The following is a 61,505-nucleotide window of genomic DNA, read 5'->3' as shown; positions in this document are numbered from 1 at the left end:
TTTTAACCAAACATGCGTGTCATTATCGGGAACTGTCATTTCCTATTAAGTATCATGATGGAATCAGTGATAAAAGTGGAGGCGAGGTTCCTACGTACTGAGCAATTTACACAAACTTGTCACTTCCAAAAAGTAAGGTTGGCGTCTCGTGCAAATGCGAAACGGTTCCCTTGTATTAAAAATGTTATTGCTCCTGGGTGGCGCCTGCTTATGGGTGCTCATCATTATTAATTTCACCGGAATACAAATTTTCTTTAAGCAGAAAAACTTTCACGCCCTCAAAGAAAGCAAGAAAAGGGTAATAGTCCTTTCAGAGTTGCCAGGCGCCATACTGTCGGGATTTGGAAAGGGAGAAGAGAGTATTTCCTTTTTTAATATCAAATGGATTTCTGATGCAGAGAAAGTACATTAATTTTGTAATAGGAAGTCTACGGTGCTACGTTAAAGTCCCGGCTTTCACATACAGGGGAATCCATATTCTCGAACCCCCTATTTTTCAAACCAATAATTTGAACTTTGATTTTTCGGGAATAAGATCAAAAGCGACCCATCATCCACAGAGTGTCTTCTTCTCATCATTGCCAAATCGTCGCAGTTGCTAGCCATTTCTGTTTTTTTTCTTTGTCTGAACGCTTTAATACCAATAACAGAATGCCAAGAAGCTGAGGCGTCAAAAACCTTACCCTAATAAAATATAAAACGGAAACCTTTTAAGGAAAGAAGTAATACCTTTTGTTGTTGCTTTATAAATTCCTTTTCCTGAAGTACAATTGTAAATATTACGAAAGCCAGGAAAGAAGGTTGAGCTGCAAGGGAACGTGCGACACATTTTACATCTGAATCATGAACACTCAAACGGAAAGATTTTAAAAAGACAATGTGATCGTGTGTTTACAGGAACAAATCCCACGGTAGAAAGACATACATGTATTAAACCAGGAGCCGATTACCTGGAGTTTACTTCGGAAAGCACGCGAACGATCTCAGTTTTTTAAGGAAAAAAAAAACAACAACAACAACATCATAGTCACTTCCAGAACCGGAAAGCGACGAGAACCGAAGTTTTTTATGTGATGGCAGAAATTAAAAAAAAAAAAAAGCAATATTCAGAAACAGTATCATATGACCATATTTTTTTTCTCCGCAGAACGCTACATAACATTTAAGAGAGGAAAATACAAACAAGCCAACACTAGCCTGTGAACAGGCTCTCTGTTTGGGGAAAGGGTGGAAAAATCGCGAGGAGAGGTAAAGATGTTCACAGGTCAAGCCAACACCAGAGGCCAATTGCCTACAGTGGCCATGTTTGGGAGTTTTTAGCTCCCTATTCGCCAAGACGTAGAAAAGATAGTAACATTCAGCTACTAGAGGTCTTAGGTCTTCAAGAAATACGGCAGACAACCTGCTGCAAAAATGTGTACCAAAACGATGATCCTGAAACTGTCAACACCTTCAGTGGTAAGTAATATAAAGCTAATAAAGAAGTTAGATGAAACCGCAAGAAAAACAAACACACAGAGTTAAGGGCCTAGCGGATGTCTCATGACACTTTGTTTTAATTCCATACTACTGCTTTCAATTACGTATTGACTACAAGCAAGCCCTCTGGGCGTAGGGGGACAGAAAAAATTTTAATCTCACCTGTCCTAGAATTCTACAGAGAGCTTGCTCCCAGGCTAGATTACTTGTTGTTGTTCTACAATTCAACTTGCAACGCTTTAATGCCAACTACGCACAGTTGGCTGAGCGTTCTTAAACATTTGTTGATCAACAAACGCCGAACGATGTTGTTGTTTAAAACATGTTGTAACTTGTTGAACGCAACAGAGCCTGTCTTCATTCTCGTTCAACATGTTGCTGTATTAACATTCCAAGTGACATTACACAAGAGCAAACGGCAACCTTCATTGATCAGCAATTATTGATTTTAAAAATGTCTTGCATGCTCGTTCTCTCCTATATTTTACCTACGGGCACCTCATGCAATAAACCTCTCTCAGTCGTTGACCGGAAACGTTTGTTCAAAAGCAGAGAGATTCATCTCTACCTTTATCTCTGCCAAAGGCAGTTTCTACGCAATGACAAACCCACACAATGAGAATCTGTTAACGAAAGTGATCTGTCCTTCGTTTTCTCACGGTCCCAATTTCCCATGACTACTGTTTACCAATTAAAGAAACCTTTCAGGACGAAAATGTTTGAGCACGTATACTACCCGCAAGTCACGAATGTAAATGTTTGAACTTGCCGGCTTCGTGAGAATTCAAGGTTGAATAATATCAAATTTTGTTCAATTCTCTATGTTCGTTCCTTGCAGAAGCGTGCAAACTCAGTGTGACCCATCCGCTTTAACCTTTCCGCGCCTTAAAGAGATCGTCATCGATCGGGTGGCCAGTTTCCTGATGTAAACACGTAGCCGGAAAATTCCGAATTCCAACCGTAAGTATGGCAGCTTAAGATCATGAAAGGGGTCATTTTGTAGACCAATTACTCTGCTTTAGACCATCCTTTGTTTTCGTTCCTGCTTGTGGAGGCTGAAATAACTGATTTTCAGAGCAGAATTTTCCATTCTTCGTGGGTGTTTCTCCTTTACAGCTTCTTTAGTGCTGTCATCAGAAGATCGGTCACGATTTCCGGTTACTTGGCTTATTGTATGGTTTATTTCCGTGAAGTTTTAAGTTATCCGCAAAACATGAGGTAGCCTGACAAAACAATAAAATAAATAAATAGATTCCACAATAACTTTGTAGATAAATTCTTTTCTCTCCCCATTTTATTAAAGACGGCTTCAGCCCAATGTAATAAGGTTTATGAAAATGCGGTACTTTTAAACGTCAGTATCGTACGAGGTGGAATCTTTACTGACCGCCCACACTATACATTCACAGTGATTTCAGAACTACGAACATTCGCACAGACTCAAAATAAAGGCACAAACGTAGTTCAAATGAACATTTATGAGTTATACATGGTCATTCGTTAGCGTGCACGTAGTATGAAATTAAAAGTGGCAATTTTTTCAAAAAGAAATTGGCAAACTTTCAAATCGGCAAAACATTCTTACGGAAAAAAAATAAACCGACAAAACAAACAAAAAGATAAGCATGATGTGGCACGCCGAAGAATATGGTTCTTTGAGCCACCGTTTCACGCAGGGACAACGCGTTTTTTTCTTTCGGACAGAAAAAAAAGGAAACTTCATGAAAAAGAAAAACTTGGGGATAAAACAAGAAAGTGGAAACCAAATGCAGAACAAGAGCCGTGCAATTTTAATCAAAGTGAACCTCTCATGTCAACAGTCTAATAAAACATTTTCAAAATAGCTCGCCGAAAATCAAAGTCGGCTAGAACGGGTTAACAAGATTAAGACGAAGAGAGGACGAGCATTTGTTGGGCGCAGGCATCATCGGGAATAAATACCTGTGTGATAGTCACCCTTTAATAACGGGGGCTATAATGCCGTTATTTCCTATTTTTATTAAAACTTTTTCCTCATCTCTCCCCTGACATTCTGCTCTCTATTATCGTTTTCTTAAATACGTCAACCTTTGCCGACTCTTTTTGTAAGTCGCCAAGTGAATTTTGAGGTTCTCGTTGAATGTGAGTTCGTGAAGCAAAAATATTTCGAGCCCTACTTCTTTGTACAAAAAGGGTGCCAGGTTTGTTTGCTAACTCTCTTTGAGAGTACCTTTCGTGTTCATGAGGACACATTTGTAATATCTTTTCCATCTAGTCCTCTTCGAACCCCAGACAAATTCTTCAATTTCGATTGGTTAATGAGAAAGCCTTCAGAAGGGACAATGGGCAGTTGTTCCTTTACAAATGATATACCATATGTGGTCTTATAGTTTCCAATTTCGACAAATCTCGCATATTCATGAGAAAAAGCGGTCAACTAATAGCAAAAAGTCAATCCAGGTAAACCACCGATGTTTGAGCTTGCCAAAAAAAAAAAAACAGACTAACAAATGCCAGGATTTAAAAATAGCCAGGTTAAATAGATTTATTTATAAGCGTTAAAGTATGGAATTACATGTAATTGGGTTTGCCTGCATGTTCAGACCTTGGCAGAACGTATATCCAAGGTAGAGGTTACAATCTCCTGTTTTAGCACCTTTTGATACATTAGGTAATTAGATGTCGTATGTTAGTAAGTGGGTTAACACGATGCATTGATAGATACGCGCGGCAAGGTCAGTAAATCCAAGGTAAACGTCAAACTTCCCTTTATTAGTGACAGCCGACTTAATTTTTTTTCTTGAGAGTTGTCTGTCGAGTTCCATAGACTTCACAGTTGGTTTGGCTATTTAACAATTATTCCACGAGTGCGCGTTGGATATAAGATGGTAGATAGCCAACGAGGCGCGTTTAATAAAAACGCCCACAAAATATCGAGAATTCTTCCCGACTTAATTCGATTTTCGGGTATAATGGCTCTTAGAAAATCCAACTAATGGTCTATTGTCAATGCTGCGTTCTGATTGGTTGAGCTACTACTAGTCTATAAGTTATAGCCCACAAGTAGCGAAAAGTAAGCTTTGAAAACCAAAACAATGGTGGCTGAATCGCGTTTTGCTAGCTAAAGTTGTTTTGTCTCGATATTTCGGTGAAATAAGAAAGCCAGTGAAACCTCTATTAAGCGGAGCCCCAATTAAGCGAACACTAAGCCGGGTCCCGAAATTAACGTCTTATATTTCCCTTTATGACGAAGCCCTATTTAGCGGACACCTCTATTAAGCAGACGCGGACGCTAAAATAAATTGTATTTGGTTAATTTCTACTGTTTAAAACCTGTGTTAAGCGGACACCGGACTGAATCGACATAGTAGTTTTGGATTACGTCCTTGAAATACGTACTGTAGTCGATTATAAAGATAAATCAATACATTTAGCTCTCGATATCCGGCCGTATGATTGTCATCCGCATATCCGCTATCAAAGTTCACCTAAAAGTATCGCACAAAGTACAGCACAGCTTTCTAAGCTTCCTTAACAAAATAAAACTTTATCACAGCACAGAGTAACCGTTGAATGTTAACCGTTAACAAAAATTGCGCAATCTGTACAAAGTTCTATTAAGCGGACGCCCTCTGTCAAGCGGACACTTGGGAAGGTCCCGAAGGTGTCCGCTTATTAGAGGTTTCACTGTAGTTGGATTTCAATAAAACAATTATTCCCTCGGCCTCATGAGCTATTGACTCAGAGCCCATTCGGGGTCGAGGAATAATTGTTAAATATACCATGATGGCTAAGCCTATCAGAGCTCTAGAACTGCATTATCGAATGATTCAGTTTGTAATAATATAAAATATGTTTAAAGGAGAGAATAATACGCTTGGCAAATAGTACCAATGTTACGTTAAACTTAGTATACTTCCTAATAAAATGCACAGAATATTCACAACATCTGTACAACGCATGACACAGTGACAGTAGTGTGTATGTTTGATGAGGAAGGTGAATAGGGGTATACAAATCCGCCGAGCCGTTATGATTTATTAACCAAATCCGCCCTTCCATTTTCGCCGAGAGTCCGAAATCCGGGCAAAAATATATCAATTACACGTAAAGTCCAAAATCCGCGCCCAAAAAAAAGATGAATCTGCAATCCGCTGCAATTGCAGGATCTGGAATCCGTTAAAATATCGCTTTGAATCCGAAATCCGGGCAAAAATATTTTCAAAATTCGCCGATCCGTTCGCCTATTCACCCCCTTCTTTGATAGGTATTTAGCATTTTCGATACTCTTAAGAGCGTCCTCGAGGAGATACGAAAACATTAACAAAATGGTAAAAGTTCTAATTAAGTCCTCTTAAATCTGGGAAGCAGATGATATCTCTTGACATCCTTTCCTTACCAGTCAATACTGGTCTATACGGTTGGAAAAAAACATAAACATTCTATCGATGATAGTGAAAGCTCCATCGAACACTAAGGTACCTTTTAACTTTATATCAACAGCGTTAAAAGCTACGTAAACTTTGGATCAGGGAAAAGATTCAATCAGTCCTGTGTTTCCGGATTTTGAGTACAGAGACTCTCTCCCTTTCCACTTGCCGCCACCACAAAAACGGAAATACTGTAAAACGTTATCAATATCTTTACTATTTCATTCACACTGAGTTAAAATTAGCTTCCTTTATCGATAATTTCAGCAAATTTTAAATTTTTGAAATTTTGTTATTTAACTTAAGCGGCAAAATATTGGTCCTGTCATTAGTGGAAAAGACACTGATTCTCAGCAACCACGAACAAAGAGGAAACAATACAGTAGAGCAACGTTAATAGAAAGTCGCCGTATTAAAGCGAGTCTCCTTAAATCTCGTCAAAACATTTACTTTTCCTTATATTGGAACAAAACACCAAACAATAAAACGGAGTATAAGTATCAACAAGCTAAACCGCGTCTCTAGGTTTGTTGGAGAACACATAAAAGTCGATCATCATTAACACACTACTTAATATATACAGAACTCGGGGAAACACCTGTTCCAAAATAAAGTCAGGATGGTGACATCTCTCCAACTGACTGACTCCCAACAGTGCTCTCATACGGGAGGAAAAATTAATATTTGGGTGCTGTTCAAGATCAGTCTTTCTTTTTGTCTGACCGGGAGGCTCCAAAAATGAAACTTTCTTCCTCGTCACTGTACATTTTATGAAAACAGAAATTGTACTTTGATGGTTGAAAACATAGTTTTGTAGTACCTCGGTTTGCTTAAGAGCGCTTTTAACTTTTTCACTGCTGTTCCGGTTGTTGTTCTTGGTCCTTAAATTTTGTCACCTTTTCGAAGGAGACTGCTATTGGTCAGGGGCCCAGTCATGGGCTCCTGTATTGGTCAAGACTTCTATCATTTTTCAGTACCGGCAAGCAAACGCACTGGCATTAGACTGAAGTCGCAATTCTTCAAACTGCACTCGCCTGCGGTTCCAGCAGTATTTGTATAATTTTTGGTCCATTCTACCGCCCGCGAGGGAATTTATTTTGTAGTAATTCACTCACATGAAATTCTCACAGAAATAAAACACAACTTTCCAGTTTGTTAAGGCACGTGACTTTCAAACGGAGTGCAGGGCATCAAGGGACTCTGTGTTCGTCCGAATAAATGAAAAAAATTTTCTTTATAATTCAAATTTAACTAGAGAAAACGGGACAAAGGCAAACATAGTAAATTTAAGTTGGGTAAATTATTTCAGGTTAAAATTTTTCATATTTCATTGATATTCGTTCAAAATATTCCGCCGTTCCTGATTAGCTCAAATCGCCCGATTTTATTCGACTCAACGGTGTATTGCACAAGCAGCCTCGTTTGCAGGCAAATATCATATTGATCTACCTCGTTTCCGGGATCGGAGTCCTGGATGTTTAATCACGAGTAAACAAAAAATGGCGTTCACGAATATTCGAAGACGAAATAGCTGAACTTCTGACTAAAACTGAACGGAAGAAATGAAAGAATACACAAAATATTTTGCTCGATGCATGTTACCTACTTCTTTATTTACATCCTGAAACCATGCCAAGAAGTAGGCTTTGGCCTCATTGGACAACATTCTCCTCGATCTGCATAATTCTTCATACTTAGCCTCATTCAATACTGAATTGTTGTTAATTATAGCATGCTTTCAACTCTGCTAATCCTAGCAGTTACAGTACACCTGGTTTGAAATTAAGTGGCCACGCGTGTTATGCGTTCTTTTGAAGCACTTTGGCAGAGCACCCTAACCGCAACCGATCGAACATAAGTTGGAATCCGCTAGGACATTCGGAACTTCCTCTCTGAACCACTTTGACGAAATAAAGAACACCTTCTTGGTATGAAAAATGTTTTAAACAAAGTTTTTAAAGCATAGAAAAGACAAAAAAAATAAAAAAGTGACCAAGTGATAGACAAATCAGGCCTGGGAATACACGGTAAAACACCACCCATACTTTGATGCAGTCGGTAGCGCACACGGAAATGTGGTCAAGCCTCCTCGGAAATGTTCTTTACTCATTGACAGCCGAAGTCTGTCGAAATATATACCGTACTTTTATCTTTGGGGATTCAAGTTAATTAGGAATCAAAAAACCAAAATGCCTAAAACACCTTAATTAGAGAAGGATTGACGCTCATCGGGGATTAAAAATAAATCCACGATTATATTTACCATGCTATTGATTGTTTAGAGTATCGTTATGGTTTAACAAATCCTATCCCAGTTACATGTCCCTGGTCAAGAGAACTTTCCTTAAAATTTGGCTTAACCCTGGGTTGAACTTAACCGTCTTTCGAGGAACCATGCTATGAGCTTAACCTTAAGGCGACCTCCCTGCTTGCGTCATAACCATAGAACTTTTTGATCAATGAATGATACGTTGCACTAAAGCTTGTACAAACAAAGCGTTCAATTTGAACTATTTTTCTAGTTTTAATTCTTCTCTCTTTTTTTTTTTTTTGCGATGGGGAAAGTTAGCTTAGGTTTGGTTTTTGTTTCTTGTTACTGCTTGCTAACTTGGGTGTGTCTAAAGCGGCCGTTACATAACATCCAGTTATATAACGCCATGAACGCTGCTGATATGCAGACAAAACCCGACTGGCGCCTGGTATACAAGGAAAAATTATCACATTACTTCGAGATTAACAATTGTATTTGGAAAAATACTTCCGCAGATTTACGAGCATCACGGAATCAATGTTACAAATTGTTGTCGATCCTATGTGTCCGGATGTTTATTGCATAGTTTATTCTTTAATTCGTGGCGGGAATGAAATCTGGTTTCTCAATAAGAGTTTTTTGCGAAGCCACTTATATATACGTATGACAATAGAGTAAGATAGAGTCTATCGACATCCATTTAGGATTCTTGTGTTATATAACAATTGACGCGCCCTGGCGATTGCTGCAAGTAGCTTGTGCTATATCTTCTCTCTAGTGGAACCACTTCTCCATAAACTTCCTCATAAAAGATATAATTTGATGAGCCACCCTTTTGCCAAGTTTAACTTCTGAAAATAAACATGCTAAAGGGGCTTTTCAGGCTACCAGAAAAGGACAAGTCTCAAGTGAAAAATAACGAAAATTCGAAGAAATACGCTGTTCTTACGTCGAATTTATTTCACAAATCTAATATCAAGACTCGTGGTCTGAGAGACACACTATAAGCAAGGAACTACTAAGTGACAAATAAAAAAATGAAAAGGAAAATATCTATATATATGCTAGCAGCCATCTCCCTTCCAGACGGTTTTGTTCAACATAACGTATAGGACCGGCTAAACTACATTCCGTAAGTAAAGTTGTTCAGGACGCCAGTAATTTTCAAGAACTCACTGCACGTGGGGAAGTCCCTTTTTGGAAGATAATATTTCCTAGTAATCTGAGTGGTTTCTGTAATCCTGGTAATGAAATGTGGAAAGATTCACTGACATCCAAACGGACCACACGGACAGAAAATTCTGATATTTCGAAGATGTCACGTGTAGTCGGGCGTCCGCTGCGGTAATACCACCATCCCTTGGGCAAAGTCACGAAACGTCCTCAGTTGTAATTTACCAAATTCCATACATGTTTCATGCGATAATAATAGCTATGACGTTCTTATCAAGAAATGTAAAGAGACGCATTTCTATATTTCTCTACCTTCATCAGCGTCAAGAGTTTTTATGTTGATGACAAAGCTAAGCTAAGCTAAAGTGGAGGGCAGCTTTGAGAGGCCTCAACAATCTTTATACATCTTGCAAGGACGTTACCCTGGCTTTTTTATAGGGGATGTTTATACTTGACTATCAACATCACCTCACCACATCTGGGCAACATTGTGCCGCTACATTTTTATTTTGGCGGAACTAGCTTAAAGTACTTTAACTAATCCAATTAACCTTTTTGGTGTTGCGTAAGAGAAGCCGGTAAACTAAAGCGCGCAACAGCATTTCGCGTGATTCGAAAGGGGGGAGGGGTCGTTGAGCGAAAACCTCACGGAAAATAAATCAATTAAGCCAACAGATCAAAACTGAGGCTTTCTCAACATTACAACTTGTTTAAGACATGGTTAGCTCAGTTGGGAGAGCGCCGGTCTTCTGAGCGGGAGGTCGCGAGTTCAAACCACGGCCGGGCCAACACTCAGGGTCTTTAAATAACTGAGAAGAAAGTGCTGCCTTTGTAATGACATCTGCAAACAGTTAGGCTTTCTAGTCTTCTCGGAAAAGGGCCAAAAATCGTAGCACTTACACTTATCTGTTCTTGTGGGACCTAAAAGAACCCAAACCACCGTTCGAGAAGAGAAGGGGACTTAGAACCCGGTGGTGTGGCCACATCATTCACATCATGGCTTGGGTGAGTAGGTAAGCTCATAAATGAACCGATAGCGGCTGCCAGGGACGCCTTTGTATGCTGACATCCAACCTTACTATTAACATGATATAAATATATGTTGTAAAGAGGACACGTCTGTTGTCCTCTCATCCATGACCCCTTCCTTCCTTCACCGACACCTCGAACGCCAATCTAAGCCGTTACATGAAGAGCCAGCCAAACCATCATTAGAAACCAATAACCTACTTATAATTAAATATCTTACGTTTCAATAGTGGTGTAGGTCACTCTACAGAAATATTTTTAGATCACAGATAACCCCATCAAAACTATGTGTAAAGTAAATATAACGTTTCCGGATACTATTAAATACCACTGAGATAAGTGATAAAAGGAAATTCTTGACTGACCTTGCCAGGTTTCTCACTCTGAGCCTCTTTTGATTTCCAGCAGGAAATTATAGAGTCTTCTCCTCCTGTGAGTATGGTCTCAGACTACGATTAACACATGATTAGATAGTTAACACGATATACAAACAAACGAATCACGTCATTAAGGAAGTTAAATTACGCAACTAAAAACGTGGTCATAGAGTTACGCAACTATCAAAAACGTGAGCAAGCAAAGCGCGGTCAAGAGAGAGTCCAGCCTTTATCCCTAAGCACATTTCCGTTGCTTACAGTCAGTTTATAAACATTCTAGAAATAAAGATATCAAACAACTGTTTAAAATTATTTTGCCTGTTAAAGTATGGAAGATTTGCTTTCTTATAAAAAGTCTGTAAAGTCACGATTTATAGACATTTCACTATCTCTGTATATGGTCCAGATTTTACAAGGGACATGTTTCAAACTTCGTTCTCATAGCCACCTTCTTTTGGCAGAACCCTGAATCTTTCTACCTCCCAACCCCTTGTGGAAAAGAGTCGACACAAAAGCTTTTGGTGATAGTAGGCTGGAGAAATGGGAAAGGAAACAAGTCTCACCATGCAGTTTCACCAAAACAACTAACGGGTAGACGGGAAAGTTGAGCAACCTTCGCTGTTGTTCCAGATGATTGCCTTACACGCATGGTCAAAGGCTGATTAGCGATAATAAGAATCACAGAGAAAAAGTACACAAGAGCGCCGGGGAGAGCAGCCAAAAATACACTCTTAAACTTCACTCGGTTGCTACATCGGGGCGCTGAGTACCTTACCACTTTCACTCCGATCCTTAGCTAAAATCACTGAAAATCAGACAAAAAATTCGAAATTTCATTTTGTAAAATGCTGGAAAAAATAGTCCCATTTAAAAGTACATGTAACTGTTTCATTTGAATGGTCACATCGAACGATTTTGTCCGTAAACTAAAAAGTTAGATCCACCTCACAAGACTCCAACAATCACTCTGGGACTGAGAAGGTTAACCACTGAAAAATCTGGGTGCTTTCCGTTGCTCAAAACGTCCCGAAATTTGACTGGAACATTGCCATCTTAGAGTAACCGAATAAGTGGTTTATCTCCTGAGTTTATCCTTTCTGACCGGTTGGTCTCGACCAACAAAAACTTCCTGCGCCCTAAAAAGTCCGCTTAGAAAAAGTTGTGGTTTTTGTGTGGACTGTGGGGAAGGCTGCACTGCCCTTGTCCAGAGATGAAAGGTGTCCCAGTCACAACAGTGCAAAATGCCGGACAACCATGAATCCCTCGCGTAAAATAACAAAGAAAAGAGAGAAGAAGTCTGAACAACTAGTTAATCGGTCTCATTAATGGTACACCATGGGATCTGAGATATGGTCCACAGAGTCTAAAGTTAACTTTGGAACTTCTGACACTGTTTATATATAAAGACCTTTTACATGTTACAGGAGGTCAGTTGGAGTTATTTCTCCCGCGATTGATATGAACAAACATGCACTACACTTTTTATGCGATTTTCACTACTCTGGGGCGCTAGAAAGACCCTCACCCTTCGCCTGAGTGTAAAGGATCAGTTTAACGACATAACTTTTATGTGTGCGTGTGCTTAAGGTCAAGTAATACGGGCAACATTTTTGCACAACTTGTCGCGCAACATTGTTGCGTTGCAAGTTGAAAAGCGTTGTTGCCCGTATTACCACCCTCCCTCTCAACTTGTCACGCAACAAATTTCGATGTTGCCAGTTGTGGCAACATGTTGCGCAAAGTAGACCTGAGTTCTACTTTTTGCAACAAACTTTCAATTTTATCATTTGTATCACAACTTGCTACACTTCACAACACTTGTGATTGGTCAATTTTCCCGCACCAAAAACGCGGGAAAGATGGTGGGGCAGCGCGCGCTTGACCTCGGGCATGTCCGACTTCGGCAGGAAGTAAACATAGCCAAGGTTGTGGAGGTTGAGAATGTTGAGACCCAAGATTGTGAATGTATTAGTGAAAAAATGTCAGAGGCCCAAAGAAAAGATTTGTGCAAAGAACTTGAAAAGCACCCATGTCTGTGGGAAACTTGTCGACCAGAGTATAAAAACAAGCCACGGAGGTCAAGAGCTCTGGATGAGTTATGTCAAAAAATTAACATTTCACCAAACTGTCTTAAAAAAAAAGTTATACATAGCCTTAGAAGGGTCTTAGAACGGCATTGACAAGGAATTTAAAAAAAGAAATCACAGAGGGTCAACAAGCCATTTTGTTTGCTGACACAAAAGCACACTGTTGACCAATCACAACGCATGATTTTTTTTAAAGAGCCGCAACTTGCAACATCAAAATTTGTTACGTGACAAGTTGAGAGCGAAGATGGTAATACGGGCAACAGCCCTTTTCAACTTGCAACGCAACAATGTTGCACGAAAAGTTGTGCGAAAATGTTGCCCGTATTACTTGACCTAACTTTCAAATACATTTCCCATCTCACATACGCTATTCGTAAGCTTAAGCAACGTTCCCGGACGTCATGAATAGCAATGGCAAGTTCGATGTCTCACTTGATGGAAAACTTTTATCTCACACAACGAATCTAAATGCCTTTGTTTTAACTCCCGCTGTACGAATTTGTCGGGTCATAGCACCGAAAGAGAGAAAAATCAACTTCCGGTTGCCTTTTGTGACGTCCGGGAACGTTCTCGTTGCTTAAGGCCCCTATTATAATGTTTGTATAGTACGTTGAAACAAAGCAATCAAACACTCACTATGTGATCCCATTGAAGACATCGCACAATGGCTGTATGTCCTCCCATAAGTGGACAAGCAGACTCCAATTTAGAATCTTTTTCATGGAACATGTGAAGTCGGCCACTATTTCATAAGACACAGAGAAATACACTTAAGCTAAATAACTAGTAAGATATTGCCTTTAAATGGAACACAGCAGGGATAGAGCGCTATTCATGATACCACCCTTTGAAAAGACAGTTAACCCATTCACTCCCAGAGTGTTGTGAGGTAGTTCTATCTTTTGAGTCTGTGGACGAAATCTCGCGGTGTGACCATTCAAAGGCAACCACTTCGGCAGTACTTTCACACGGTACGTATTTGTTTTTCAGCACTTTACTGGATGAAATTTGAAGAATTTTAACTTTGGTCACCTATGACACTGCAGGGGTTATTAATATTCCGTCTCCATAGAGTTCGTCTTGTGTTGGTAATAAACCTACACAGGGAGATCTGAACCTTTTTCGCAGTCTGTACGCTTGATACATTAACAATGAAGGCTAAAAAGTTGAACCTCTATTAAGCGGCCACCCTCAGGGCACCAGTAAGTGGCCCCTTATGGCCGGCCCTTAATGTAGGCTGACCCAGTGCTTAAATAGAGGTCCGTCATAAGTAAAGACGTTCTTGAGCGACGCACGTCAACCGGAAATGAGGCCTTCTCCCTTTTTATATGCCTTGACGCACGTTCCTTGACTCTAACAAATTTGTCTTCCTAAGCGTCTTTTCTGTTATAAAGACGATTCACCCGAGAGTTTGACCCAAACCACTATCCCAGGATGGAAAAATTCCACTTCTGGTTGACGTGCGTCGCTCAAAAACGCCGTTGCATAAGTTCTTATTATCTTTAGCAGAAACATCACTTTACTCTATTAAAACAGACACGTGACGGAAGCATCATTAGTGGTCCACAATCAGCCGTCACCTTCTGTATATTCCCCGTCTTCATATGTTAAAAATACAGGCAAACTAATAGTGTATCAAGCGCTTGATGGCCGATTAATAGAAGTGACAAAAATAGGACAACTCTCGCCCACGATGGCCAAAAAGTGTTGCGGTCGCTTAATGGCGTTGGACACTTAATTGAGGTTTCATCACAATTTTTTCCTACAATTATTTCGCAACTTTGATTACTGACCGCTTAATGGGGGTTCAACTGTATGTATTATTAAAAACCTTGCTCTTGGGAATATCACCGAAAAACGCGTTTTAATGCTAGTCGACCCGTCGCCTGGTCATGTTCTGGCTATAAAGAGCGAAAACGTACCACAAAGCCGTTTACAGGGCCTTCTGATCCTGATGGAAAATATTAGCTTCTGAAGTTCGGGCATGCGCAAAACGCAAAATTTCGAGATTTTGGGAGGTTTAAAGTGATACAGCAGTCTTGACATTTTCTTTTCCTGGGTATTTAGTAGGCTTCATTTTGGTGGGAAAATTTCTTGTGAAAGCTTTTAGAATCTTAGGACTAGATGAAACGAAAAGTAGGTGGGCCGTGAAAAAAGATTTTCGGGTCAACGTTACATGTTTTTTTGCCTTCAATGCGGACTCCTTGACTGAATCGTGCTCATTCTGGTATGGTTTAAAAGTTCTCTTCATTCCACACAACTTAGCGGACAAAGTTGTCCTCGACCGTTTAAATTGATAACGTTACATGTGGTATATGGGACGTGAATCCGCACGGGCGGTTACGAGCACTTTAGGGACGAATAGGTTAAGCGACCAACAAACTCACTTGAGAAAGACGGTTACCAAAACAGAAAGCGAACAGACTGTGGCTCCTTTCCAAGTACAACATTTTTACCTGTGTGTTCCTCCAACAAAAAACAGCTGATTTTTTAGTGGATGATAGATACCGTCAATGAAGTAATCCAGTCGATCTGCAGTCTAAATTCACACAAAGAATTAAAAAGAAGCAAATCAACATCACAATCAACACTGCGAAACAACGCTTCTCCAAAATGTCAATAAGTGCCGGGGCGTAATTGTTATCATAAGAACAACACGTAGAAAGATAAAAGTGGGTATGTAGTTCCTAGTGGGGTGGATAGGATGAGGGGATTAGGACGCACTTGGGGTCACGACTAAGGAAGTCCCTAGAGTACCTTCAAGAAGATGGAGTGTCAACTAAGGAAGCCTTAAGGATAAATCTAAGAAGGGTTAACTGAGCGGACATTGATGCCCTATTTGCCGTTTGTACATCTTCCGTAATACATCTCGTTTCCCCCGCCTCAAGATTTTCCATACGCATTGTTTTCAATTTCAATCTTATTCAGTTTCATTTAATTTGTCAAATGTTGGCGAAAGTTTCTGGGGTCGAATCCGAAAGGACCTATCGAAGTTTAGAAAAAGAAAAGGAAAATTTTATGTTTTGTTCATCTACTCCGTAAAGAGGGCGCGTGAAATTAGGAAGTTTTATGTCGCAGACGTGCAACGACGGCTAAGATATGTACAAAAAATCGTGATGCACGTGCAAAGTTGTTGTTTTGTCAATCTAAACCTATTGCTTTTTTGCCGTTCTCGTTGCCGTCGCCGTCGTCGTTGCTTAAACTCCCTAGTGTTGTGATCCAGGCCGCGGTTGTTCAAACGTTGGATAGCGCTATCCACAGGATAAAAATCTATCCACTGGATAGCGCAGTTGTTTTCCCTAATACTTATTCGCTAGATAGTGATTTATCCGATGGATAGCGCTATCCAACGTTTGAACAACCGCGGCCAGAAATTTTGCTACCATAGTAACGTGACGTCACACTTCTTCTCTCTATACCCAGGAGAAATTTAAAACAAAGGTTCTGCAAAAGTTGGAAAGGCAACAATGAAGGTGTACTAGGTAAGATGTGTAAATGGCCAATGGTTTCTCTGAAGAGGGTGGAGTGAGGGGATATGGAGGTTCTTTCAGTCCAGATCCAAACTTTAAATCGCCTCATATATTTTCCTGAAGTTTTCCCAATCTTGTTTTGTTTTCAACTCGCCATGGCAACCATTGCATAAAACTACGCATTATGGTTTAAAACGTACCCCATTTTCTTCTCTTGGATTTTTAAATTCAGTAGTCATTGTCGTCTGAAAAAACATGAAAAAAAAAAGGTGAATATCATTCAAACATGATCACCTACTAAGGACTGCATTTTTGGTCCAGCCAGTGTCTGAACCCGGTGCACTCCACCTAGCAAAACAGCACCTATACTACTTTGGGGTCAATTTAGATTTCTGAGAAACTGCCCACCTACCCCTTCCCAAAGCTAACATTAACACTTACTTCTCACTCAGGGCAAAATAATGGCTTAGGAGAGGGGTAGGTGGGCAGTTTCCCAGAAACCTAAATTAATCCCAGCTTTGTTAACCCTTTGAGCTCCAATATCCACATGCAAATTCTCCAGACTCATCCCTCATCACCCTCAAAATTTGGTAGTGCAGGGATGGCTAAGAAATTTACCAAAAAGCGTGATGCGCGCAAAGTTGTTGCTTTACTACTTAAATAAATTTTTTTTGCCATTGCTGTCATACTTCCCTGTTATTCAGCTGGGAAGGCTATAATAATTTCTTGTAGATTGTGAACACATAAATGAGTATCAGCAGTTCCTAGTAATATCCTTTTTTTGTATCCAGGTAGCTGGCATTCAAATACAAAGTAAGTCCATAAAATACAAAGCAAGAGCCTTGCCTCAGGTACATCCCAGAGTTGAAGCGTCTCTATATGGGTCACACAATAAAGACTTGAATAAGATGGTCCAAAATAACCAAGTTGGCTCTGGAAAGAAAGACACAATAATTATTAAAACTCACAAATACTTCACAAGTTGCAAGCAGAAATGTCCTTCCCCAGATGGGAGGTCAGACTGACATAAGGATCTTGTCAGTAATATTTATGTACTTGATGCAATATGAATAAATAATTGTTGGCCATCTATACTCCAGGTAGTGGTGAAATATAAAAAACAGGAAGACCCAGTTAACGGCACTATGCAGCCTCTGAAAAACTGCAGCCTGCAAGATCACACTATCCTCCTATTGACCAACTAGGGCCTGGGAGGAAAAGGACAATAAAACGAATAAATGATTTTATGGTCCTTTATGATCATTTGCATCACAACAACTTCTTTTCACTTATATCATCTAAGCATGGGTATAGTACAAGGCTAGCATCAAAGTCAACTTATTATATTGATCAGGTTAGAGCTAATTACGGTAAAGTTAATATACACTTCTCTGGTCCTTCTGTTTGGAATAATCACCCTTATTAATGTAAACCCTATAGTTGTCTGGTACTATTTTGTTTTGTGTTGCTCTATAATTTTAATTAATTAATTAATATATTCATTTTCATTACTATTATTTTTTCTCATAAATTAAAGTTGTTTTCCTTTTTATCTTTCGTGTGTCTCAACCCTATAGAATGTAATTTAATTATTGTAACTACTCAGCTAGTTTAGTTTTTTGCTATTCTGAGTAGTTTTTTCCTGATCTATTTTAATGTATTCTGTTTTTTGTAAACGTGGCAAATAAAGTGGTTGTTTGTCTCTATATAAGGAGGCTGAATGGCTAAAACAGTGAGAGTGCTGGACAATCTAAGGGCCTCAAGTTCAAGCTGCACCCTAAAAGGGCTAGCAGCTGGCTGGATTTGTTCTTAGCAGGGCTATGTTTGTTGGGATTCTTACTTGTTCTGTTTACACTTATTATTTGTTCCTTTCCTTACTTGTTCCTGTACTGGTGGAACACAATGTAAAGGTCTTTAGTTATCCCTATAAATTCTTTTTTTTTTTCAACTTTAATTACCCCTCTATTTTCTTTTTTTCCTGTACCATGGTTTAACTCAAATAAATAGCCTCATAAAAATGGCTTACTGCTATTTCCATACCACAGATGAGCATGTGTTAAGTACTGAGTCCAGACAGTCGTCCTCACTTCCTTTACGTATGTCAAACAAACAAATCAAGCCATCCTGAAATTAATTCAAGTTATGCTTCAGTTTTCTTAAAATCACTTATTAAGTTGTCATTGTCAAGTTGTAAACACTGTCATCTTTTTATTCGTCATTAGAAAAATAATACCCTTTCTTTAGGGACCTTGTCTTTTACGTCACCACTCCTATGACAAAAATGTTTCTGAGAACAATATTTCCAATTTTCATATACAAACTACATACTTACAGTTGAACCAGAAGCCATTTGGTGGGTCTGTAATGGACTAAACTGAATCTAAAGATAACCAGGATGGGTAATTTAATCATTTATTTTCAATCAAAATGTCAATAATTAGAATTAATTTTTTTGAAAAAATCAGTCGGTTTGAACTAACGGGGGCTTGAAATGGTGGGGTCAGTGTTGAATTTCATGAATCTGTTAGTAATATTATTGTAATATTATTAATAAGTTGTTACATTTTTTTTTCTTTATTTACAACACTTCTTCATCTTGAATTGACATACACTGTATACAATTTTCCATGTCAAAAATGTGACAGCCTCAGAATCAAGTTAAATTTGTAATCAATATTTTCTCATGAACATCAAGAATAATGTTGTGGTTCAATTTTACCCTTAGTTAAAAGTTTATTTTTCTTTGTTTCAAACTCATTATCATGCATTATCACACCCCAAAACAAAAGAAAATAAAATTTAAACCATAGATAAAATTGAACCTTAAAAATAACATCAGTACAGGCACCAGGATTCCATGTGTTCTCAGACTGACAGACATTTAGCAAAGACAGCAAGAGTTTTTGAGCATGTTAGCACTTGGCAATAAAAGTGTTTCCCTCCCCCTGTTCCACATGATATCAGTGTTACTGTAATGGGTTGCAAAACCACAGGTCCTATAAAATTAATGTCCTATAAAATTAATGTTAACCTCAGACTCCAACTAAATCTACTCCTCCTGTTTATTATTAATATAAAGTATTTTAGTCATAAGATTAATGAGATACTCTTTAATTTATAAATAATCTAAGAGCATAATGGAAAATTAAAAAAAAAATAGCTTGATGTTATTATTATCGCTTATATTAAAATAATAATCTCCTCACAAATAAAACTGTTGTTAAAAATTCAATTAGACTTGTAACACCAGTTGTAACAAATATTATTTTATGAAGATTAGTATAATAATAATTACTGTGATGTAAATAATTTAGTTTTTTCCTTCCTTTTCTTTTTTCTAGTAGTGCATTGGTCTGTATTCTTGTATTTTGATGTTGTTATATATTGCAAAAAAAAAAATAGTGTAATGGGTGCCAGTTCTCAGTGCTGTGAGGGACTCACAGTTGAATTCCTAATCTTTATAACGTAGCTAGAATATTCGCCTAATCAAATTCAATAGCGAGAGCATGCTTCATATTCCCATTGAGCACGCTGATGATGTCAATAAACTATACCTCGACTTCTTGTGACCTTAGCAATCGTCCCAAGACGTCTCCCAAGTGCATCCATAACTCAACAGTACACAATAAAGCATTAACCATGTGTTTTATAATGTACATTCAAGAGAAAACTTTTGAATTTGTAAACCAATAGTAGGGAAAAGAGGTGAGTGTTGTAGTTGTTGCTCTTGTCATCTGCATGGCGTGTGCAATCATTCTTTGCAAAGCTATTTCTTTCAAAAAGAATTTTTCGGTCAATTAATAGTTTTCCAGCAACTCAACATGGATTTTACGATCTTTTTGAATGTTATCCTAAGCAACTTTAGTAAACTTTCTCTCAATTTCATAACAAAAACATAACTGTGAGGTAAAAAAATATATCATGTAGACACTGAAGCATGCTGGTTTGAGCATGCGCTACAATAATAAAAATTTAAGTTAACTTCTGCATTGATCGCTTTGACAATGTTATATAACAATTAGTTCATGCTTCAGCTGTGCATGCATATGTTGAGATATTGAGCAAGTTTGGAGAGCACTCAAGAGGCTAGAGTTGCTCTCGGCTACACTTCGAGCAACTCTTACTTAACTAGAGTTAAGTATGTGGACAATCTCTCAGTCTTAGAGATTATTCCTAGATGTTCAACCAGCATGCTGCCCTTTGTAGCTAGGGATATTTGTTCTCATGCTAGTAGTCATGGTATGAAGCTAAATCCATCCAAATGTAAAGAGTTACTCATAGATTTCTTACAGTATAAGCCCTCCGACCTACCTCCCTTACAGATGTCGGACAGTATTATAGAGCAGGTGTCATCTTATAAGTTGCTCGATGTCCATCTGTTGCACAATTTATCGTGGTCTATTCACTGCGACTATATTGTGAAGAGAGCATGCAAGGGTCTCTACGTTTTGCGTGTCTTAATGAAATCAGGCCTCCCACCAGATGATCTCAGGTCTCTCTCAGGTTTATTGTAGCCTTGTGCGGCCCATTTTAGAATATGCATCTCCGGTGTGGGCAGCGTTACCCAACTGTCTGGTTCAATTGGTGGAAAGCGTGCAGAAGTCTGCACTAGGAATCATTTTTCCAGATTGCTCTTATGAGTTGGCACTCGTGCGCTGTGGCTTGCCTACACTGTTGTCGCGCCATGATGAGGCTTGCAGGCATTTTATATCTAACATCAAGGAGTCCGGGTTCCTTTCACACCTGCTGCCGCAGCCCACGAATGTCGCTCATGGGTACGGACTGGTTGAGGTCGGGTTTTTCCCGTTCTGAATTCCGCTTTGTGAGAATGGACCGCCTTAGTAATTTTGTTACCCACAGTTACAATAGGATTTAATTGTTTTTGCCTTCTTGCCATGTGTAATTATGTGTTCTGCGTATTCTTGACCTCCCTTGTAATTTAGTGTTATACACTACCAAAGAGTTTAATAAACTGATTATTATTATTATTATTATTATTACACCTTTTTCGTGCTCTCCAAACTTACCACATGCTCAATATCTCAACATACGCATGCTGACTCATGAACTAATTATTAATTGGTCATTTAACGACTGACGGGTGTTGATCCAGTACAGGTTTTCTTGGTGCCTTAGCTTCTGTACTTTTGCTCTCTCAATAAAGTCCAACTTAGAAGATACACCAGAAGAAGAAATGTCCCTTACTAAGTAGAAACACATGCTTAAAAAAGTAACATTACAACGATACTGTGAAAGGTTGAACCTAGGAGTAACTTCATAAGTTGGGTAAATACTATCCTTCATAAATATAGATCCCCTGAACATCTTAAGTTACACCTAGACAATCTTAAGTGACACCTAGACACCGAGGAATGGATCCACTTCTATTAACCATGTGCACATGGTAAAATGGCAGTATAAATGTACAATGTACTTTCATTGTACAGTTATTATATTACCTGTGTTATTTCACCATTATGGGAGTCTGTAAATACCTCCATATAACTCTGCAGCATCTTATTGCCTAGTTTCCTTGTATCCCTACAAAATAGTAACTCAGAGCTTATGTATTCTATACATAAATAATGAAAATAATGACATTGCTATCTAAAACCGAATGTCCTTTTATGATCACCAAAGGGACACACCCAAGTTTCAGGTGTTGGTATTACCTTTGGCATCTCTGGGGTTAAGCAGAAGTGTCCATTTGCAGAGATTCAGGAGAGTGTATGGGAAACGGCAATACCTTTGAGACAAGAAATCTTACCAAAGGTACAGGCAAACATCTTCACCATATGGGTCTGTAGCAGCTGCTATGATCTCATCAGAACAGTTTAAACCACAAGCAGAAAAGGGACAATTGTTTGGACCTGGAACAATGTGAGCAAATATATCAGCAAGTAAATAAATAACGATTTAGAGATGGCACATCCACATAATGGTACTTCATATACAATTCCTGGTCAAATTGGAATTTGGAAATGTTGCTTTTTGAGGAGAGAGGAATACCAGAGTACCTGGAGATAAACCTCTCGGAGTAAGGAAGAGAACCAACAATAAACTCAACGCATATAATATGGAATCAATGCTGGGATTTGAACCTGGGCCACATTAGTGGGAGGCAAATTCTCTCACCTCTGTGCCATCCCTTGCTCCCTTAAAATGAATGATTTTAAATTTTTTACATTTGTCGAGCATCATTAAATTTTCAAAAGCTACTCTGATTAATTTGTCTATTAGCACAATTACATTGCAGCTGTAAAGATCCAATTTAGTGCCTGCAGTGCTTATTATTTTCATCAAAAGGACTTAAGGAAGAGTGAATTACAGGGATGTTTCTACCTCCGTCACAAACAACCAGCTGAATCATCATCACAAAAGTTAAAGAAGTGATTATCAATTCAATAGAATTGACCTGCTCTTTAGAAGGAAGATGGTCTGACAACTTACTCAGAATTCTGTACACTGGTGTCCTGTATCCTTCCCTCGTGTCCCAGAAACTAAAAAGATATTAAAAAGGGTCACTATATTAAAATCTACTTGAAAGATTACTGCAACACTTGTTAAATATTTCCAGCTTGTGTATTGGTTTTTTTTTATGGCAACATTTGATTCAAGTATTCTAATGAGTGACACTCATAATGAAATGCTAATTTATAAATGAAATAATCAAATGGACATTACTTTTAATATAATGTAAGATTGTTACTGTCAAACTCAAAAAACCGTGAACACCTGAAAAATTTTAGGAATGTTGATTGTTTACTGGCCCATCACAATAAAGTTTAGGACACACGAGCAAACCTCAAAACCACGAACTAATTACCGTTGCTGTTTGCGGTTTCGTCATCTCGTGCCTTATTGGTTTATTTCTTGCAACACAATGACATTCCATAAATATTTCTGGTGTTCACAGTTTTGTGAGTTTCACAGTAAGTGTTGAAAACTTTAACTTGAAAACAATGTCACCATTCTGACTAAGAAATATTTTGTACCTGACCGCTGTATCAGAGGATGTTGTCCAGAAGCAATGCTGGTTCATTCGACAAAAGTTCAAACCTGTTATCCTTCCATTATGAGCTGTGAAAAATAAACAATGAAAGTCTCTTCAACCAATCACTTGCTCTGAGTCTGTATAATATTTTAGAATATATTATAAGACTACTGGAATTTTATTTGAGATTGCATTCCCTTTTTCTTTCAAAAACCTTAAGCAAACCTTATGATAGACTGTTCAGTCCCCTATTTTTCCGTAAGATCATCGAGATCGAGCGCTTTGCGTTCCGGGCTGCCATCTTAGATGAGTGTCAAAACTACTTAGGGGGCGGGGGCGGGTTGGGAGGAAGCGAGAAAAATAGAGGGACTGTAATAACATCACTGCAGCTTGTGTTCAGGAGGCGTGACAGGAATTTCACGCCTTTTACCATTCATTAATTAAGAAACTCCGCTAGTGATGAAAAACATGGCAGACACATTTAGCATCGATTACACGTGTTACAAATATCTCCTTTCGAAACAGTGATTTTATAATGTTTCTAGGCCCATTCCTCGAAATAAAATCGGCAAACACACACAAGAAAACATTTTTCTAATCAAAATACCAAAAATCCTTCGTGTGTTTGCGCAAGATGTGCCTTATGGTATGAAAGCATACGTTTTATGGAAATATCGACTTGTCAACGACTTGTCAGTATCGTTGTCAACGCAAATAAACATCTATTGTCTAATGACTAATCAAATGCCTGCGTTGCTGGTACAACGCGCTCCTTGAACGCGAGCTGCAGTGTTGTTATTACAGTCCCTCTATTTTTCTTGCCCCCCCCCCACCAGAGCTATAATCCCCGACGCCCGCCCCCTCGGTACATTTGAAAATCAAGATGTAGCTGTGACGGTAAGACGCGCTATATCTAAACGATCTCACGAAAAAATAGGGGATGGTGAACAGTCTAACCTTATGATTCAGCCATGATTAATGGACAAAGTACTATTTTTTTTCATATTCACTTGCACTGAGTCTAAAAATATGAATTTGTAACTTAATAGCTACAACTGAATTTGAAGAAACCTAAACATATGTGTGCAAACTCTACAGCTTCATAAGGCTTCCTTTTCACATTTCCTAACTAAAGATCTACAAGTTTCTATTAATGCAATTTAAGTATCCTATGTGATAAGCACATGGTCAGCAAACTGAAATATTTTGTTGGTTTTGCAGTTGTGTAAACACTTGAAGACAGTGATCAAGCACACAATCATTTATTCGGTATCATCGAACACTTAACAGTGGTCACCACGTTGGACTCACAAGCAGGAGTTGGAGGATTTGAGTCCCGTTTTGACTGCTAGTTGGATTTGTTTCTCCATCACTCCATGTTCGTTCAACTTCTCTGTCATGCTTGTAATTAACTAACTGGTTGCCTTCTGCTTGGGGTTTTTAATCCTGTTATTTTCTACTTAATTTACTTGTTTCTTATTATTTGAGTGTGGGAGTGCCTGTAAACTAGCTGAAAAGGCTAAGTGCTCTTCCACAAAGTATTTCCCACTTGAATGCACCACTCCTTCTACATGTTTTATTTTAATGATACTCTTTCTAAACCTTGTATATTACATTATGTGCAAAATTAAAAAATATGTTGCCCAATTGGAAAGAAAAGTAAACTGATCCAACAAAGTAGTAAAATGACTTCATACAATACATGCAATCTATCTACTAACATCAGAAACTCGAACAAGTAATATTATCTATTTTGTATTAATCTGGTACATTGGCTTGATCTGTTGGTGATTCTCTGTTGTGCAAGAATTTTTGTACATAACATTAACTGTTGAAAAAAGTCATTTTCTGACAAGCCTTTTTTGTCTCATAACATTCATTTACCTTGGAAATCTCCACAGTAGAGTAGTGTGTCCATTTGGAAAAGTTTTATTGAGCCCTGTGGACCTAAACAAAGTCAAAAGTGTTCCCTTCATAATGAGCACTATTATAACTGATATTCAGTAAACATTGTTATTTTCCATATTAATGCACAACAAGTTAGTGCCCACATAATTATTTTACTCCATTAAGTTGATATAAACACTGCCACTAACCTCCTGCTGCAAACACATCTTGTTTTGGGCTGAAAGACAATGAAGGATGATGATACACAGCATTAATTTTTATTTACTGTTAATAATTAACATGATTAATTGTGTCATTTTTGCCGCTAAAGCGGGAAATCAGAGAAATATTGTTAAAACTTCAGACTCTTGTTTCAACAGCAAACATTAGTAGTTGTACTTCTCATTGTATGTTATACACAAAATATCTGTATGTTAAGCCTGTCCTGATGTGACTGTTTCTTGCTTGTTGGGCATTCACTGACACACAATGACAAATAGATAGCTTATGTATACTTAAGAGTAATTTTGGTTCACTTAGTTCTGCCCTCACCTGGCCTTGAAGATTTGCCATTTCATGGTGAATTAGCGCGGTTCTTTGACGCCATGGAGATTTGAGAGTTCACGCTACACATAGTCACCTGCATTACTTTTTTTATGTAGGAAAACAACACCGAACAAACAACAAGCCACAAAACCATGTAAAATGCGATGAATTGAGCCCAGGTCACACAGAAAAAAACAACAATATGCGCAAGTTTACCTAACTACAATTTATTGCTATATTTATGCCCATATTTCTGTTGAATATTTATGTCGAATTTCTCATACAAAGTCTAAAAATAGTTCATAATATGCAAAACAGTGTTGAAAGTCGCAGTGATTTTCTTTATGCACCGAGCTTGGGCTGCCTGTGCAGTAATCCTTACTTGCATGAAGAAACAAAATAGTTCTGCAGCATTCTGGTGCTTGTAGAGTGGAACCCTGCCTTACAGCCACCAGTAATACGGTCACCTTGTTATTAAAGCCACTTTTTTGGCCGCCCAACAAAAACAACCATTTATTTTCTTGTACAGAAACCCTCACTAATACGGTCACCTTGTTATTACAGCATATAGATACTGGATCATTCCACATGAAGTGTTACAGTTATAAAGAATTAAGGTGGATGGGAAAGGGAGGGGGGCTTAATAAATTTCTTCACCTGAAAAGGGGGGAGGAGTTAAGGTACTCAGAGCTGAAAATAACGGCCGGTCAGCGGACAATGTCCGGCCTGATCGCGGACTTGACCAGTCAAACTCTCATCTTGCCGGTCATTTTGACGGGTCATTTTAGGATAGGAACTCTTTTTTTCCATATGGTTGTCGCTTAATCCTCTATAATGCTGTATTGATTTCTTTTTCTTTGACGTTTTTTGCTGCTTTGCACTAAAACCTTTTAAGAAAAAGAACGCCGCAATAAATTAATTTCATGTCATAATGAAATGCAACAAAGCGAAACAATAAGAAACTGAGTGGAGTAACACAACGTTGCAGGTCGTACTCTACACTTGTACTTTCTGCTTTCCTGTAATCAGTAATGTGACCTGCTTTGGGAATTCGACAGAAATCAAGCAAATCGATCGTAATTCTCAATGGGTCGTCCTGTGTTTCTCGGGGAATAAATGTTAGCGCATCGATTCATAATAATTTCTTTATGTCAAACATGAATCTCATTTGTGGACTCGATTCCAAAATAGTCTGATAAAAATTTAAGCTAATCGAGAAGGAACGTCATCTATCTCGGCGCTTAATTCTCCTTCTTGTAAACAACCTTGTGCAAATTTCTGTTGACATTTGAGCCCTTCGCGATAAAGTGTTGTGCGATGACCCGAATGAAAGCTCTGCTGTATATTTTTTGACTTCTGATAACAAACATGCTGTTTGTAGAAGAGACTTTTCGCCAATCCACATCAACTTCTTTGCCGAAAATATTAGCGACGATTCTTTTCTGTGGAGGAGACTTTCGATCACGTACCAGGCAAGGAAAAAGATCAAGTTTCACCTTGATGTTCATTTCAGAATGTCAACGTAAAACAAACTTGTGCAGATTTTGTTCTTTAATAACCCCAATTATTTTTTTTTCGCAATTCCTTAAGTTTGTTAAACTGTATGTGTATTCCATTTCCTGAACCTTGAGAGTTTGAAAAGGATTTACGCTTCACTTTTTACCTTTGGAGACAAAACCGCGGAAAGGAACTCTACAATGAGTGAATGCATTTTTTACAAACTAGCTGTCAAAAATGTGAACGTTAATGTAGTAAAAACGATCTATTGCCAGCGTAATTCGATATTCCTGGCAAAAAAAAATTATAGTATTCATTATTTGACCGGCCAGAATCGGGGTTTGTCCGGGCTAAAAAATATTTGGCCGGTCATCATGACCGGGGACCTGCTGTCCATTATTTTCAGCCCGGGTACTTGCATTGGAATTTGTGGTACGTCTGTAAACCTATTACATTAAATTATGTTACATTGTAAGCTTACTCAGACCACTTATTTTATTTTCTTATTTTATTAGATTCGCCAATTATTGGCAGGGTCACCACAACAGCATGAAGCCAATTACTGCGGGCCCATAACAGTCCCTCCCCCCATGAGAGATAGACCACCACACCGGGGACTACGTCCCCTACTCTCTATGAACGGTATGTGGGTTCTTTAACGTCCCACAGAATTTATATATGCAAAGGTTGTGAGACGGGGCCTACAGTTTATTGCCCTTATCCAAGAAGACTAGAAAGTCTAACCATTTACAGATGTTATTACAAAGGCAGCACTTTCTCCTCAGTTATTTAAAGACCCTGAGTGTTGGTCCGGCCGGGACTTGAACTAGCGGCCTCCCGCTCGGCAGACCGGCGCTTATCCAACTGAGCTAACTGGGTGGCACTAAAAGGAATGACTACCTAATTAAATAATTGTGTCTATTTAAAAATCCTGTTTAGGATGGTTTGGTTCCATCAGTGATCCTGAAAAGTGAACTGCAAATGTGGCCCAACAAAAAAACACATGAAATGTGATTTCAAATAACACATGACATTGCTTCGTCAATGACGTCACAAAACATGTTTTCCTAAACAGGGAAGGGTTGCAAACCTTAACCTTAGGAATTTTCACCACCAAAATGTTACATAAACAGTGTACGTCATAAATCTGCCCTGTGTGATTGGAAATGTTTTTCAACCCATTAGCTATTTAACTAACTAACAAGTCAGGTGACCAGGGCTGTCACTAAGAGCTGGGGGCCGGGGATTTCCTCCAGCTACTAGGGGTGTGGCCCCTGGCTACTTTTATTGGAAGATAGAAGAAAAAAAGAACCAAAAGAAATCCCTAGCTGATTGATTCCCTGCCTACTTATTGCATTTACCCAGCAACTTGAAATCTTACTGACAACCCTGCATGTAACCCCTTTCCCATTATTTACAAATTCCTATATAATGTAAACATACATGGCAGTTATTCAGAACCTTTTTAATAGACTCTGAAATGTACCTGACATTACCAAAAGGAACTTGTTGCTCTTTCATTATCCCTTCTCCTTTTAGACTAAATATTTTGACCGTTAATTCTCAATCATCAGTCCTGTGACAAAAATTTGTCCTTCTACAGGGTTATCAAAAGTAACCGGCTGCCAGCCAAAATCGCCACCTACTTGGTTAGTATTTGCCAGCTACTCTGCTTGGCATTTCTTTACGGATGGTGTTTTTTAAATAAAACATCGCTGGACTGACCGTTTACTTTGACAACTCAACTGTCCACTTCAAAACGTTCTGACAACCATTTAGCTGCATTTGTACTTCAGTTTTCAGGATCATTGATAGAAGCAAACCGTTCTAAATAGTATTTTATCAAAATATGCATATTTACTTAGATAGTCATGCCTTGAGTGGCCTTAAGCTGAAGTTAAACTCAGCTGTCAAAAACAACCAATTTACTATACCTGATTGAGAGATGGGTGATGTACCACAGATCTTCCTCTTTACCTTCTTGTGTTATTTTAAGACGGTAACGAAGGTCAAAACCACCAGAAAAATGTGAATTATGAGAATCTAGGCTGACCATATTTTTTGTAATTTTGACATTTATTCAAAAAGCAGTCTGGAAGCCGCCATGTTGGTTAGAGAGAAATCTGGGATTGAGTGATCTCCAGTCCTGCGCGGTTGAAATTTTGTTACTGCAGCAGTGACGCAGAACGTAAGGTAGTTGCAAAACATTTCAGGTAAGCTTAATGTATCTTTTCTTCTATCGATTCACAGAAAAAAAGTTAAAATCAAAATTTTCTTTTCCTGAGGGCTGCAATCTTCGACACAATGTGGCTGCTACTGCAATACAAGTCTTACTTATCCTAGCCTGATTCTCAGACGTCCGAGGTCGTTCGCGGTCCCTTTCACTTCCCTCCCTCTCCCTCTTTCCTCTCTGGAGAGGGAGGGAAACGAAAGGGACCGCAAACGACCTCGGACGTCTGAGAATCAGGCTATACTTATCCCAATTTCAATGATGCCGCAAATGGCGACATATTCGGGCCGGCCAGATACCGTAGGTCAAACAGGTCAAACAATAACTTTGTCAACGTACGTAACTCATTATTTGTATGGCCTTTTAGACTGATTTATTGTTTCTCTAGGTAAAACGTGTTTACATTCTCATGATTTCTTCGCGGCACTTTGATAGAAAGAGCTAGAAATCGAAAGAAACAACTCCATCCTTGCTAAGATGGCGTGACGAAAGTCCGTCTCGTTCCAATGCACATCCTGAGTTAATTGTGTATTTTATTGTCGAGTTATAGTTACTCGTGACACACAAACAGCTAATCCGTTTAATTCACTTTTAGTTTTAATTCAACTATTAGCTGGAATTTAGAACTAGTAATCTGAGTGTCATCCACGTGCGGTGTTGTTTATAATAGTTATCTAAAGAGCCGTATTTCCAATTTTCCGGCCAGAATTCCACCTGCAGTGGATATTTAATGTCGTATGCGTAATTGATAACCGGTCAAGTTATGTCCTCTGAAACGAGTGTCAAGTCGCCCGAAATACTGAGTCATGTCACTCAAATTTCACTTATGTCCAGGATTGACCGCAGTCACAAAAATTTGCTTGCAAATCTGGCCAAAACGATTTAAAGGAAACTGCTGTCAGAACTGTATATAAGAAATAGCAAATACAGCATTTTTTGACGCAATTTTAGCAAAAACATTCTTAATAGAAACTGCTTGCGGTTATCTAAAGAAGTCAGCAAAATCGCAAAAGTAAAGGAAAGAAAGAAAATAGTTTAGTCGTCACTTGTTTTACGTCCTCCATAAATTGAACGAGAACCACGTCGTAGTCGTGCAGTGACAGTAAAGAAATGTATCACAAAAAGTCTACTCTGGGACCTTAACTCGCCGCGAGATTGTGCGAGCTAATACGAGTTTAGGCGAGTTAAGGCGAGATAAAGAAGTTTGAACATAATCTAAAGCTGCAGAGTAGGCCTAAAAAAGAGCGTGATATACGATTGCCTTGTGACGTTCTCGTTGCTGTCGCCGTCGTGCCATCTTAAACTCCCTGATTTTCCGACCTCGGCTACTGGACTCTAGCTGCGGAGGTACGTGCCTAATAATGGGGACAAACTCATAACACGAAACTCTTGTTTACATCTTGCATCTGACCCATGAAAAGGAACGCTTCGGGATAGTGATTTTGAGCAGGCTTGGGTACTTAAGACTTAAAACACAAAAAGCGAAGACCCCCCCTCGAAATCACTTGAAAATAACCTTAACAAGATCTTCAGTTATCAATGAATGTGACCAAAAGTCTTCGTTTCCTTCAAAACCCCACCTAAATAGAAAACGAACACCCCTCAAATCCCCTCTCAGTTCAAATCGCGTGATATTTACATGAGATGAGAATATCGACCGAAGCAAAAGCATGATACAAAATGTATATAATCCGCTCTTTTTACTAATTGGACCTCTTACAGTTAAAAAGTTGCCATTGTTTTTGGAAGTGTATGAGCGACTTCTAACTATAAGCACAAACCGGTTAAAAATCGGTCACTAAGTCATTAAGATTAGTGCGTGCATGGTTGGGCACCGGAATGTTTCAATTAACTAACTGATAACGCCGTTTGAGCCTTCTTATAAGTAAATACTCTGGTTAAAAGCGGCGTTAGCTGACAAAAAGGACAAAATTCGCAAATCACGCACACCTTCTTTCCTGTGTGTTTAATTTTTTCCCTCATTCTCTCACCATTCTTGTCGATTTTTCCTTGTTTTTTCCTTTGTTGTTGGGTTTTCCATGCTGCAGTCCTTTGAAAATGCTGTAAACTTGGACGTGGGAAGTCGCCAGTGCAATCAACTGTTTCTGAGATGGACACCTTTCGGACTGGGACAGTCCCTGGGCCTCATTAGGGAGTTTTTGCATCGACAGCGGCAAGGCAACGAAAACGTCACTTTTAAAATGAATTAGCCTTAATTAGCGTTTTTTCAGACTTTGTCGCTCTTATTCCAATTCGCTGAAAATGTCTAAAGTAGGTAAACTTCCCTGGCCTTGATTTCATGGGGACCGCATTCAAGTTTAAAAAGAGGAAGAAAATTTCGTCGTCTCTTGTTTACGTTCTTCACAAAACGTGAAATTAGGTATTTTCACGTCGAAGTCGTGCAGTTACGGCAAAGAAGTGTACAAACAGGCATGATGCACGTGCAAACTAGTTGTCTTGCCCAATAAACTTATTGCTTTTTTTGACGTTCTCCGTGCCGTTTGACGTTCCCGTCGTCGTTGCTAAACTCCCTATTAATGCGCGCGACAGATGCGTTTCGGGTCACGTGGTCCGAGCGAGTAACAGCCGTTTGTCTCGGGTACGTCACCGAAATGCATTGAACGAGAAGGCCTGAAAACACACCTTGCAGGCGCTAGGCAAATGCAAACATTTGTTGATCAGCGTGTGACAGCGGTTTTAATGCAAAGTTAAAACTGATGAAATCATAGATGGGTGGTTTTGGGTAAGAATGGATAAGTAATGATCTTTTTTATTATTTTATTTCAATACAGTCGCGCCACTATTCGTCTTATTTGATTTTGTAACATGGCGGTCAACCCTTGGTTCAGGCTGCTGTTCTACGGCATGCTCGGATTTTCATACGAAATTATTTTTACTTCGCTGTGGGACTTTGTAGCGTCAGATTTTACCAACTTCAAATTTGTTGGCTACTCTTCTATCTGGTCCTTCTTTATTTATGGAACGTGCAGCTTTTGTGGAGAGCAAGTCTACCTACACACAAGAAAACGCTTATCGACTCTCTTACGAGGTCTTATCTACCTTCAAATGGCGTACACGTGGGAATTTATTGGTGGCCTCATTTTGAATAAATTTTCCGCGCGTACCTGGGACTACACTCACTACAAGTATGACGTAATGGGGTTGATCGCGTTGGAGTATGCGCCCTTATGGTTTTTCAGCGGTCTTCTCCAAGAATATTTCTACGAATATTTGACTCAGTCACTGCAGTTTTCAGCCAATAATAATGTAGAGTCAAAAGAGGGGACACTGAACTTTAAAACCAACAATTGTAACAATAAGGTCGATTGACATGCAATAGACAAAGCTTGAAATCGCCCTAAGGCTTTGACGTAACGAATGGCGTAACTTCTTCAATTGACGTCTTATATGGTAATTTTCAGGGGTGTTAATTTTTCCACGGGTTTCTTCTCTCTTACCACAGTTGTTAATTCCTTTGGAGCTTGCTATCTAATTATTCCCTGGGGCACCATTTTTCTTATATCTCTGTTGTTGATCATGACAGTGTCTCCCTTTTTTTTTCAGAGTTCGTTGTAAGACTGAGTGTCCACACTGATTTGTTTGTCGGAATCCTCCTTTTTCGTTTTAACAAAAACAGATATCGATTTCTCCGTCTTGTGTCGTTTATGACCTTTCATACAAAGCTATCGAAAACACATATTAGGCAATACGTTTTCGTTCCAAAGTACTATATTCTTGTCTTTTCCCGTCACTTTTGAGCTTGTAGCAGGTCATGATAACGTTCGCCTTCTTTTGCCGGTCCATTCTTACCCGGTGGACCTTCGTTTTCCAGTCCCCACTTTCGAGACTGTTTTCAAAAACCTTCGTTGTCGTGGAAGGCCTTCTCTGTTTTATCGCGGTTTTATAGCCATAAGGCCAAAACCATTAAAATGTATGCGTTCCCAAACCAAAACGCATCAGTGTGGTGGGGTCTTACACCAGCAAGGTTTTTCCATAATTTTGTCATTACTCTATTTTGATTGCGGTTATTGGGAACTTCACTCAGGCCAATATTTCGAGTAGTTTGTGTGAATGTGTTAAAGGAATTTTGCAGTTAATTTTCCGTATTTTTGTCATTACTCTAGAAGCATTTTCTCAACAACTTTCTGACCCTTTCTGTAGGTGTTTTGCCAATCAGAACTGACCATTTATGTTAGTTTCATTGCTTCCCTGAAAATGTAATTGACAAAGCATCGTAATGGAAAAGCACAATCAAACCATTTTTTAATACATATTCATCTATAAAGCGTGTTACTTATAGCTTCTCAGTTGATATTTAAATATTTTTATGCGAATTCACAATTTGGCTGGTAGCATTTTTCACCGGGATTTTGAACCAGTGTTGTTAATTCTATTTATTTATTTATTCATTCATGTATTGTTTGATATATTTTTCAGTGTATTACTCTAGTTATTGATTCATGCATTAAATTAGATATTAGCTAGAGAGCTGGTCCTTCAGTGTTACTTGCCCATTTTCCTTCCTGTAAAGTGCCCATTTTAAGGAAGTGAGAGTTCAACCATTGCTATTTGTTCTTCTTCTCACTTCTCCCTCTTTCTTCTTGTGCCTTTTTTTCTGCTTGTTTTTTTGTTTTGTTTTGTTTTTTACAACCAAGCAAAATTAACCTTAGGACAACTGAAGTTATCATCCATTTTTTTAAAGGACATTTACCACAGAATCGACTTCTAAGATTACCGTGGTAACGGCATTGATTTCTCGTTAACAAATTGGTAACTTTGCATTTAACGCTGTTTTTATTTAATGAAACTGTTTTAGCTTGAAATGTAGTAGAAGTCCACAGGTTGTGTAACCCTTTCACGCGTTTGAGTGAACAAAGGCGCCAACGCGAAGGGTGGGTTGGAAAAAAATCAGGGTTTTAATAACTTTTACACCCAAGTCTTGATCTCTGACTGTGCTCACTAGAGGGAGTGCAGGCGACAACGATCGGACGTCAAAATGCTTTTACTCCATCGCTGTGCTTTGCGTAAGTTTCATGTGACAGATAGTCAAAACACGCGTGATCAGATTACGAGTGACGCGCGTGATCAAAATGCGTTCTGTGCACTCCATTCATTCTTAGTGGAAGTCCAAATGAATGCTGGCTGCATTCATGCGACGCATGTGCAATAACAACCTGGAGATTACGATTGCTGGCTCCTCTTGTCGCCCGCAACAATTATCTGTTCATGCTTGAGATATTAATCATAGGAGTGAAAGAGATTTCCTCCCCCCCCCCCACCTCCTTAAAGAGACAATGTATAGTTTAATAATATGGAAGAACGTTAATCAGTTCACCTCACAAGAGTCACACTTGGTATCAGAGGTTTTCGCTCGCTTACGCGGCGATCGAGTGCGGCGAAGATGCCTCGGAGTTTCTCCAAAAACTTGCCCGCAAGTCGCCTTTCTTTGACATGCTGTTAACGAGCGATGCAATCAGACTAGCTAAAGTCTACAATATCAACTGTCCATGTTCTATCCGTCTGAAGCAAACGGATAAAACGTATTGGACGATCTAAACTCATTCAGACGAACCTAACTGAGCCAGACGTCAAACTTTTCAAGTTTGTTTCGTCTCATGAAAAATCGACTTTTGGCCTAGGCGTAAAACCTCGTGTTCAGTAACTGACAAATACGCATGTAATGAATCTCAAAATTCACGGGAACAACACACCACTATTTCCTTCTTTAGGTCAGCAATAGTTTGAAATGTCAAACGTCTCCACACCCTAACCCCTTGGGTGGGGGGGGGGGGGGTGGTGCGAGAGAGAGAGAGAGTCTCTTTGTCTCCCGCGCCCCCCGTGGGTCAGTGGGTGGAGGCGTATGACAGTTCAGTTTAGGATAGCAGCTGTTCTCTCTCCCAACCTCTTTTTCCAGCGGTGGCATGACTAAGAATTTTAAAGTGTAACTGATGTTTCATTAAGCGGGGGGCAATCATAACGGTAAAACTTGAAAAAGAAAAAAGGAAAACGGAATAAAAGGTGTGCGTTGATAACTCTTCAGTGAAGGAACATATGAAACATGTTTGCGACTGTAGCTGTTAAAATACCCTCACGTCTAAACTTCGCATAGCGATAAAATAGTAACAAAAAAATATGTAACACCCATTTTTGTAATGGCTATAGCCTAGTAAATCAATCGTCAACTTTGACTTCAACCAAGAAGCCGCGGGATGGAGCTTATTATAATCACTTACTTCATTTGTAACACTTCACCGTTGATAGATCCACAGGAAATCCGTTTTCTTTTTCTCGAACAATATTACATGATTCAAGGGCGTAATATTTTTAATTCCGGGGCAAAAAATTAACCTTGGACTACTCTACTGTAATTAATGCTAATTAGAATGCTCACATACTGTGTATATACAGCAAGTTCTTTGCCACTAAAGATAACATATTCCTGCTTTCCTTAAGCAATATTCAAGAAAATTTCCTGCGTTTCAAACATTCACATGTTGAAAGACTAGCCATTTCCAACCCACATCAAACAATGTGGAAGGAGCCGGTGACGATCGACAGGTTCTCCGTCTCCTTTTCAACGCGGGAGCTTGGAAGCGAGTCTATAGAAACGACACGCGATTGACTTTTCCTGTGAAACTGATGTTTCTTTTATTCATCATTCATTTAGGAGATCTGCACTGTCAAACACTTTATTGCAAGTCAACATCATGATAGTGACCGTTATGGAGTAACATGCCCACAAACCAGCAGAAATGGCCTCTTTTTTGACGAAATTTCTCTGGAGCAATCTAAGAGCTTAGCAGGATTGCAACAGCCTAATGACCCCAGATTAAAGATAGTGGATAAACTGTAGAAATCAGGGCCCCGCCGCTAAAAGGCCGACTGACTAGGGCTGGTCCTGGATTAAAATGTTAATCTATCATGTATTTACCTTCATATGAATACTTTTAAAGGATTTTTTTGTTTTTCAAAACCGGACCTCGAAGTAAACGCTCCTCGATAGCTATTTCTTTTTTACCTACGGTTAAATGTTGCTAGAGAAGAGACCTTTCCTTAAAATTGGCTTGGTGCCGCCTGGGTTAAACTTAACCGAAAACCGGGCCCTATTATGCACGCACGGCAGTATCATGGACGTGTGAATCATCTTCAAGGCTGGTCTCCTATTGCATGTTATTATTATTATTATTTAGTGGAACCTTAGTTCGTCCCCCTTGTGATCACAGATAGGCTAAGCTTGAAGAAATACCCGAAGGGGGTACTAGACCAGTATTTGGGTATAGGTGAGCTGGTGAGGATTTGAAACCCTGACCCTGTCTTGGAGAAAAAAAAACTAAAATACATACCTTGTTCAGGGCAACACCCTCGATGTTATTACCCTGTTTAGGACAAAGGACAAAATGCACGCTGTGTTGTTTTTAAAGCCATTTACATGTATTGGCGAATGCAATAGAGCAAACTCACGTTATAATCATTGTATTCTTTTAAGAAATCAAATCAATCTTGCAGGATATACCTTTTTAACAGACTCGCACGAAATTATGTAACCTGTTTAGGACAGAAAAGTAAAAAACCATACCCTGTCCAGTGCACATCCCTGCGTAGGCCATATAAGGGAGTACGCTCCGGGTGAAATACAACTTACACGACGTAATGATAGATTCATTACTGAGGGCGGATTCGGGAAGTTCAGAAAGAAAAGGCCAAAAGAATTTTCAGTTAAATTCGATCATAATGCAATGCTAGCTAGACAAGGTGAGGAGGTAGTGCAGCCCCTTCTTAATCCGCCCATTATCTTTTACACTGTTAGGTCAGATGCTGCCATACGCTCAACTATACATAGCGCTGAAACCTCTTTGAAAGACACAAAACGACACCAGGCCTCGTTACTCGAGTCTTCTTTGTAAATTTTTTAAGAGTTTACAGGTATCACCCGTACAAAATCTTATATTACACTTGGATCCCCTGCCGAACCATAAGTACCGAACGGCCCTGAATTTGGTGTATCAATCAGGGCGAAGCCAACTGGAATTTGATCACTTTTGAACTGTGCTAATCTCATAGTATTATTTTCATTATAACAAGAAGAAGGCATAGTAATACACGTACATACATTCAGGGTAGAGTAATAGAGCCATTGTTTATATTTTTTATTCATCAAGGTAATTGTATATCGCCCGTTTTAATCAACTTGGACTATTGGATAAGGAAAACCAACTAGATGGCTGTAACCTCGTGTTCTCAAGTCTAGAGGTTTTTTCCACTAGACTGCTTTTATTGTCTTTACCCCTCTTGTCGGTTAGACCACAAAGTCAGATTTCATCGAGTTCTCGTATTGATGATGTAAGTTGGTATATCGGGCACGTATAACATTACAGTCAATTGCATCTTCGGTGTTTGTTTAACCTATAGACTGTCGACAGCTATTGAAAGTAGCGTAACGATTCTGACTTGGTTCAGGGGTTTTGGAAGTCACCTTGAAAAGTGCACTCCTTGAAAAAGCAAGAATGATAAACACATTAGACGAGAATGAATCGTCAGAGCCAACAGTGTATTTCAAGAAGTTTACCATTGCTGTGTTTGGCGATTCTGGAGTTGGAAAAAGTTCAATTGTTCGACGGCTTCTCGTTAGCGATGACAACAATGCCGAGCATGAACCAACTGTAGAGGAATTCTACGTGAAACAAATGACTCACAGGAACAAAGCTTACGAGCTTCACATCATTGATACATCGGGTACGTACGAGTTTCCAGCCATGCGAAGGATAGCGATTGAAAAAGCTGATGCTATTGTATTGGTGTATTCTCTAGAGAAACCTTACTCTTTTACGAAGCTAGAAAGATACATGGAGGAAATTACGAGGTGTTGTGAGGACAGAAACCGGAAAATACCTGTCATCATTGTGTCGAACAAATCAGATCTACCGAATCTCTCGGAACCAACATTTTATAATTCGTACGGGCTTAAAATTAGTGCCTGCGTTCATCTAGAGGGAAGGTGGAAATGTTTGTGGCTGGCTACCTCGGCTAAGTTTAATCTCAATGTGGACACGATATTTCATAAACTCTTGGATAAATTGAGCCCCGAGAAGTCTCTTCCGAGGAAGAAAGCCAGTTTTATGAAGCAGATATTGCGCTAAATTTCAGCCATTTTGATAAGACTTGGGATTAAACTCGACACAATCCTTGGTAGACAGTACTATGCCGAGCCAGCTGTGCGCAGATTCACAGGGAAATCGTCGACTTTTTGAGGGTGCACATTGTGTTGTATATAATCACACTGTTATAATAATTACCACTGGTTCATCAAGAAGTGTATAACTGCCTTAATTACCCCTTTTTAAATTCAATTAACAGAGATTTCATTGAATAAGTTATCATTGTGCGCTATATACAGTTAAGGTACTTGATTAACCGATAGACTCTGACAAAGATGTACAACATAGCGATGCTTTAATTTCAGCGTACCGAAATATATTGTGGTTTGAGTGTAGCTATAGAGTTCAACTACGGATACTTTGCAAAAACCTTCGAAATCCAATGGATTACCTAGTTTTGTCAGTAACTCAGACGGATAAGCGCCTTATAATCTCTTAGGGGATTAACCATCAAAGAGCCCGAGGACGCGACACAGTCAACCTAGGAGTCAAATGCTACCAAAATGCTCGTAGAACCCAATCAAAAATCCTAAATTACGCCTTTCATAGTGGAGGGCAGCCTGCCTGACCACACCTGTACTTTTAACAAACAAACAAACAAACAAACAATTTTAAACAGTTTTAATTTCTCCAAAACTGTGAACTATCTAAGTATCCGTCAATGTTCGCGGGACATTAAAGAGAAACAAGAGTAAACAAGCGAGGAGATCGGGGGTTTTATCAAATGAAAGAAACTGACGGAATGTCCGTCACCGAAGGCTTATGTGTCGAAGGAGACACGACACTGAAACGCCTTTATTTTCAGTCAAGATACTCACCCCTAAGCTGACGAAGGTATATTGATTATTTGAAGGAGTTTACACTTAATAGCTTGCCACAATTGACGAGGTACCATGGCCATGTTAAGAATATTACACGGCGTGTCTTTCAAGGGCGATGATTCGCGTGCATTTTTGTAGATCTTTGTAGATATACGCTAGACATGGCGAGATACCACACAAGTACAAACAAACGATAAAACGATTATCGTTTAATTTAAAATTAGAAAGATGTAAAAAATAACGGAATTATGGTTAACTTTTTAAGACAGTCCTAATAATCACATAAAAGGTGTGTGGCACTCGTCACGTATTTTTAAAACTTTGCCAAAAGTTGTTATGGGTAGCAGTCCAAAAATTCGATGACAAAAATTGCAATGGCTAAGCGCTCCTTTGGGTCCTTTGAATTATAACCGCTCAAGATAAAATAAAGGAAGTATGTTACTTTTGTAAAATGTTACGTAAAGGAAGTCATCATGATTGTTTTCGGAAATGATGTGGAAACCAATTAAATTTGTGGGTTTGGTCGCAATTATTTACCGAGGTCGAGGTCCGTACGGTAAGTCATACAGGGCGAGATTAATTCCGCCCGGGTCAAGGTTCGTCAAGGTAACCACTAGTTTTAGTCATCAATCAAAAACATGACTTGATGAAACGAGCTAGTCCCGACTATGACTCCCGCGGAAAACAACATTCAAAGGGCCGATTCAATTTCTATGACAAGGAGTGAACGTCGCACAATTACGCTTGAAAAGAGGACAGGTTTAGTTTAATGAAAATGCTGAACAAATATTATTTTTCATAATTTACATTTAACGTACACTGAACTTGTTCTCAACAAAATACCGTTCCGCAGGGCTACAACGTTGGAGATATATTCTCTTACCTTAGTTACTAAGGCAAGGTGAAAATCGAAACATATATAGTCAATAATCTAAACTCAAAACAAAACCGAGTAGCCGCAAAGTTTCGTTTTTCAACCCATGCGAGGCAATCCGAGACAGCCTTGGATCCTGAAATTCACGCTGTGGATTCCAGAACCCAGTAAATTCTGGATTCCAATCGTTAACTGGATTACGGATTGCAAAGCTTAGGATTCCGGATCCCACAATCCGGAATCCGGATGACCTTACATGGTGCGACTTTTTAGTGCTGATCTTTACTTCATTTCGTTCGAGCAACAGTCAGTAAAGGAACTGCATGTACAATTCTTTGATGCAATCGTCTTTGAACTTTGGTACAAAGTTCACTTTAACAATTTCTTCAAAGCCTTCTTCATAACTTGGCTCCTCATATGAAGATCTGTCAAAATGTGGTAGGGAAGAACACATTAATACAAGCGATAGATGAATAAATGCGAATTTAACACCCATTTTTGTAATTGCCTGGGAAACCTTGTTAGATGATGCTGAAAGACGACGAAGGATGCAAAGAAAAAAATCTTCCCTTGATTAAGGTGCACGAAATACGTGCTGTACATGTGTTTAACACAGTAAAACCTTGTCATTTTAATACCCAAGCTAGATCAAACACGTTTTGACATGTGGGTTATAGTTTGACTTCGAGCGCTAAGACGTCTTTCTAGACAGTTGTTTGTTTATTTATTTGCTTGTTAACTATCTCCTTATTATATAGCAACTCTTGTTACCGAGAAAACAGTACGTATAAATCCTGTAATCAGTTTTGCCAGGCTTATCATGATAGAGTTGTGAATACATCATACCTTATATTTAAGGTCCAAACTCAAGTATATATACTTTTCGCGTAGTAAACTTCTATAACTCCTTCACAAAATTTAAGTACCTAATTTAGAACCTACCTAGGCTAAATTGACAACAACTAACTCAAAATACAACAACCTATTCAGTTTGCCGGACTTCACAAAATGCAGGTTTTTACACGCGGTTTATTTTGGTATTTGCCCCTCCCCCATGCTTTTTATGTTATTCCTGAATCCGAATTTCAAGCAGTGGGTTGAAAAACAGGATTATATTTGAGTCATCTTTACAAGAAATAGCTATCTAAAATCTAGATAACATCTGCAAAACATAAGTCACTTTGTGGTCTTAACCAGTGGTTCCTTACGGCCAGGCCGTCGCTTTTTTTAGATACAGGAACGAAAGAATGTTGCAAAAGTACGTGGTTACAGTGGTTGCTGAGCATTAAAAGGAAAATACAGTCGACAGTTTGGCATGTCCCTGGGGAATTCAACCTGCTTAATACGGACACCTAGTTAATACACACACTTTCTTTGGCCCCTCAGTTTCCGTATTAACGAGGTTTGACTGCAAATGTTTTCGTATAGTAACCCAAATCATTACAAGTGTTATTTCTTCTTCGATACTTCGGCCAAACCCACATTTACTTACTTATATTTCACAAACGCCAAGTGTCCAACATGCTTATACGTGCTGTCCTTATTCGTTATTTCGCGAATCTATAAAAGATAACAACAAAAAAAAAGGTTCCTTAAGAGTTCTCACACTCATCAATTATTCATGTAGTCAAAAGCCAAGAAATGACGACTATTTGAGTCACGTGGATGAATCTTGATACCTAATGAAACACCAGATAAAACCGACAGTCAAAACGTCTTGTACGGGACACAGATAACGCTCTGTTGGGCATTGTTTCATGGTTTTTGTTCGTTTGTTTTACGTCATCTGCGTCCGGTAAATGAAGTAAAGTTAATAATGCCCATAAAACTCCACCAGATTTTCATCTGCGATGAAACATGTTTTTCTTGAGATCAACCACTTGCATTTGCATTTTTATTGTTTCATTTGTGATGACATGTCAAAAAATCGGACTTCGTGCTTCATCACGGGTTCCAAACACCTCGAGAAAGACGAAAGCGCTCAGCCTCTTGCCTCGTGCTTTTATCTGTTTCTCGGTGTTTGGACCCCGTGGTGAAGCACGAATCCATCGTTCTTGACATATTACATGAAAAGGTATAAATGCAAAATTATACCTTTCTGGGAAACTGCCCACCTACCCCTCCCCTAAGCCAACATTTTGCCCTAAGTGAGAAGTAAGTGTTAATGTTGGCTTAAGGAAGGGTTGGGCGGGCAGTTCCCGGAAACGTATAATGATCCCAAAACTTATCACATACCTGAGGAGGAATAGTATGGGGAGAACAAGATAAATTATAGTAGTTAGTCAGTTACTTTATGTTGTTTAATTTCTGTACGGGCGTACCTTAAATCCCGCTTCCAAGGTAAAGGTGTACTCCTGCATAGTGACGGTATATTTAGATGAGATCTCTTGGAAATGGTGGCATATTCAGGGAACCGTCCCCGCTTAAGAAGCCACCCAACGATTGTTCATGTTCATGCAAAACAATAATCTCTATCAGTGCAGGACACCGTAAACACCCGTTGTTTAGAACTCCCTCCTGACCGTAAGTAAATGTCCGTAATAGCAAGAGTTTCCGCCTTTTCATATACATAGGGCCTACTAAGATATTCACTGACCTTATTATTATGCAGAGCATGTTCAAAGGAAACGTGAAAAAGAAAACAGCGAGCGGGAACATTGGCTTGCTTGGCGCAATCAATGTACCTGAGCAAATAGAGCAATGAAGAATCGTCACATATAAAAGCAGTGTATTAAAGAACTGTCTGAAATAAATGATCAACTCTAGGTATTGAATAGAACGTCAAGATAAAACTACTTTTCAAAGTGACCTGTTGCCTACGACATCGAATTTCAGATCAGTGCTTTTGGCACCTGTCGAACCGGTTCCTGCCTCAAGTAAATAAATCACACTATCCAGAGGATAAATGTTAAAGGACACCAATATTGCATTAGGCAGCAGCTAGTGATTTATCCGCGAGGATAGCAGTATCCATCTTTTGAACAATTGGGGCTTGGTGTTCAAAGTAGTCGGACTTTCCTGTGGTACCTTTGGTATGACTGAAAAGACTTATGACTAAAGCATCTATACTTAACCCGTCTATGGAACAAGAACTGATAGGGAAACCAGTTAGTATTGTTTTCCCGATAGTCCCGTCTCGGGAAACATCAGACTCGGGAAAACAAAACGATCTGTTTCCCTTGCGACCTGACATTAAGTGTGTAATGTTCTTCTATACCTTTTCCTGACTTCCTTTGTTGGGCTGGTGTTGTCGACTACGACACTTTTGCCCCGTGATAATGCATCTTTACAGGCCGACACACATTTCTGCCATGTCCCCAGACTATCCTAAGGAAGTAAAAAAATGTAATCCTCCTTTACAGGGACCTCAAATTACGTATTTTCTACAATACATACATCTGCTAGTCAGCCCTACTATTTACCCACTTGTTACTAATGACAACAACGCAACCCCCTACGAACCCCCTTACATCGACAATCTAAGACAAAGTAAGCTTGGCTAGGTTAACGTCAGGTTTGTTACATACCCTGTGCGCATGTCAAAAACGGTATTCGTTGAGGGTTCATTTGTTACCAATTATGCCTTCACTTGGGCACTTCTCACACCCCCCCCCCCCCAACACTTTACTTGACTTGAAGTTAGTAAATATATATCCGTGTGATTTTGCTAAAGGGTGCAGCTAAGTTTTTGCTTGAACACTGGCGATTTTCGCTTAACGACGGGCATCGTTCAAGCCAGTGTAGCCGGAAAAAAACAAGGGGGCTTGGCGTCTTGCTAGTTGTCAGCAGAGAGCCCAGGCCCAGACCTATAACAACTGTGGGTGGTTGCCTGGCGTTTTTGTGTCAAACGTAGGGGGGTAAAGAGGGGAGATTTTGTCACTTTGATTAGAATTTAAAGTCAGAGAGCAGCGCAATAAGTCAAGGAATTTTTTCTGTGGGCTGGCCCAGCCAAATCAATGCTGTGACTTATAATCATAACAGTACTAGCAGAGCTTGCTGGGAGTGATTGACTAGTCATACGTGTCATGGGTGGGCAGGCCCTACGATTTCAAATGCCATGGCAAACAATTTTTCAGTTCCGTGCCCAGAGATCATAGGAAACCATCTGCAAAAATTTTTTGGTTTTGTGAAAATTCATTGGAACCCACCTCCCAATTTTTCGAAGTCTTATATTTTTTTTCTTGGCACCGGAAGGCATAAGATAGCGGACAATGGAAAACTGATAGATGCTAAACAACATTTTAGTTTCTTATAATTGTAAGCCGAGTCACAACTAAAGAATTGCTCTACCGTTAAAGAATCTGAATGGAAAAATAGTGAATTTCTGAAAATTGATCCTTAAATGTCACTGGGAAACTATTTTCCACCTCCGTTATTTTAAGACCATGGTAACAACACAGTACCGGAAACGATCGTTACCGTGAAATCCTAGGGCTTGGATGGGGAGGGTGAGTTCTTGTTCCTTGGACTTGGCTGTCTAGAGACTAAGTACAAGCACCTTGTATCAAATCCAGACAGACATATATTTTTTTATTGTCATGAATTGAAGGAAGGTAATATGATAAATTCATTTACCCGGTTAACATGTACATATCCTCTTGGTACAAGGTGTTCTTTAACGAAGGTTGATTTTCCAGCTGCAAATGAATGTAATCATAACTGCTAACCAATAATTTCGACAACAGGTTTACAGCTTTGCCTTTCTAAAATGAACCAACATGACCATGGTTACCTCCGATAATCTTTTCTAATCATCACTTTAGCATAACTGAGAGACTGACGAGGCTAGTAAGCTGAAGTTTAAAATATGTAAAACCGACTGTTAAACAAGTAACACTTTATTCCTAACTTTTACAAGAAACCCTAACATCTATGTGTACAATACAGGAGTACAACTTACAGGCAGGATATCCAGCCATGACGATAACCTTAAAGGAAATGACGAAGTAAATGGTGTCAATGAGAAGTAACAGCTCCTTATCCTAAAACCAGTAAAGTCAGTATTGTTTATAAAATAGGAAAGATAGTACGCTTGTTCTGATTGGTAAAAACCCATGGTTTATTGTGCCGGAAAACTCATAGAAAAAAGTAATAGACCACACCTTCTATGGGTTTACCGGTGTGATAACCCACTTAGGATGTTGGGAGAACACGAGAAAGTGTGGTCTATTGCTTAAATAAACACCATTGAAATATACCAGGTGAGCTTTCGCGCGAAAACATGATATCTTAACATGTGAAAATAACATGTTATCTTCACATGTGAAAAGATTACCGTTGCTATGGCTACATAATAAATCGCGCCTTTCGCAGCAAAAAAATATTTAAGTGAAATGGTTTGGCATGTCATTGGTGTTTATTTAATAAATAATTCTCGAGTTGAAAATATTTCACGAGCACGAGCAGCGAACGAGTGAAATATTTTTTAACACTTGAAGAGAAATTTCGTATCTCCGCGAGGCCATGAAATATCCTCTATGTATAGCTATGGTTGCATGGTGTGTGAACACGTTTGTGAACTCCTCACTCATCGAAAGTCCCAACAAAATCGGAATGGAAAAGTTGCTATTATACAAAAGCTAAACTGACAGGAATACCACTGACACGAAAAAAAAGGTTCTACGTTTAGATGGAAAAGGCAATCTTGGGCAAAAACCTTAAAAAACTTTGCAATAATTCACTCTCTTTCATTTCCCCTCCCTGTTTCAGCCAAGTAACTTCAGGAGAAATCACAACTCAACACTGTAGAAGGAAGTGTGGTGATCCAAGAATTTTTGAGGAGGAGAGCAGTGTCCGGTGTTGAAGGAAGGCTTTAGTATTCAGTACAAAATAGTGGCTATTGTACAAGGATTTCGTGTGAGCAAAGAAGCCACCTTTCTATTTTGAACTGTTATTTCACAAAACCAACAAAGAGTCTATGCTATCTATTCAAGGCAAAAACAAAACTGTTTAAGCATAATTATCCTCATTGGAAAAGTGTAATCTTAGTCTAACATTAATCTAGTTGTACCTCTTGCTTTTCCGAAGGCAGTTTTACATTTGGGGGATTTAACAAATCTGCATCAGGGTCCAGGTTTTTCTGTTGATAGAGAAAGACATGATCCGATCAAGGAAACAAATAAACACAACGTCTCTGCCCACAAACAACAATAACAACAAAAAACAAGAAAGAAAGAGGGTAACGCATCAAATCCACCATACACGCCTTATTGCTAAAAAATGTGGGAATTTCATGTTTAAAACGTTATTTCTTAGGATCAGCTTATGATTCTGTCCATCTTTCCACCGGTCCTACCCCTCCCCTAACCTAACATTTTGCTCTAAAGCAAAGGAATAGGATAAGTTAGTTACGCTACTAAGTTGGGTAAGAAGAGGGGTAGGTAGGTAGTTTCCAACAAACTTATACTGATCCGTAACGCAAAACGGTATACTAAGGGACAAGAGTAGGAGATCCCCTTTTGCTTCACTTTGACAAATGCAACCATGTCACGCATTTATTAGTTAAAAATACAAGGAAAAAAGAGGATGATCTGAACGGTCTTGCATGGTACCACAACTGAGGAAACCCGACGGGTTAAAACAATTGCTGGTTTGCAAGTGACGTCATGGCAGCCATGTTACTGCTGGTCAAGAACAAAAACATTTGTGTCCTCTGGGAACTATACACTCCATTTTCATGTAAATTCTTTAAATATATTGATTAAAATCACATCCTGATAATAATTTCTTTTCAGTGGGCTGACATATTTTAATTTCATTCATGAAAAAATTCCTTTACCTATTAATTTAACTTTGCTTTACAGTTAAATTTTAAGATCCTTGATAAAACGTCTTTCAGACAGCTTACAACAAAAGTAGTTTTCTTTGTAAGAAAAGAATAATTCTCAGTATCATTTTTAGTTATTTTTTCACCCTCTTTTGACAGTTATTCACAAAGATTTTTTTCATGTGTGTGGATGCTTTTATTAATCGTGTTGTTAAATGGTGTTGTTACACTTGCATCAATACATACTGGTATAAACTTGGGCCACTCAAATGGTGCAGGCTTCTGCTTCAGAAAGAACTCCTCTGGGGTGTAAAAGTCAATTCCAATGTTTGCTGCAAACTTTGGTCAGAAAATTTTTAATATAAAAAACACATGAAAAGTAATAATTTTTATGATCTTGAAAATCCTGGTAAGTATTTTCATTACACACCAGCACCTTAGGTGGTAACAAATGAAGTTATCATCAACATTATGGAACAATATTATGAACTAGTTAATGGGACAGAGCAAGTGTTTCTCTGGCAGGGGGCAAGTATACAAGTGTTTTTAAAATTATTCTGTGACTTTGTGGTGCTACATCTTGGTTAGGTTTCCACACTAACTTCCAAAAATGACTGAGTGTTACTGATTTTTTAGGCATTCTTTCTAGCTGTATTGATGAATATTCCCCGACTGGTTTCAGTCAAAAGTTCAAAAAACGGTGGAAAGGTCTATTGAAAGTCACAGTTTTTTTAAATTCATAAATAGCTTTCAACTTAAATTGATAAACATATAATTTCTGCAATAAATTGCTTTTTATTTTGTATTTGCAACTAAACATATGTGTTTTTGTACCAGGTACTAAGTGTTTTTACCGTTGTTTGAATACAAAAAGACACAAGTTATCTTCCTACCGTTCTGTCATTACAGGAAAAGTCCTTTTTTTTGCCTGGTGCCCATCCTGCTACTCGGCCTGCAGCATCTGAAAGTAAGATGTGATTAATAACTCATGTTTCACAAAATAAAACAAAACACAAAGCTTTAAGAGAGGAACAAGTCAAAATATTTAAGTAAAGATTGCACAAATATTATATTTTCATTAAAATTTTAAGGTTCAACTGTAAGGAACTAAGTAGAATCAGGCCATTACTAAATATCATTCAATAATTATTAGAAAAATAGGAAGAAATATACAAGAGCAACTTTTTAAATTTTAGAGTTAACATTTTTGCCTCTAAAAATTCTCATTTTTTACATTATAGACATTCACAAATGCTCCCCTGTAGATCCAATGAGTGCCACATACATGTAAATGCTTGATGTTAAGTTAAAAATGTCAGAGTTTTAGCAAATAAATTAAATTGTTACCACCAACAAAGAAGCTATCTTTCAGGCTTACTGTAACACCATCATTAGCCTGAAAGGAGTGAAAACAAGAAAACAAGAAAGAAAGACAACTTTTAGAGTTTTATTTTAAAAGCAGTCAAGGTTGGGGAGCTAGAGTAAACAGGGGAGTCTGTACACTGGAAATAGAAAATGAAAAAAATAATGAAAGAACTCAGACGAAATCTATGACCCCCGCCCCCCGAAAATGCCTGCACTGTTGGTGTGATAAAGCCAGAAAATTTAGGAAAGGGTTGATAGAGAACAATACAAATTATAATAACTATTTCCAGAATATTTTTGTTTTTATTTGTGGTGAGGTCGAAGTACCTTATCAAGTAGATGTTTCCACATTCCAGTAACTGGTTTACGATAAATATTAAGCCCTGGTGCAATGAAAACCTAAAAGAGAACAAAGGAAAATAAATTATTCAACAGTTACAAAATGGAGTAAGATAACAAATCCCTTAAAAAAACTTTACAAGAGGTGATATAATTAGCAATTGGTGGAGAAGTCTGAGTATTATTTGAAAATTTATGGAGATAGAGGAGAGTGTTATCCATCGAGGCCCAATGCAAAGGATAATTTATAAAGTAAGGTTTACAATGGACACATTGAACCCCATTCTCTTCCTCATCATTACATGGGCATCACACTCAATTAACTCAATTAATGAACAGCTTAAGCATCAGATTCTTTCAATAAAAGCTCTTCTTTTTCCCTCACCCCTACCCTTTCCCAAAAATGCAGTGTTCTTCACTAAAAAAGAAATATCAGTGTAACCAGTTAGGCAATTATCCTACCTGGACTGGTATGTTTAGGTCATTGACAATCTTCTCAATTTTTGCTTTTAAATCTGCCACACTCAGTTGCTTCTTCTGAATGTAAAGCTGGCAAAAATTTAACAGTGATGCCAGTTAATAAGTCAATAATAATGGTATATAAGTCTGTAAAGAGAAAATTTAACTGTAAAATGTCAGGTCCACATGCACCAGGATTTTATGTACTAACCAACAAGTCAGACAAGAGTCTAAAATGTAACAGTCAATAATGACAAAAAATATGTGAGAAAATTGCTATCTGTTATTCTTTGACTAAGGAACAGTCAGAACCAAAGTATTCATTGTTGCTTGGCCAATGACAACTCAGGGGCACCCAACATCAATTTGCGGAAAATATCTGTTCAGAAGACTATTTGAGATCTAGATCAATTTTCGGAACATTTGTTGTAAAATTTTTTGCTTGCCTGCCTCACCTAGGATTTTTAAACATCTAACAGTGGTACAATTGCCCAAAATATGCCTGTATCTACCGTTTAAATACTAAAATATGTTTAACATTATGCTATGTTTAAGTGGTTTAGACCTACATTCTTGTTGGGTGCCCCTGACAACTTGCCATTAATACTTTCCTCACTAATTTTGACCAGCATAACCAGAAGCAACATGTTGTCCTTTTGGCAAGTTTGTCTTGCTATTGATATTGCCCAGTGTACACCAACGTATTTATAGTTACGAAATTGTTATTTGACATATGTAACCTATTTTGCAACATACCTGATTTGTAAAAATTACAACCTGGAATGTAAAGTGAAGTTAAAAGCAAGTACATAAATAATAAAAATAGAGTGGAACTGGGCTCTTGTCTACACATCGTAGGTTAATCAGCAGTATAACAGTTACACTTATAACTGTTAGTTATTGAAACATTGATTCTAGATGTACAAGCAAGGAAATATCTCAAAATGGCTTGAGTACAGAGGTGCATCTGTAAATGGCCGTTGTAGAGAGGTAATGAATAGAGTCTGTCAGAAAAAAAGAAATTGGCTGTTGTAGGGAACATGCTAAATTATAGAGGTCAACTGTATTTTTAGATGATTCAGCTTAAAATTATTTCTTTAGGAAAAACAATATAACTCTCTCTCACCACTTCTAGTTATGTAGCATTAAATCATGGGATATTAAAATCTCCAATGTGAGTGGTGAACAATGTAGGCCATAAGAAAAGGAGTGAGCAAGTGGCAAAGCCCTTCACTTTCCATTCCCTTTAACATGAATACCTAAATGGATATTAAGTTTGAAAGCAGGTTTCAATAAAAATTGCAGCAATCTGCCATTATCTGATACACATGCAGACCAGCTAGCCTCCAAATTTTACAGTTTTCAGGGGGAGTAAGTCTCCTCTCTTTCTCTTAATTAGGTCCCAATTCTACCACTGAAAGCTTCTTATTGCAAAAATGATTGAAACTGCTGAACAATTAAATTAGTTATACTTTTAAATATCTTACAATTATATTTATTATTAGAAATCACATTTAAACTACCTTGTATCCACTTTCCCAAAGTTCGCTTAATCTTGGAATGATTTCTGGATAAAGAATTCTAGATGAAAAAAAATTATTATATTAATAAGTCACTATGAAATCTTTGCTCTGACTTCCATTGTCACTCATTCTTTCTCACTATGTAAGGGGTTACAATTTGAAGTGTGCATGTGCAACTCACCTCCAATCTGTTATTGATGCAGCAAACACCTTCCCAGACTGAGTTGTAATCAGTGTGCTGTCAAGATCAAAACCTGCAATCTTAGAGAATTCAAATAGTAATACATGTAATTAAGATAACAGAAAATCAGATGCAACAGTTTTAGTATGAATGAACTCTATGAATGATAGTTAATCTTGATAGCAGGATTAAGGTAAAAGTCTGCATTCACGCCAAGTGACTGACATAAGACTGAAGCTTGTCCTGGTTTCTGTAGAAGTATGAAAGACTAGGAGTACTTCTGCTCCTCTTTGGATCACATTTTACAGGATAATTTTGCATGTACAGTCATTCATTCATTCACACGGGTGAAGAGAAACAAATGTTTGGTGCCAAGTTTCTTGTTTAGGTAAACAATGTGACAACAAGGCTTGAACTCAGACCTTCGCTTGGCTACCACACCTCTTCGCCAAAACAATACAATTTGACAAACCTTTTAGCTCACACTCACGCAGTCAAGAGTGCATCCCCTTCAGTGTGTTAAAGATCTTTCTCATCAACAGACAGATTTCTCACTAACCAAAAAAATATATGCAGCTGACTAAGGTGTTCTTTTACATCCCACAGTCAGAACAGATAGATTTAAAGATTCAACTATGGTGAGGACGGTGTAAACGTCACTTGAAAACAGACTTTGCATACTTTGTTTGGAACTTAAGTGTGGTTATCCCAACAGGTTCGCTTTGTCAAATGTTGGCCAACTCCCCTGGCGTTGAATTCCGTAAGTGAAAAAAGAGGTTATGAATTTCGTCCTCCCCTACACCTGTATGTCCATTATTGATAAAACATGAAATTAAGCAGTTTCACAAAGTACTCATGCAGTGCTGGCAAAGAAATGTTACAAAAAATGTGTTGACATGCAGATGTCAACACATTGCTAATCTAGCTACACCTATAATAATATTGCATTTTTGACGTTCTCATTGCCGACCCCATCTTGACACTCGCTATTAAGTGAAACAGCTGCAGGACAGAGGTGAAAGCACTGCATGTGACGATGGTAAAAAAGACTAGAGATGGTTCAACTGTTTGCAGTTCTGAAACAAGGACAGTGCCTTCTTTTCCTAAGCAACTTCAAGACCCTGAGTATAGATCTGGCCTGTTACGAATGGAACCTGGGTCTTCTGCTTTTAAGTCTCCTGGTAATGCTAACACTACATTACCTAACGAGTTGGTACATGTAGTTAACTGTAGACCCGCAAAACTCATCTTTTAACAACCACAGATAGACATATGAACGACAGGTTTAGTAGTTTCTTGAGAAACTGTGGTGTTGCATCCATGAAGGAGTAAAGTCCGCCATCTTAATGTCACCAATCATTACAGTGAAAACATGGTATATGTAATCAATTTCTTCACTAAGGAAACAATCAGGAAAGCTGCAAAAATCTAGAGTAGAAACTTATCTTTCAATTACAGGGTGCACCAAAACCTATGTCCGATTGTCCGCGACAGGTAGAAATTTAGTTTGGACATGTAAACCTTTGACATGACTTGTCCATGGGACAAGTGCATTTCTAATTGGAAAAAAATAGAGAAACAGTTGAAAATTGTCTTCAAATTACAGTTGAGTTAAAATTAATCTCAAAAGTCAGAAAAGCAAACCTCATACTCAACAAAATAAGGTTAAATATTCCTTCCAAGCTTGCCATTCCTCAGTCATTTCATTTGTTTTTACAAGCTTCATTTTCGGTTCACGTCAAAATAAATTTACAAGGGTAATAATGTGATTAATAACATTAAATGCCCGATTGTTTTTGAGTTTTGATTTTTTAGCTAAACTTTTTGGACAAGAACCCTTCGGTTTCAGACGACCAAATTTAATGTGCTTGTCTGAAGTAGAAGTGGATAGGAAAATTCTTCCCTTACTCTTTCGAATTGTCTCTATTAATCCCCATATGGAACAAATGAACACTTTCCTTCAATTTATTTGTGGTATAAAATGAATGACACACAACCCACAATCCCTTGATTGCCTCTGACAAAGAGCTGACACTCCAAGTGACAGCTTTTAAATCTGACCCTACGAGATAGATAGACATACATACCTTTGATCTTGCCTTAATTCCACTACTTGTAAATACAATAAGCTTTTGATCAATATCCTCCCATGAATCTTTTAAAACAGAGCGACTGGTAATCAAATCCTCCTTCTTAGCAGTCTTGTTCGAATCATCTTTGTTTTTATTTGTCTTTTGAATTTTTTCAACCATCTCTTGACCAAATTCTCTGCCAATATCCTCAAGATCTTCAGAGGTAAGATGGTCCTCATCCGAATCACTCAGTGTATCATAACGAGCTTTCTTTGCTGAGGGTTCCCCCTCAGCATCATTTCTCCCCGAAGAAGTGGTAGAGTTGAAGTGAATAAAGTGGCGATAACTGTCCCCAAGGATACAAAATGTTCCTCCAGGTCCAAGACAAACTGAACCTCCTTTGTTCAGAGTTTTACCTCCAACAGAGCTTGAATTATTTCCTAGCTGAAAAAAACATAATGAAGTATGATAAATGATCATCATGGCAAGACATTCAACATCCCAGATTTCTGTTTGGATATTTCAACTATTTAACAAAGGGAGTCTAAATGATCAGCATTATCTGTAAAACTATCATGGGTGACATCATGAATTTCATTTGATGGCTAGTGACTTGTGATTAATACCCTACAAATAAGCATCTGCAGGACAACTGCCCATAACATTAAGTATATCATGAACCCACAATGGCCTGCCCTCGGGTTGGCTTGATTAAGCTCAAAGGATAAAGCATTGTGTCCTGGGTTTGATTATTATTCAAGCCTCAACTTTTTCAAGTTTCTTTTCAACCATTTAGGTTGTTTAATCAACTGCAAGGATCATCCACTTTCATATCTTTATCCACAGTTCAAAATACGACTCATTTGCTATAATTTATTATTTCAATTCACAAATGAAGAAACAAACTAGAAGTCTCCTGCATATTTCAGAGCAAGGCTAATCTAATTAATAACCCCTAAAGGATGCTCGGGATAATTATTTTCCTTTCACTGAAATTATACTTTATATTACTTTTACCTGGGTAACTTGCACTTCTTTTCTTGCATAATTGGCTGTGAGTTGAACTTTACAATGAAAAACAGAAGCAAGAAAGATAAGAACTATAATGATGCACAAAGATACCATGGTACTATAGACTAGAAAGTTAGGGGTCCCTTTTATAGCGGATCAGCTTCAAGCACGTAAAGCACGCATGCGTGGGTGGGGCCCCATAGAGAGCAAAGAAAATCTATCCATCCCAGAAACTTTGGTAATCACGTGACCGTACACCGACCGCCTCTGACCGTCCATCTGCAACACAGGGAAACCAATGTAAAATAACTCAATCAACAGGTGTGGCAACCCAAATGCAACAGAGAGTGGAAATTGTTTCTGTATCTGTGTTGCCTGAGGTATTTAGCGTAGATTAATTGTCATGTCCACAAATTTGGAAAACAGAGCAAGAGAAAGACAGAGAAAAAGAGAAAGTAGGCGGCAGGCCAGCGAAACTCAGCGAGAAAAAGGGCGACAGAGATCGAGAGTGAGGGATAAACAACAAAGGAGACATTTCTTTTGTTGGAAGAACAACATGAAAATTTTGTAGCAGCAGTGAGAAAATAGGAAATGCTAGCGGACACCAATGCAAGGTGAAAATGAGTGACTGTAAAAAAAAGTGAATGAGAACATGTACAACATTTCCTCCATAAAACGGGTAACTAAGAAGTTTCTGGAAGTTTTCACGATGTAGTTGTGCAAAACAACAGCAAAGAAAATACCAAAAAAAGTGTGCTCCACGTGCAAAGTTGCTTTTTTGCTAATTGGACGTGTTGTTTTTCACCATTCTCCAGCATTGCCTCAGGGGCAGATCTAGGGGGAGGGTGCAGGGGGTGCGCACCCCCCCCCCCTGAGATGAACTGCGGTTTTCTAATACAACTGGTATTCTGCAAGAAAAAACTATGTGGTTTATTAGTGTTGAAGTAGAGCAAGAGATGAGTGCACCCCTCCCTAAAAAAAATCCTGGATCTGCCCCTGTGCCTTCGTCGCTTAGCATTACATGAGTTTATATTTTTTTTGACGAACTATACATATTATCGAGAGCTTCGCTTTTAGCCCTGGTTGAATCTATATTATACCCTCTAGATTGGCATTTGAGTTTATAAATGACTGAATTACAGTGGCCTGCTAGCGCTGCTGCTTCAAAAGGAAAATAACATGAATTTAAATAGAAAGCAACAGAAGGTCTTTGCTGAAGTGTTAGTTACTGCTATTTTATGAGAAGTATCATTTTAACTGTAACTTCAAAAAAGAAGTTGAAACTATATTGTAACATGTAAAAGACCAAATTCTCACTTTTTATAAAAACTGTCCAACAGATTATTTTAAAAATTATTTCCAGTTTATTTTTCACATAAATATTTTCACAATCAACACCCAGATCATTAAGATAGGTTTTTCAGATCTTAACTACATCTAAATAAGAGGACTCTACATTCAATTTACCCACTATCTTTTTGGCTTCCTCCCTTTAACCACTGTTTGATTGCAAAATATTGTTATTTTCCTGTACTTGTCCATCGACATTCTTCCCTTCTTTTATAACTGCCACCTCACACTCTTTCCACTCCCATATCACTCCTAGTCCTTATTCTTCCATGCTTGCACCCCTTGTCCTCTCCCATGGTTAGCGCTTGAGATACACAAGTTAAACCCTTTAGCCAGCATGTGAATTTGAACAAGGCTTCTTCCATAAATCATTATATACACTGTCAAACTCACACACAGTTTATTTTGTGGTTAAATTATATATTTGGTTTTAAATTTTATTTTCCTTTGTTTTGAAGTATGGCAATGTGCGATAACGACTTTCAAACTTGTAAAGAAATATAAAATTTAAACTAAGGATAAAATTGAACAACAATTAACACATACTTTTAACCCCACTCACTGTGGTGAAGCTTTGCTTTAGGGCATTTCTGGGTGGAGTCCCTTTTTTGCCTAACAACAACGTAAAGGCTTATGATGGTAAGTGGTCTATATAAACATGACCACATGAGTGAAGTGTAGTGTTATAAGGTCGTTCAATGGAAGGGTTGTATGGGCTAGCAAACATACCCTTTTCTTTAACAGTGGAAACTCTGTTGATGGTAAATTGTCACGATAGGCAGAAATGGGGCTAAAAATTAATCTAAATGAAAGATGAGGAATAAAACATCGAAAAAAAGGTAAGTTGACTTTTATTCAAAAATTTAGCTTTATTTTTTTTTTTTAAATTAAGTCAGTCGCGATTCCTTACAAACTTCTGTAGTTTTTTAACCCACCACATTTGTAACAAATTAACTCACCTATGTTTGCAAGCCCATTAAATCCTTTTCTTGTAACACAACACCTCACTCATATTGTTATGTTTATAATCATAACTATAACAAAATTCCTCGAATCTGATCGGTTATCAACTGCCCTGATTTCAGCCTTAATAGGACAGTTTAATAAGACAGTACGCATCATGGCTAAGCAATTGGACAGTACACACATCACGCATGCACTTAAATGGTTTTTTTTTTTCATTGCTAGCAACAAAAATCTTGGAATTTCTTGTGTTTGGATTTCAAAAAGAGCCTTATATATCGCAATTTTTTGTCAATGTTATGATTAATTGGTAACAGAACTTTGTGTCTTCCAATTCGGTCTGTAATCAGACTCGTGATTAAACAAATCGGACTCCTGCTACGCGGTTGTCCGATTTTGTTGGCACTTGTATGATTACAGACCAAATTGGACTCTACTCAGTCCTGTTACCACTACTAATCACCTATTGTCTACTAAACGTTATTGAGCTTGATGCCGACAATTATTTTACCAAAAAATAAAAGTCACCATGATGCATGTTGGTTTAAAAAATTACTTTATTCTGTATACAAAACGAGATGAATCACTAACCAGGTTCAGGGTGGGGGGGCCTTGATAGCACACTACTATCCAAACTACCCTTTAGTACCCCCCTCCCCCATAGGTATTTCTTGACTTTCTTGTACAGAGAGTCTTCTTCACGATTTATTTAAGTTATTTGTTTGACTTTATTTATTGTCTGCAGTACCATTTGATTCAACTTACCTTGGTTCCTTGAACATTTTTTGTCTGTTATTCTGGTTAGCGGTCCCCGACCAAGAAGGATACTCTCTCCATCTGGAAGGACTATAGGATCGTGACTTTTCTGACAGCAAATTGCGAGACACTCCATTATACATCTTACGATCCTTATCCGTTTACATAAAAGGGTAAAAAGCATCAAAACTAATAAATCTGTTTAGAAATCATGATTGATCAGCGGTACTGTCCCAGTTGGGCCCGGCGGTTCGCACGACGACGATCGTATATTTTTCGTACAAATTCGGAAGACTCGGAAATAGGCCTCGGTTTACGACGAAAGCTGCAATGTGCCCCGGGCGAGCAATGTGCTCGCGTAGAACTGCCGAACTGCAGTGGGAAGGAGCAGGAATCGTTTGATGCGACTTTTAAGGTATTTTTACTTTAAAATTTAATCCTAATAATGTCTCTTTTGACGAAATGTTCTCTTAGCATATAAATAAGACATTAAAAGTATAAATTCCCTCCCCAGAAAGTTGTTGACATGAACTCAGCTGGCTCAGCTGATGAACAGTTGGGTCAGCGAGGAAGGAGATAAGTTAATTAAAAAGAAAGACGGCAACTACAAGCTTGCTTTACATTTTCCCAGCTTCTTTGTAAAAAAAAAAAACTCACACAACGTGCCATGGGATTACTGTCAGAATATTGTGGAAGAGTAAGAGCTTATTTCGCTGGAGGAAAGCGCGCTGCTCTCAAACGTTACAACGTACAGTAGTTGATAAATGTTGTCTTTAATAACACGGCTAATGTAGACTTTCCTTGGTTTCAACATACAAACAAGTGAAGAATGGAGTACTTTTATAGAGGTTATCTGAGTTGCTAAAGCTAAATTTTCTTGTTATGTTATTTCTCTAATTTTTGATGCCCTGGCTGTGAGCTTGCACGCGATACGACGTGATAAGATGGCCACATTACTGGTCAAAACAGTACAATTGTGTTCGTAGTTTTTGGTGAAAATAGCATTTACACACACTTCATTAGCCTACCCCAGGGGTAAGAAACCTGGGTTTATCAGGTGTATTCTAAAATGGGCAGAGCAAAGTGGAGAATTTACCCCAGGGCAGTGGTGTTACTACCCTGGCCCGGGTTCCTAGAAAGCCGATTAGCGCTAATCGAGGATTAAATCTCGCTAATCGCGGAATACATTTTGTCCCACGATTTGATCCTGTTCCTGAAAGCATGATTAACCTTAATCTAGGAATAAACTAAGTGATAATTTTAATCGACCTAGCGAGGTCGATTAAGTCACTAATCGGGGGAAAACGTTTGTAAAGCAAACAAAATGGCGGACTTACCGTTGCCTCAAAAACGTGAAAAAAAGTTCCGACAGCAAGAAATTGATCTCGACCAATTCACTGATGAAGAGCTTTTCAGTAAAAACGGGTTTGGCCGAGAGTCAATTCAATATTTGGTAGAAATCCTCAAGAACGACCTCGAGAGAAAGACGAGGAGAAAACATAAGCAGTTGCCAGGGTGGTTACTACTTCATGTAATAAATTTGGTCATTATAACACATGGACTGTGGACTGAGGATTAATTATAGGGACTGTGTTATAAAAACTGGGCCAATTATTTCTAGGTAGATGAAGAATTTCGGTTTCCTCTTCTTCTCCTTTGGTTCAACCTAGACCACTTCATTTTCCGCCATTTTCCTTTACTTCACCCGTGCCTAAACATTTTTCGCGCCATATTTTTTAAAAGCAATCATCCCAAAAACTAGTTAAACCGGTTTATTTTAACACTAATCTCGGATTAGTTAATCGTGGGTTTATTTCGCTTTCAGGAACTCCTTTTTAACCCACGATTAGTTATCCGAGGAATAAGAAAATTAATCGTGGATTTGATGCTAATCGGAGGATAGTTTAATCGGCTTTCCAGGAACCGGGTCCTGGGTGCCAGAGGCTTTTCATGCGCGGTTTTCGGTCTCGGTCAAGTTTTAAAAAGTGACCCGCGCAAAAAGCCTCTCAACCAAAGCGCCATCCCTTTGATAGCGCTGAGCCAATAACAACCCCGCTTATACCAAAACATCCAGAATCTGGATGTTTTGCTGGTTAGTTCCTTGGAGATATAGAATGTTTCAAATGCTCTGATTGGATTACAATCACAATAGGCGCGTGATCGGGATGTGGGTGGTTTGAAGATGATAAAGATCAAATCCAAACAATAAAGCACACATCACGTATGTTTAGAATTTGAAATATCAGGTACCTGTATGTACAGAAGATTTAGATAAGGGAAATAGCCGAAGTCACTGGAACATTCGATGGTGGGGGAAATAAGTGCGAAACTAAGAGAGAGCATTATAAATTATATTCAAAGGAGAGACATACAGGCGGTCTTGCTGGCCGGCTAGATGGAAAATCACTGCTGTGCAGTTACTACCTAGCATATGGAGTCAGTGGGCAACACACAATGTTCACCTCGTGCCAAAATGCTGCTTGTTCTGATGAACTTTTTTCTCCAGCGGGTAGATGGGTAGATTATAGCCTGAGATCATGCCCTCTCCCTATTATCCCTTTATTTCTCTCACGCGAAGAGGGCATGATACATTTGCTTGTCAGATCACATGTAAAAAAGCCAGAATCTGGACTTTTTTCTGATTGGATAGGAAAGAATGCAAATGATTTGCGCTGTTCCGATTGGCCAAAATGCCGCCATCCGTTAGTTGTTGTTGATTTCAGTCTGCATTTTTGCTTGCGTAATGAGCAGTGAATACACACGCGAGTTCGTTATGAAATTTCTGCCAGCTCAGTTTTCTTGAACTGGAAAAATGCCTAAATAGAACTTTCATCCATTGAAATATTTTCCATCTCATCGTTTACACCGATCATTTGAATGCAATTTGATACCAGCTACAAGTTACAGAAGCGACAAACAGGTTCACTTTTCAAATAATCAATTCATGAATGGAATCTTGACCCGGCTTGACTGTAATTCCTCCTTCAGAAACCTGCAAATTATTCTGAGCGATTTTCATTTTCACAACACCTTTCAGTTCGTGAAATATGGTGCTTCAGCCTAATTTTTTTTTCACTGCTTTCGGTAAGGAACAAAGTCAACGAGCTTTGACCAGTAAATTCTTTATTATTTGTAGCTGTTAAATAAAGGTATGGTAGCTCCAGCTAGCAGTATTTCATCACAAAAACAACACATTTAAATTTTTTTTAAGAAGCATCATCTGAACATGGACGTTCTTAAAAAGTTTCTTTTCCTTAGAATTGATTTCAAAACAGACATTATTCGTGCCAAAATTTGATTCCCGTATGGTAAACGCTTATTGGCTAATAACATGACAGGTCAAGCAGATGTTAGATTATTTAAATTAGGGGGCGGTTGACGGCTAGTTAAATAAATGTATCAGGCGTTATTTTTTTCCTTCTCGAGCTAAAGAAGCAGAAAAAATAAAATAATAAAATAAAATAATGCCTGATCTCAGGTTGGGTAGATTATGACTGAGCAAAATTAATGTGCATTATATACCGCTTGTTTCACACTGAGAGGGCATGACATGCATTGATTTTCTGCGGTTTATTTCTGGTTGGCATTATTCGCCTTCTGATGCGAGTCAAGAACATTCTCTTTGTCTCCTTTTAAAACGTAAACTTCTTCCTTGCGGCTAAGTAAACTTTTAGGTTGTTTAATTTTCTCCAATTGCCTCCTGGACCTGAATAACTAAAAGTGATTTACTTTTTTCTGTGCCCGGTGAAGGTTTCCTGCAATGTTTTGTCACGATGGGTCCAGCTCATTAGTAGTTTTCGCAGGATGTTAAAGTCTCCTTTAGCGATTTTTAGATCCAGATTTTGATGAATGGATTGCAGCTTAAACTGAAGCTACATAAATTATGGAGAACTGCACAGTGACAAGATTAGCAATGATTTTTAAACTACACCTTGTTTTTCTAAAGATACATGTGACTCTCTGGGCTAGAGTGCCTCTTTCCTCCCTTGATAATTACTTTTGAATTAGCTAATTAAACAGTCTTGCGACTGCCGCTTTGATTGACAGATTAGAGACAAGGTCAAGGTCCATCTAGCACGGCAAATCCAGGCGCTCTGCGTCAGAGGTTTTTTCTTGCGGCTTCGCTGTTGGTGTCTTCAGCCTGTGGCCGAGGAAACGAAGCCCGTCACACCAGAGAAAAAGCCTCTGGTACCCAGGGTATGGTGTTATGTCGTTCCCCATTTTTATCAGGCCCCAGCATGCTTTGATTTGGGGCCTGTTTACAAGGAGAGAGGGTTACACATGTGCTAGGGTTACCCTAGCAAGTGGGTTAAAGTTAGTTCTGGTTTACAAGCAAATTACCCTATCACCTAGGTCAACTTTACCAGCTTTGGTAACGTGTTTCATCATGCATGACATTCTTTGTAACGGTACAAGATTTGAAGTAATCTTACAGTTC

General features: G+C 38.6%; 3 protein-coding genes across 3 annotated transcripts; 1 reads left to right on the top strand and 2 right to left on the bottom strand.

The window, feature by feature from the left end:
• Window positions 1–1,520: 1,520 nt before the first annotated feature.
• LOC140928018 (WD repeat-containing protein 89-like) lies at window positions 1,521–29,268 on the bottom strand. Its single transcript, XM_073377732.1, has 15 exons — window positions 29,137–29,268; window positions 25,369–25,397; window positions 25,157–25,219; window positions 23,274–23,358; window positions 22,729–22,778; window positions 22,046–22,148; window positions 21,738–21,819; window positions 18,611–18,658; window positions 18,319–18,402; window positions 17,122–17,211; window positions 16,479–16,520; window positions 15,265–15,347; window positions 13,445–13,550; window positions 10,707–10,790; window positions 1,521–2,702 (listed from the first exon to the last, which is right to left on the bottom strand). Exons 1-15 carry the CDS (start codon window positions 29,256–29,258, stop codon window positions 2,625–2,627), a joined length of 1,149 nt encoding a protein of 382 aa, XP_073233833.1. The 5' UTR covers window positions 29,259–29,268; the 3' UTR covers window positions 1,521–2,624.
• Window positions 29,269–37,830: 8,562 nt separating this feature from the next.
• On the top strand, window positions 37,831–39,051 carry LOC140926737 (GTP-binding protein Di-Ras2-like). The gene has a single exon (XM_073376436.1). The coding sequence runs from the start codon at window positions 37,937–37,939 to the stop codon at window positions 38,567–38,569; it is 633 nt and encodes a 210-aa protein (XP_073232537.1). The 5' UTR covers window positions 37,831–37,936; the 3' UTR covers window positions 38,570–39,051.
• Window positions 39,052–40,146: 1,095 nt separating this feature from the next.
• LOC140928016 (bifunctional polynucleotide phosphatase/kinase-like) lies at window positions 40,147–57,297 on the bottom strand. Its single transcript, XM_073377730.1, has 18 exons — window positions 57,077–57,297; window positions 54,005–54,051; window positions 53,003–53,431; window positions 50,916–50,995; window positions 50,735–50,792; window positions 49,968–49,988; window positions 49,215–49,301; window positions 48,741–48,812; window positions 48,396–48,444; window positions 47,942–48,009; window positions 47,295–47,387; window positions 46,293–46,361; window positions 45,183–45,210; window positions 44,858–44,919; window positions 43,500–43,609; window positions 42,879–42,966; window positions 41,775–41,842; window positions 40,147–40,707 (listed from the first exon to the last, which is right to left on the bottom strand). Exons 1-18 carry the CDS (start codon window positions 57,249–57,251, stop codon window positions 40,590–40,592), a joined length of 1,722 nt encoding a protein of 573 aa, XP_073233831.1. The 5' UTR covers window positions 57,252–57,297; the 3' UTR covers window positions 40,147–40,589.
• Between the last annotated feature and the right edge of the window lie 4,208 nt (window positions 57,298–61,505).

This window comes from Porites lutea, chromosome 2, assembly GCF_958299795.1.
Source record: "Porites lutea chromosome 2, jaPorLute2.1, whole genome shotgun sequence".
In the NCBI taxonomy this organism is placed as follows: Eukaryota; Metazoa; Cnidaria; class Anthozoa; order Scleractinia; family Poritidae; genus Porites; species Porites lutea.
Note: the sequence above shows the minus strand (reverse complement) of the source record. Positions and strands in the feature narration are given on the sequence as shown.

Bases quoted from the DNA above. Each gene is read 5' to 3' on its own strand.
- LOC140928018 (XM_073377732.1), bottom strand. From the start codon at position 29,258: ATGGTCAGCCTAGATTCTCATAATTCACATTTTTCTGGTGGTTTTGAC. The intron at 25,220-25,368 runs GTTAGTGGCAGT...GACTTTGTTTAG, and splicing joins AGATGTGTTTGCAGCAGGAG to GTCCACAGGGCTCAATAAAA. The intron at 16,521-17,121 runs AGGCTCTTGCTT...TTTTTTCAGACG, and splicing joins TCTGGGATGTACCTGAGGCA to ACAATGACTACTGAATTTAA.
- LOC140926737 (XM_073376436.1), top strand. From the start codon at position 37,937: ATGATAAACACATTAGACGAGAATGAATCGTCAGAGCCAACAGTGTAT.
- LOC140928016 (XM_073377730.1), bottom strand. From the start codon at position 57,251: ATGCTTTTTACCCTTTTATGTAAACGGATAAGGATCGTAAGATGTATA. The intron at 50,996-53,002 runs GTATGTATGTCT...GAATTCTCTAAG, and splicing joins GAATTAAGGCAAGATCAAAG to ATTGCAGGTTTTGATCTTGA. The intron at 47,388-47,941 runs GTAGGAAGATAA...TTCTGACCAAAG, and splicing joins TTTCCTGTAATGACAGAACG to TTTGCAGCAAACATTGGAAT.